Source organism: Salvelinus fontinalis, chromosome 3 (assembly GCF_029448725.1).
Source record: "Salvelinus fontinalis isolate EN_2023a chromosome 3, ASM2944872v1, whole genome shotgun sequence".
NCBI lineage: Eukaryota > Metazoa > Chordata > Actinopteri > Salmoniformes > Salmonidae > Salvelinus > Salvelinus fontinalis.
This window is the reverse complement of record NC_074667.1, coordinates 32,192,888-32,262,404: the sequence shown is the minus strand read 5'-3', so window position 1 is coordinate 32,262,404 and position 69,517 is coordinate 32,192,888. Positions and strand designations below refer to the sequence as shown.

The window sequence follows — 69,517 nt, the reverse complement described above, 5'->3', positions numbered from 1 at the left end:
ACTAAACAGAGTACATCTCTTAACACGTCTGTTCATACACTCTAACAGAAAAGGTGCTATCTACAACCTACAGTTAAAGGGTTCTTCAGCTGTCCCCATAGGAAAACCCTTGGAAGAACCCTTTTTGGTTCCAGGTAGAACCCTTTTGGTTCCAGGTAGAACCATTTTGGGTTCCATGTAGAAACCTTTCCAGAGAGGGTTCTACCTGGAACCAAAAGGGTGCTCCTATGGGGATAGCCGAAGAACCCATTTGGAAACCTTTTTTCTAAGAGTGTACAAGCCACTCAATACATTTCTTTAAAATGTCGTTGCCATAACATAGTCAGCCTTTTTTGGTGTTTGTCCCCATTCTTGTCGTTGAGTTTGTTAAACTCCTCCATGATCTCCACCGTGCTCTTGCCTTTGGTCTCTGGGATGAAGTAGAGTACGAACGCTGAGCTGAGGATGCAGTACGCAACAAAGATCAGGAAGCAGAACTGACCTAAACCATCCTCCATGGGAACATTAATAATGTTCAAGTTCAACTGATAAGGGTACAGACAGACAGTAGGACCTCAGAGATATGCAAATGTCAAGAATGGCAGTCTTTGATCAATGAAATGTTTGCAACTTTGAGGTTCTGTGTGTATGTTGACTTGGAGCAGCATTTGACCACTATGTAGCTCACTCGACTCCCAATACTCAGATCTGGAATCATACACACACCACTTAGCCTACAGCTGTATACTTGTGAAAATAAGACATGCATAATACATAAGAAATGATGTACTCACAAGGTCCTAGTCCATAAATACAGATGACAAAGAAGATGAGGGGGATGTTAACATAGGGAAACCATGAGTACAGGTCCTGTTAAGAGATTTAAAAAACAGTGTTAGCTCTCATGTTGGCTGACACAGAGAAGCCCTAAATCAGGGGTGGGCATCCTGATTGCATAACAATCAGGACGGATATGATGACTCCCATCAACAGGTAGCCATAGCCCATCAGCATCTTCCTGCCCACGCGGTCTATCAACAGAGACTGGGACACAACAAGGACAGGAGGTCAAAATGGCCACTAAAACAAATGATGTGGTATTGTTCACTTACAGACAGTAATGTTATTCTCTGCTATATGACCTATGGTATGGTACTTACACAGAGAGTGATGGTGATGAGATCTGTTGTTCCGATGCCAATGGAAAGGAAATGCATCTTGTTCTCTGCTACTCCAGCTTCACCAAAGATGTCGAAAGTGTAGAAATAAATCTATAGAACACATTTTGGGTCATTTTGGGTAATTGTGGAGACGATGAGATGAAAGGAGAACGACAAAAGGTAGAGCAAGAGAGGGCTCCTATTTGCAGCTGTTTAATTCTGAAGAAGGAAGGGAATGGAACAGCTCTTCACTTCACAGAATAACCTCATCAGGGAAAAAGAAAGTATTGACATTGGATTCAGACTTGTGACTAATGGTAAATGCAGTAAAGTTGCAGTAAAGGTAGATACGGTCCAAACAGACTCACTGCGTTATTACCACAAAACTGAATACCAGCACAAGGGATGACCAGAGCCAGCAGCTACCACCTGGCACAGCGAGAAGTCAGCACGTCCCACATGGTCTTAACCTTCTGGCCCTGCATGCTCGCCCTCTCCTTCCCCATGTCATCCATCTACAGGTCATCCTCCTGTAGATGACAGATACATACGCACAAATCATATTTTATACAACAGAAACATCATATACACGCCTCACCTCACCATATCTGATGATATGTGTACTGATATATGTTATATGTGAATTGTTATGTTGTACGTTATAGAACGTATTCTATGTTTGACTTTTGTAAAGTCTAGATAATCAAGGAACATCCTTCTTCCAAAAGCCAGCATAACATGTCAAAATAAAAGTTTCACATTATGATATAGCCCTGGACTGTGCGCATACCTTTTTTTGCAGCCCTCAGTGTCTCCCTTGTCGATGTATAGGTAGTAGGGAGCCTCAGGGTAAAAGAGCAAGGTCACAAACTGGAGGATGGCAGGGAGGCCACCAAGGGCCATGAGCCAGGGCCACATGTCATCGGTACCCATCAGCTTCCTGCAGAGAGAGAGACTTGTTGACAAATGACTATTTATAGCCATACTGTGTGTCTTCCTTCCATCTTAATTCTGTTTGATACTTGAACATCAACCTCCAAACTTGCTAAAATTCTCCTATTAGAATTTATTTCACATATTTTTTGGAGAACTTTGCCATAAATGTGTACAACATCATGCTACAAAGTGATTCCATTTCTAGTAATTTGTCAGATGAGCTGTTCAGAATCTTGTTCTTCAGCCCAGCCGGACCAGGACAGGGTAATCCAAGGCACATGATGGAGGTTGAGCGGGTCCGATTTGGAGTGGAGAAGGCTCAGGGCGGGTCAACTGGAACATTCAGAAGGGGATTTGACTGAATGGTGTGACCCCTGAAAGTTCTCCTCTTTCTCTGAGTAAGATAGATGGCAAGAGAGTTGGCTTCATTTTTTACAGAATGAGACTCTCACTGTGATCTAGCTAACCTGTATGTTGCCTTCTTTGACACTATGGATGCAATCTATGTAACTCTGCTGGGATTGTGGGTTCTGAGGATGTATTAAGGTGTCATGAACATGAACTGTAGCCTAGTCAACCAGACTGAGTGACCGCTGCACTGTGAGCACAACACCGAGGTCAGTATGCTTGACCAGGCTAGAACAACTGACCACTGAAAGGGTAAACGGACCACAGGACACAAGTTAGGTGGTTAAGTAACAAGGGTACTGTCAATCTGACCATGGCCTTCCTGAAGCCATTGAAGATGGAGCTAGTTAGGGTCAGGAATCCTCTCAGCTTCTTAGGTGAACTCTCGCCCAGGTACACCAGGTGCACACTCAGCCCCAGGCCTAAAACCACATATAGTGAGAGAGAGGAGGGTATGAGGAAAGAGATATATAGAGAAAGAGTGAAAGAAAGAGAGAGAGAGGGGGGAGGGAGAGGTTACAAAACAAATAGGTAAGTTACAAAAACTAATAGGTAAGCTACACAAACTAATAGGTAAGCTATCAAAACTAACACCACAGGCTAAGGCCATATTCTCATATATAGTAGGTTATACACAGAGGAAAAAACTACCACAACACACATACCAACATTATATCCATAGAGAAATATGTTCAGCAGGATCACCTCAAAGGACTTGGCCAAGCGACGAAAGACCATCAGTACAGCGTCTATGTTGAACAGCAGGGCTTTCTTCCTGCAAAACCATACAGAAGACATCAGGAAAACCTGCCTAATATTGAGTTGCACCCCCTTTTGCCCGCAGAACAGCCTCAAATCGTCGGGGCACGGACTCCACAAGGTTTCGAAAACGTTCCACAGGCTCGCTAGCCCATGTTGACTCCAATGCTTCCCACAGTTGTGTCAAGTTGGCTGGATGTCCTTTGGATGGTGGATGTTTCTTGATACACATAGAAAACTGTTGAGCATGAAAAACCCAGCATCGTTGCAGTTCTTGACACACTGAAACCGGTGCATCCGGCACCTACTACCATACTTAAATCTTTTGTCATCCCCATTTACCATCTGAATGGCACACACACAATCCATTTCTCAATTGTCTCAAGGCTAAAAAATCCTTATTTAACATGTCTCCTCCCCTTCCTCTACACTGATTGAAGTGGATTTAGCACATGACATCAATAAGGGATCATAGCTTCCACCTGGATTCACCGGGTCAGTCTATGTCATGTAAATGTTTTGTACATTCAGTGTGTGTGTGTCATTGTGAACAGTGCCTAACCGGCCGTGGGTGACAGGGAAGCTGCCACTGTCTATAGCCCGACCCATCCTCCCAGGCTGAACACAAACACGATGAAAGACCAGATGAGCATGTTGGTACAATCGTATACCTCCCCAGCCAGGTCTGGTTCACAAAGCTTTGGATGTGCTACAGACACATGGAGAATGTTATTATCTATTTGCATTGCCCCCCCCCCCCCCCCCCCTCCTCTTTTACACTGCTTCTGCTCTCTGTTGTTATCATCTATGCATAGTCACTTTAATAACTCTACCTACATGTACATACTACCTAAACTAACCGGTGCCCCCGCCCATTGACTCTGTACCGGCTCCCTCCTGTATATAGTCTCGCTATTGTTATTTTACTGCTGCTCTTAATTACTTGTTACTTTTATTTCTTATTCTTATCTGTATTTTTTAAACTGCATTGTTGGTTAGGTGCTCGTGAGTAAGCATTTCACTGTAAGGTCTACACCTGTTGTATTCGGAGCATGTGACTAATAACATTTATTTGATTTGAGATAATAACAGAGTAGTAGCGGCGTAAAAGAGGGGGTGGGCAATGCAAGTAGTCTGGGAAGCCATTTGATTAGATGTTCAGGAGTCTTATGGCTTGGGGGTAGAAGCTGTTTAGAAGCCTTTTGGACCTAGACTTGGCGCTCCGGTACTGCTTGCCGTGCGGTAGTAGAGAGAACAGTCTATGACTAGGGTGGCTGGAGTCTTTGACAATTTTTAGGGCCTTCCTCTGACACCACCTGGTATAGAGGTCCTGGATGGCAGAAAGCTTTGCCCCAGTGGTGTACTGGGCCGTACGCACTACCCTCTGTAGTTCCTGGTGGTCGGAGACTGAGCAGTTTCCATACCAGGCAATGATGCAACCAGTCAGAATGCTCTCGATGGTGCAGCTGTAGAACCTTTTTTGAGGATCTGAGGACCAATGCCAAATCTTTTCAGTTTCCTGAGGGGGAATAGGTTTTGTCGTGCCCTCTTCACGACTGTCTTGGTGGTCTTTGGACCATGTTAGTTTGTTGGTGATGTGGACACCAAGGAACTTGAAGCTCTCAACCTGCTCTACTACAGCCCCGTCGATGAGAATGGGGGCGTGCTCGGTCCTCCTTTTCCTGTAGTCCACAATCATCTCCTTTGTCTTGATCACATTGAGGGAGAGGTTGTTGTCCTGGCGCCACACGGCCAGGTTGGATGATCATTTGTGCAAGTACTCTGAATGTAGACTATTCTAATTTAGCAAAAACGCGTAGATCTCTGTTAGATATTAGTGTAATCATTTCCACTTAAACTAGAGGTTTAGCTGAGTAAGCAGCTGATTTATCATGTGTGTCATCCCAGTGCTTAGGAAGTGAACAGGATGAAGCTCTGTTGACTGATCAACCCCTGGTTAGTAGACAACCCTGCTTATGATGGCCATACTTCAAATAGTATCACGCATAATATGCATTGCCTATCATATACAGTGCCAACAGGATTCCTGTAACCTCAACCCCACCATGTTTTTTCTCTCTCTGCTCACACGATATGACAATGCACAGTTGGATCTGTAATAAATTGGATTTGAGAAAAAGCTGAAATGTTGATGAACTGTTGATCACAATGCTATCCAATAGGCGGCGGTCTCTGGCTGGGAAGTGATACGACATCACCCTATTTGCCTGGGAACCTGTACATTATGTATATCTTTGTTTACTCTCTCATACTTTGTATGCATCCTGCTGTTTGCAGCTTTTGGCACGCACTCAAGTTAAGCTACTTCTCATATTCTCCGAAAAAAAACTGTAGTACTATAGTATAATTGTGACACGTGAACATAATAACAATAATAATCATGCTTTTTCTTAATTTAAAGCTAATTTGTACTCTGTGTGGCTCAGGTAATACACAGTTGTCCTATACCACTGCAAAATTATTTATATGTGATATCTTTACTGGCTCAGCAGGCAGGGAGCTATTCATCTCGAGTCAGATAACACCTTCACTTTTATCCCTCAATGTTATTCTTCACTGTCAAGTTTATTTTCAACTCCACAGAGCTGATCATCAGACAGCTTTATTACCTCAGCTGGAGAAGCCATGATGGAAACATGCATCACGTGCTGATTCCCCGATTCCCAATACCAATGCCAACAGGCAAAGCCTCCAGTACTGCAAGCAGAATATAAGCAAGCATGTCTTACAGTAACTACAAATTCTAAACTTCTCAACGAAACAAATACTAATATCACAGACATTATTCAAGTTTGATAGATCACAGTCAAATAAAATGCTTAAGTTTTATGTAAAGTTTTGACTCAACAATAGATACTTGTATGAAATTGTAATTTCAGGATGTCACTATGAGAGCAGAAATTGCAGTGTGCAGTCTATTTTTGACTATTTACTGAACAATTCCATCAGCGATTGTGTAACTGATGTTCTATTGTCTTACCAGGTCGTTGAGTGCTTCTCCTATCTTTGTGTTTGAGGCTCCCTGGATGCTGGGCGGAACAGGAGAGCAGGTGGACATTGGGTCGATCACATGATGCTGGCCCATGGGCCATTTATCGCCACCCTCTGTCCCTGACACTGTTACTCATCACACCGTATGGGTTGATCATTCAGCCGAATAGTGGAAGATAACCTTGACATTGGGGAGGAGGAGGAGGAGGAGGAGGAGGAGGAGGAGGAGGAGGAGGAGGAGGAGGAGGAGGAGAGAGTGAGAGTAAGAGTGAGAGTGAGAGAGAATGAGAGAATGAACATCTTCCTGGTCCAAACTGGATCTCACCAGGTTCCTTCCCACCGATATCGAGCCCCCGCCTTGTGACTCCAGCGTTTCAGCCAAAACTAAGTTACATCATGTTCGCTTGTATCCTGTTTGGCATTAGGTTTATTTTTTTTGTAGGGGATAGACGTTTAGGGAAGTGTTTTGATACAACAGGAATAACTTACCAATTGTTTCCCGTGAGACTCTGCCTGAACATGTCCATCTGTAAACTGGACAGTACAGGTGTTGCCCAAAGCCCAGTGTCACATTGAGCACGTTGTAAGGAATAAATAAAACAGTAATTTCCGACTTGTTTTGATACTGTAAGTTATGTATTGGAAAAGTATTGTGCATTATTTTTAAGTTATAAACTATACAAATAAATAATAAAGAAAGAAAGTTGCACACTCCATATATAAACTCCCAGTAATTTACTGGGCAAATCACCAAAGCTTCACCCTGAAGAAGGCACATTGATGCCCGAAACATTGGTGATTTACCATGTAAATTACTGGGAGTTTATATATGGAGTGTGCGACACTTTATTTTTTTGGTTTAGTTTATTCGCCGTTAGTCAGCACCTCCTCACAAAATAGTTTTTCTGGGTGTACGCCATCTCATGTTTTTTTGTAACGGTCCTGACCTGTTTTATGTTGTTTTTGTATGTGTTTAGGTCAGGGCATGTGTTTTGGGTGGGCAGTCTATGTTATCTGTTTCTATGTTGGTTTTGGTTGCCTGGTATGGCTCTTAATTAGAGGCAGGTGTTTTGCGTTCTCCTCTAATTAAGAGTCATATTTAGGTAGGGTGTTCTCACTGTTTGTTTGTGGGTGATTGTCTCCTGTGTCTGTGTCGATGTTACACCATACGGGATTGTTTCGGTTTGTTCGTGCGTTTTTGTAGCAAGTACTTGTTCTTTCGTTCTGCGTGTGTTATGTCAGTTCGTCGTACGAGTCTGTCTATTTTCGTTTTGTTATTTTGTTAGTTTATTCAAGTATAGTTTGTTTCGTTTTGTTTTATAAATAAAACTCATCATGTTTTCACAACCCGCTGCGCCTTGGCTCGATCACTACTCCTCCTCTTCTTATGAAGAGAGAGAGGAACGCCGTTACAGAATCACCCACCATTCCAGAGCCAAGCAGCGGAGTAAACGGAGTAAGGGACAGGAAAAGAAGGAGCAATGGACATGGGACGATATATTGGACGGAAAGGGTTGCTACACATGGGAGGAGATCCTGGCTGGTAGGGATCGCCTCCCATGGGAACAGCTGGAGGCACTGAGGAGAGCAGAGGCTACCGGAGAGAGGAACCGGAGCTATGAGGGAACGCGTCTGGCACGGAAGCCCAAAAAGCCCGTAAGTAACACCCAAAAATTTCTTGGGGGGGGGCTAAGAGGTAGTGGGCCAAGGGCAGGTAGGAGACCTGCGCCCACTTCCCAGGCTTACCGTGGAGAGCGGGAGTACGGGCAGGCGCCGTGTTACGCAGTAGAGCGTACGGTGTCTCCTGTACGAGTGCATAGGCCAGTGCGGGTTATTCCACCTCCCCGCACTGGTAGGGCTAGATTGGGCATTGAGCCAGGTGTCATGAGGCCGGCTCAACGCGTCTGGTCTCCAGTGCGTCTCCTCGGGCCGGCATACATGGCACCGGCCTTACGCATGGTTTCCCCGGTTCGCCTACATGTCCCGGTGCGGGTTATTCCACCTCCCCGCACTGGTCGGGCGACCGGGAGCATTCAACCAGGTAAGGTTGGGCAGGCTCAATGCTCAAGAGTGCCAGTACGCCTCCACGGTCCGGTATTTCCGGCGCCACCTCCCCGCCCCAGCCTAGTACCTACAGTGCCTATACTACGCACTAGGCTACCAGTGCGTCTCCTGAGCCCAGTTCCTCCTCCACGCACTCTCTCTGTAGTGCGTGTATCCAGTTCGGTGCCTCCAGTTCCGGCACCACGCACAAAGCCTCCTGTGCGTCTCCAGAGCCCTGTTCACACTGTATCTTCTCCCCCTACTAATCCTGATGTGCTTGTCCTCAGCCCGGTGTCACCAGTGCCGGTACCTCGCATCAGTTATAGAGTGGGCTTTGAGAGTACAGTGTGCCCTGTCCCTGCTCCCCGCACTAGTAGGAAGGTGCTTATCCTTAGCCCGGTGCCTCCAGTTCCGGCACCACGCACCAGGTCTACAGTGCGCCGTATCCGGCCAGAGCCATCCGTCTCCCCAGCGCCATCTGAGCCATCCGTCTCCCCAGCGCCATCTGAGCCATCCGTCTCCCCAGCGCCGTCTGAGCCATCCGTCTGCCATGAGCCTGCAAAGCCGCCCGTCTGCCATGAGCCTACAGAGCCGCCCGCCAGACAGGAGCCGCTAGAGCCGCCCGCCAGACAGGAGCCGCTAGAGCCGCCCGCCAGACAGGAGCCGCTAGAGCCGCCCGCCAGACAGGATCTGCCAGAGCCGCCAACCAGACAGGATCTGCCAGAGCCGCCAACCAGACAGGATCTGCCAGAGCCGCCAACCAGACAGGATCTGCCAGAGCCGCCAACCAGACAGGATCTGCCAGAGCCGCCAACCAGACAGGATCTGCCAGAGCCGCCAACCAGACAGGATCTGCCAGAGCCGCCAACCAGACAGTATCTGCCAGAGCCGCCAACCAGACAGGATCTGCCAGAGCCGCCAACCAGACAGGATCTGCCAGAGCCGCCAGCCCGCCATGAGCGTCGAGAGCCGTCAGCCCGCCATGAGCGTCGAGAGCCGTCAGCCCGCCATGAGCGTCGAGAGCCGTCAGCCCGCCATGAGCGTCGAGAGCCGTCAGCCCGCCATGAGCGTCGAGAGCCGTCAGCCTGCATAGACCTGCCAGAGTCCCTCAGCCAGGATCTGCCAGAGTATATCAGCCGGGACCTGCCCCTTGTCCCGTTGCTGCCCCTTGTCCCGGTGCTGCCCCTTGTCCCGGTGCTGCCCCTTGTCCCGGTGCTGCCCCTTGTCCCGGTGCTGCCCCTTGTCCCGGTGCTGCCCCTTGTCCCGGTGCTGCCCCTTGTCCCGGTGCTGGCCGTTTTATTTAGGGGATGTGAGTTTTAGGGTGGTCATTGGGAGGGGAAGACAGAAACGGGGAGTGACTATGGTGGTGTGGGGACAGCGTCCAGAGCCGGAGCCACCACCGTGGTCAACTGCCCACCCAGACCCTCCCCTGGACTTTGTGCTGGTGCGCCCGGAGTTCGCACCTTGAGGGGGGGGTTCTGTAACGGTCCTGACCTGTTTTATGTTGTTTTTGTATGTGTTTAGGTCAGGGCATGTGTTTTGGGTGGGCAGTCTATGTTATCTGTTTCTATGTTGGTTTTGGTTGCCTGGTATGGCTCTTAATTAGAGGCAGGTGTTTTGCGTTCTCCTCTAATTAGGAGTCATATTTAGGTAGGGTGTTCTCACTGTTTGTTTGTGGGTGATTGTCTCCTGTGTCTGTGTCGATGTTACACCATACGGGATTGTTTCGGTTTGTTCGTGCGTTTTTGTAGTAAGTACTTGTTCGTTCGTTCTGCGTGTGTTATGTCAGTTCGTCGTACGAGTCTGTCTATTTTCGTTTTGTTATTTTGTTAGTTTATTCAAGTATAGTTTGTTTTGTTTTATAAATAAAACTCATCATGTTTTCACAACCCGCTGCGCCTTGGCTCGATCACTACTCCTCCTCTTCTTATGAAGAGAGAGAGGAACGCCGTTACATTTTTTGTTATACTATTGTTTGTAAGTTGCCTTTCTTTTTCTCTGTTTGTTTGTGTTGTTTTGATGACTGAGCATTGCCGTACTGGTGATTGTTATTGGCAAAAAAACTAAAAGAGAATTGATCTCAAAAAAGAATAAAGAAACAGACAAAGGTGTAACTGCATTTTTTTCGACTGAACTTCTGAACTGAATTTCCTAACACAAGTTGAGAACAAAACATGAATTAACATGAACGTTCATGCGCATATGACAGATAAATCTAGCAGTTGGATTTTCAGAACTATGTCTAGCGAATGCGACACCAAAGACAATGTGGAAATATGATTGTTTTATTATAGTATGTATTTGATGACTGCTTATTTCCAATGCACTATTTATGAAAAACCGTGGGGATGCCAATTTAATTGATGATACAATAACGATTTGTACTGAACGTAAACTCTCCCGCCATAATAAAGAATATGCAACGACATGGGGTCTCCCTTTACGTGTAATCTTTATCATACTGTGTAATCGGTTAGTTGATATCTTACTCACTGTTCTCTGCTGCTCCTCCACGTGGCTCTACAGTACACTTATTAATGTGGTTCACATAGACAGATGCCTTGAATGGTCTTGTTTAATCGGACAAATCGTAGGTCGTCATGCTCTTGCTGTAACAAAGGTGTTGATGAAGGATGTCTATGGAATGATAGACTGCACAGGAACAAAGTTGAAAGCCTGTAGACATTTATTAACTTCGATCATTTATTTTCCAATCTAACAGAAGGATACATCATTAATTATCACAACCTGTTCTAAACAATTCAATTATACACACCATTCAAAACAACAGACAGTTGGATCATTTGCCAATATAGCTTTATGAAATGATCTACAAATACAGTAGAATACTCACTCAACATACAGTAGCTATAGATAGCTTTATTTTTTTTATTTTTTTGCCTTGTTACAATATCATCCACCATATCTGTATGATAACCCTATGACACACGTAACAGCAGTTGAACTTTCCCTTTGACCTGTGTAACGGATGTGAAATGGCTAGCTAGTTAGCGGGTACGCGCTAGTAGCGTTTCAATCAGTTACGTCACTTGCTCTGAAACCTAGATGTAGTGTTGCCCCTTGCTATGCAAGGGCCGTGGCCGCCGTGGCTTTTGTGGAGCGATGGGTAACGACGCTTCGTGGGTGACTGTTGTCGATGTGTGCAGAGGGTCCCTGGTTCGCGCCCGTTTCGGGGCGAGGGGACGGTTTAAAGTTGTACTGTTACATTGGTGCCGTGACCCGGATCACTGGTTGCTGCGGAAAAGGACGAGGTTGAAAGGGGGGTGAGTGTAACGGATGTGAAATGGCTAGCTAGTTAGCGGGTACGCGCTAGTAGCGTTTCAATCAGTTACGTCACTTGCTCTGAAACCTAGATGTAGTGTTGCCCCTTGCTCTGCAAGGGCCGTGGCCGCCGTGGCTTTTGTGGAGCAATGGGTAACGACGCTTCGTGGGTGACTGTTGTCGATGTGTGCAGAGGGTCCCTGGTTCGCGCCCGTGTCAGGGCGAGGGGACAGTTTAAAGTTATACTGTTACACCTGGATAGCAAAAACATTCCAAAATTGATTTGATATGAATATACTTTTTTAAATGTTCATTACAAGGTAATATGTAATTGACACAGCTTTACAAAATCCGTTGTATAGTGCGCGCATTGCTGCGCTTATGTGAACAAATAGCCTAATCGTTTATCAACATTTTAAGCTAAACGTTCTCCTCTGTTGCGTCAGGCTCATAGCTTAAAACAGGTTTTTCATGATAGTGGTTGTATTCATTTGGGATCTATCGTATCCCACAACTGTCTCAGACTATGTTTGGAATATTTATTTATCGCACAGAATAGTTCAACATAAACAACTCTAAAGTAAGCATATAGGAGTAGCTGTTTCCTTGTTAACCACTCAACACAGAATAGCCACATGTGCACACTCCCTCAAATCCTTTGGAGAAAATATAATTTCTATTTTATTCAGCTATGTTCAACTGTATTCTTCATAGTATGAAATAATATAGAATAATGCCACGGAATTCTAAGCAAATCTTGTCTGCTAAATGAACTAGTGTAGCCCACAGCAATAATGGCATACACAGATCAGGGCCTAACACAAGGACAACTCAGAGTATGCTATTATGGTCTTCTGAAATAGACTACATTTTCTTCATATCACGTTTCTTTAGACCTGTCTAAAATAAATAATGGATTTATTGTGATGGTGTAGGCAATATTATATGGATTTATTAGACTTTTTTTTAAATGTAGATGTTCCAAAGGTCTGCATTAGGCTTGTAGGCTATGAGTGGAAGCCAGGAGATGCTAAATGTATTTATGTTCATTAACGGTCAATTACCCTGAGACCGGTAGTTATTTGCTTGACAATCATCTGCTGACAAAATTTCATGACCACCACAGCCCTATATAGGTCCTGGGTAGAACCTTTTTGGCTTCCATGTAGAACCCTTTCCACAGAGGGTTCTACCTGGAACCAAAAGGGTTCTACCTGGGACCAAAAAGGATGCTCCTATGGGGATAGCCGAAGAACCCTTTTGGAACCCTTTTTACTAAGAGTGTACCAATATCGCTCAAGCCACTCAATACATTTCTTTAAAATTTCGTTGCCATAACAAAGTCAGCCTTTTCGGTGTCTGTTCCCCTGTTCTTGTAGTTGAGTTTGTTAAACTCCTCCATGATCTCCACCGTGCTCTTGCCTTTGGTCTCTGGGATGAAGTAGAGTACGAACGCTGCGCTGAAGAGGCAGTATGCTACGAAGATCAGGAAGCAGAACTGGCCCAGTCCATCCTACATGGGGCACACAAATACCAATGTTAAACAGATCCATAGATCTACAGCAGTGTTTCTTGATGGAGCCGCTGATGAGCCCAAGCACACTTGATTCAACTAATCAAAAGTTTGATGATGAGTTGACAAGTGGAATCAGGGGTGTAGTGCTAGGGCAAGAACTAAAATGTGCACCCCTTTGTGTCCCCAGGACCAGGATCTACAGTAACTCACTGACCGTCTGTCAAGGGACACGTAGCCCATTAGCCTGCATATGACAGAAAAAAGACTTTCAGAAACCGTCTACCATAATTCATGAGCATTTATCTTATTTATTTTATTTTTAGTAAAAAGCAGGCTTATTGCTTACTACAGTATGTCCAGTGTGTTCTAATGCTTGATTCACACTATAGGGCGTGACCTGAACCATACTATGCTCGTTTGAATATTTTCTTTTTACACTGTCCTTTCCAGCACAGTCCGAGCAATTATGGTGGATGTGTAACCAGGCCAGCCCAGTACAGTTTGACCTGGCTCGGCTCGATTAGTTTCCATTGTGAAAAAAGGGTGTGTTCCAATCATCAAGTGTGTGCATGAAGACTTAGACCAGTAAGTATCTCACCACTATGAAGGGGAAACACATCCCAATCAAGAACAGGCTTAACCAGTTGATGGAGCCGCTAATGACGAAAGCGGACGGTCTCCAGGCCTGCAGGAAGATATCTGCAGGGAGGGTGCTGGCTATTCCAGCTAGGAAGAGAATTTAGTACCATGACAAATAACTCCGTCTGGGGTTAGCTCACTTAGCTAGCCACAATCCCAAACCACTCAGACCACAGGTGTAGACTTGTGAAATGTGACTCATGAGGGGACTATCATTTTTTGAGAACTCACAAGGTCCTAGTCCATAAACGCAGATGACAGAGAAGATGAGGGCGATGTTAACATAGGGAAACCATGAGTACAGGTCCTGTTGAGAGACAAAGAACTGTATTGGATCTCATGCTTGGAACGTCTTCTATGGCATGGCACCAGGAACATCAAAGCTGTGGGTTCAATTTCAGCAGGAATCACATCATGTACATGTATACAGTGGCAAGAAAAAGTATGTGAACCCTTTGGAATTACCTGGATTTCTGCATAAATTGGTCATAAAATTTGATCTGATCTTCATCTAAGTCACAACAATAGACAAACATAGTGTGCTTAAACTAATAACACACAAATTATTGTATTTTTCTTGTCTATATTGAATACATCATTTAAACATTCACAGTGTAGGTTGGAAAACGTATGTGAACCCCTAGGCTAATTGGAGTCAGGAGTCAGCTAACCTGGAGTTCAATCAATGAGACGAGATTGGAGATGTTGGTTAGAGCTGCCTTGCCCTATAAAAAACACTCACAAGATGTGAGTTTGCTATTCACAAGAAGCATTGCCTGATGTGAACCATGCCTTGAACAAAAGAGATATCAGAAGACCTGATACTTGTCACGTTCCTGACCTGTTTTCTGTTAGTTGTTGTATGTGTTAGTTGGTCAGGACGTGAGTTTGGGTGGGCAGTCTATGTTTTCTGTTTCTATGTTGGTTTAATGGGTGACCTGATATGGCTCTCAATTAGAGGCAGGTGGTTTTCATTTCCTCTGATTGAGAGTCATATTAAGGTAGGTGTTTTCACACTGTTTGTTGTGGGTGGTTGTCTCCTGTGTCTGTGTATGTCGTTGCGCCACACGGGACTGTTTTCGGTTTGTTTGTATGTTCGTTCTTTTATGTAGTCAGTTTCCCTGTTCATGCGCTCTTCGTGTTTCATGTAAGTTCGTCGTCCAGGTCTGTCTACGTCGTTTATTGTTTTGTAGTTTGTTAAAGTGTTGTCGTGTTTTCCGTTTTGTAAATAAACCATTATGTCATCATACCTCGCTGCACATTGGTCTTCCGATCCTTCTCTCCTCTCCTCGTCCGAGGAGGAGGAAGAGCTAGAGCACCGTTACAATACTAAAAATTGTTGACTTGCATAAAGCTAGAAAGGGTTACAAAAGTATCTCTAAAAGCTTTGATGTTCATCAGTCCACGCTAAGACAAATTGTCTATAAATGGAGAAAGTTCAGCACTGTTGCTACTCTCCCTATGAGTGGCCGTCCTGCAAAGGTGACTGCAAGAGCACAGCGCAGAATTCTCAATGAGGTTAAGAAGAATCCTAGTGTCAGTTAAAGACTTACAGAAATCTATGGAACACGCTAACATTTCTGTTGACGAGTCTACGATACGTAAAACACTAAACAATAATGGTGTTCAGGGGAGAACACCACGGAAGAAGCCACTGCTGTCTAAAAAAAACATTGCTGCACATCTGAAGTTTGCAAAAGTGCACCTGGACGTTCCACAGCGCTACTGGCAAAATATTCTGTGGACAGATGGAACTACAGTTGAGTTGTTTGGAAGGAACACGCAACACTATGTGTGGAGAAAAAAGCCACAGCACACCAACATCAAAACCTCATCCCAACTGTAAAGTATGGTGGAGGGAGCATCATGGTTTGGGGCTGCTTTGCTGCCTCGGGGCCTGGACAGCTTGCTATCATCGACGGAAAAATGAATTCCCAAGTTTATCAAGATATTTTGCAGGAGAATGTTAGGCTATCTGTCTGCCAATTGAAGCTCAACAGAAGTTGGGTGATGCAACAGGACAACGACCCAAAACACAGAAGTAAATCAAGAACAGAATGGCTTCAACAGAAGAAAATACGCCTTCTGGAGTGGCCCAGTCAGAGTCCTGACCTCAACCCAATTGAGTTGCTGTGGCATGACCTCAAGAGAGCGGTTCACACCAGACATCCCAAGAATATTGCTGAACGGAAGCAGTTTTGTAAAGAGGAATGGTCCAAAATTCCTCCTGACCGTTGTGCAGGTCTGATCTATGGAAAATGTTTGGTTGAGGTTATTGCTGCCAAAGGAGGGTCAAACAGTTACTACATTCAAGGGTTCACATACTTTTCCCACCCTGCACTGTGAATGTTTACACGGTGTGTTCAATAAAGACATGAAAACATATCATTTTCTGTGTGTTATTAGTTTAAGCAGACTATGTTTGTCTATTGTTGTGGCCTACTGTAGATGAAGATGTTATGTTATGTTATGACCAATTGATGCAGAAATCCACATACTTTTTCTTGCCACTGTAAGTTGATTTGGCGTTAAAGCTTGGTGAGTAAATGTCAGCTAGGTGGCATATATTATTATAATATGAAAGAACAACCCAGAAAAGCCCTGAGGGTTTGACCTGTTAGTTACCTTGATAGACAGCATAACAATCAGGACGGACATGATGACTCCCATCAACAGGTAGCCATAGCCCATCAGCATCTTCCTGCCCGCACGGTCTATCAACAGAGACTGGGACACAACACAACCCGTAATGTATTGTAAACACATTATAGAAACGAAACAATATAAATTACATAAACAAAACAATATAATTTATATTATTAACATTTGTGAGTATATCTATGGACACAACAGACTGATTGTGGGACAACAAGGCTTTGTCAAGGGAAAAGGTCAAGGGAGAGGAAGTCATCCGGACACAGATTAAGCCTAGATTCTCAATTTGAAATACTTTTTAGGACTCGGCTCAGTTACAGATAGTGATGGTATTCTCTGCTATGACCTATGGTATGGTACTTACACAGAGAGTGATGGTGATGAGATCTGTTGTTCCGATGCCAATGGAAAGGTAATGCATCTTGTCCTCTGCTACTCCAGCTTCACGGAAGATGTCGAAAGCGTAGAAATAAATCTATAGAACACATTTTGGGTCATTTTGGGTAATTGTGGAGACGACGAGATGAAAGGAGAGCGACAAGAAAAGGTAGAGCAAGAAGGGGGCTTAGCTGGAAAATTGGAACAGTTCTTAAGTTTGATTAAGAGTACGGAATGACATTATCAGTCAATTATAACGTATTTACATTAAATGTAGACTACCGTTCAAAAGTTTGAGCTCACTTAGAAATGTCCTTGTCTTTGAAAGAAAATCATTTTTTTGTCCATTAAAATAACATCAACTTGATCAGAAATACAGTGTAGACATCGTTAATGTTGTAAATTACTATTGTAGCTAGAAACAGCTGAATTGTTATGGAATATCTACATAGCAACCATCACTCCTGTGTTCCAATGGCACGTTGTGTTAGCTAATCCAAGTTTATCATTTTAAAAGGCTAATTGATCATTAGAAAACCCTTTTGCAATTATGTTAGCACAGCTGAAAACTTTTGTTCTGATTAAAGAAGTAATGAAACTGGCCTTCTTTAGACTAGTTGAGTATCTGGAGCATCAGCATTTGTGGGTTCGATTACAGGCTCAAAATGGCCAGAGAAAAATGACTTTCCTCTGAAACTCATCAGTCTATTCTTGTTCTAAGATATGAGAAATTGCCAAGAAACTGAAGCTCTGGTACAACGCTGTGTACTATTCCCTTTACTGAACAGCGCAAACTGTCTCTAACCAGAATAGGAAGAGGAGTGGGAGGCCCCGGTGCACAACTGAGCAAGAGGACAAGTACATTAGAGTGTCTAGTTTGAGAAACAGACGCCTCACAAGTCCTCAACTGGCAGCTTCATTAAATAGTACCCGCAAAACACCAGTCTCAAGGTCAACAGTTAAGAGTAGATTCCGGGATGCTGGCCTTCTAGGCAGAGTTCCTTTGTCCAGTGTCTGTGTTCTTTTGCCCATCTTAATCTTTTCTTTTTATTGGCCATAAAAAATCCGCCGTTTCCATCTACAATAGTCATTTACAACATTAACAATGTCTACACTGTATTTCGGATCACTTTGATGTTATTTTAAAGGACAAAAAATGTGCTTTTCTTTCAAAAACAAGGAGTTTTCGAAGTGACCCCAAACTTTTGAACGGTAGTGTATAATTGCCATGAACGTAGATCAATATTTTGCCGTTTTGGACCGAGCTGAATTGTACTGCTCTGGCCTGTTTACACATCCACATTGTTGCTGGATCCGTGCTGGAGAGAACAATTTGAAAATAAAATATCTGAGCCAGCATAGAATGGCTTCGGTCTGCATAATAGTTTGAAAAGGGTATTGGCCACACCGCGTTAAACCCACAGAACTGAACGCCGGCACAAGGGATGACCAGAACCAGCAGCTGCCACCTGACACAGCGAGAAGTCAGCACATCCCAAATGGTCTTAACATTCTGGCCCTGCATGCTCGCTCTCTCCTTCCCCATTTCATCCATCTCCATCTGCAGGTCCTCCTCCTGCCACAGCCAGTGCAGGGCTATTAAACACACACACACACACACACACACACACACACACACACACACACACACACACACACACACACACACACACACACACACACACACACACACACACACACACACACACACACACACACACACACACACACACACACACACACACACACACACACACACACAAATATTCATAATTTAGTGATCAATCAAAGCAATAGAAAACTTACTTTCTCTGATTGCCTTAAAATATTTGATTATCTAAAATCACGTAATTAGATGATGAATAGAACAAGAACATGACAAGCCCTCCCCCCTCCCTGTGATGTGTTTGACTGTAATGTAATGTTATAGACCATGCCTGGACTGGACGCATACCTTTTTTGCAGCCCTCAGTGTCTCCCTTGCCGATGTATAGGTAGCGGGGAGCCTCAGGGAAGAACAGCAAGGTCACAAATTGGAGGATGGCAGGGAGGCCACCAAGGGCCATGAGCCAGGGCCACATGTCATCGGTACCCATCAGCTCCCTGCAGAGAGAGAGAGAAAGAGAGAGTGAGTGAGAGAGAGAGTGAGTGCGACAGAGAGAGTGAGACAGAGTGTGAGTGAGTGAGACAGAGAGTGAGTGAGTGAGTCAGAGAGTGAGTGAGTGAGACAGAGTGAGTGAGTGAGTGAGTGAGTGAGTGAGTGAGTGAGTGAGTGAGTGAGTGAGTGAGTGAGTGAGTGAGAGACTTGACCCATTCCAATATACTGAGTCTCTTCCTCCTACAGTTTGATTCCGATACTTACATCTTTTGATATTTGAACTTTCTAGCTTGACAAAGTTCTGCAACTAAATTGGAAATATATTATTGGTGTTTCACACAATTGTTTCGTCAAAACGTTCTTTGTCATCGAGAGCTTTGTCATTTGCACGTCGTGCTCACAAAACGATGACATTTAGAGTAATCAGAATCTTGTATTTCAGTTTGGCAAGGACCAGCAATGGTGCGTGGGTAAAATCACTGGGGAAGGTAAGAAAAAATACAGAATACAACCTATGTGTTGGGATAACTGTTTGCTCTATAACCTACACGCCTTGCCACAGTGATATCGAGTATAGGCTTAAGGCCGAGACAATAAGAAGACACAGTGGCATAATAAATTAAACCACACCTTTGTTCCATCACTAAACCGGAGAGCAACCTCTGTCCGGTGAAGTCCACAAATCATATTGCATGTAACAAACAGTTACATGACCTACAGCATGATCAAGCAAATTAATGTTCCCGACATTTTCTGACTACTAAACAACTATTGATTTAGAACCTCAGAGTGGCAAGTCGCAAAGAAAACAGGAGCTGCCTCCAGTATTCCAGCACCATTTCAACATAATCTAATCACCTATGCTTAGTCTAGTACAGTGACAACTAAAAGATTCCCAAAACTATTTAGTCCAATCAACATAAGCTAAATGTCATGTGGGCGTCAATGGTACTAATTTCTGTGTGTGTGTGTGTGTGTGTGTGTGTGTGTGTGTGTGTGTGTGTGTGTGTGTGTGTGTGTGTTTGTAAGTAGAAAAGACATGTTGACTCACCCTACTTGTAGAGAAACGCCAATGCCATCCTCCTCTCTTTCATGTTGACGAAACTGTCATACAGTACACTATTTTAGTTTTTGTTGTCCTAGGCTACCTGGTTAAAAGGTTTGCTCGCTAGCCTAACTTCCTTTCATTGGCAACGCTTAGCCAGCTATTTAACATTAGCCTACTACATCTAGCTACATATTAAACTTCCATCCTCTCAGACCAGAGGCACAATGTATGAATTTGTGGTTGGATCAGAATTGCCGTTATAATCACTGGCCAGTACTTAGAATTAAGTAAAACAACAAGTCCAAATCCCTATCTCCATCCATGGCTAATTTATGAAAGGAACAATTTTAGCTGGCTAGCTAGGCACTGGAGGATAACAACACAACAAGATGCAACAATAAAAAAAAAAAATTCTGTCAATGACGTTTGACTTGATGTGATTGGTGTGAGGCCAAATCCAAACTGGCTTCCCTTCATACTTTGTTTTGGTGTTCCAGGACCATTCACAGATGAGCTCACTCAGTTGAACTGAACGCTATTATTGTATAAAAATATCAAGGGAGGCCAAATGCATTCAATGCTACGAGTGGCAACAGTATCATACTATTTTTGACCATTATTTAATGTTTTTTTCTTGTTGCATTTTTTGGTGAAGCCTGGCTTCCCCTGGCATCATGAATACATGCCAATGGCCAGGACAGGAACACGTGACAGTGAGTAGATTCGATCTAAAGTGGAGAAGACTCAGGACGGTCAACTATAACATTGATGGTACTGACTTGATTCCAACAATCTGACCCATGACCTTCCCCAGGTTATTGAAGATGTTGATGGTGATGGTCAGGAATCCTCTCAGCTTCTTGGGTGAACTCTCGCCCAGATACATCAGGTGCACATTCCACCCCAGGCCTGAGAGGAAAAGAGCGAGAGAGAGAGAGGAGAGAGAGAGACAACAAGAGTAAGAGAGAAAGAGAGAGAGAGAGAGAGAGTGACAGAGTAGGGAGAGGCCAGATAGAAAGGCACAAGAGATGTTACAAACACTAGTACCACAGGCTGCCCCGACATTCTCACAATAAAGTACACACACGAGACAAAACAGACACATGCCAGCATTATATCCATAGAGAAATCTGCCCAGCAGGATCATCTCAAAGGAATTGGCCATGCGACTGAAGACCATCAGTACAGCGGCTACGAGGGCCACTATGTTGTTGAACAGCAGGGTTTTCTTCCTGCAAATACAGACAGAAGAGACATTCGGAGTATCCTTACTAGCTAGTATAAAAACAACACTTCCTGGGGTACACTGGTGTGTGTATCGTGTACAGTGTCTGACCTGCCGTAGGTGACAGAGAGGCTGCCACTGTGTATAGCCCCGACCCATCCTCCCAGGCTGAACACAGACACTATGAAAGACCAGATGAGCATTTTGGTTGAATCGCTTACTGGAACCTCATACCTCCTCAGCCAGGTCTGGTTCACAAAGCTCTGGATGTGCTATAGACACATAAAGAGGGAGAGACACTGGTTTACTACAATGAGATTTGGCTCAAAGAATAATATGTTTATTCCTGATGGCAATGGCATGGCCAGATGTTGTAATCCATATGTTATTACTCATATTATGCATTGTGTACATTAACTTTGATCCCTTAGCTCCTCACGTGCAAATACTGAACACTGCAGAGCTCAGAGCTGGCCATCAGTATTCTTTCTTACCTCAGCTGGAGAAGCCATGATGGAAACTTGCATCCCCAATTGAAATGATCCCCCAATTCCCAATACCAACGTCAACAGGTAAAGCCTCCAGTACCGCACCTAGAACACAACATTATGTCTTCACCAAGGATTGACCTTAATGGTTGCCATATTACCTGGGACAAGTGAACTGGGCTGTTTTCTTTTTCTGAAAACAACAAAACTGCAAAGAATTCCAGTAAGCCTAAAATCCCCATTGTTGAAGTAAATGACGGACAATTTATGGCATTTATGGCAGGCGGGCAAGTTGAGCCTGTTCTGCGGTTTCCCAATTAGGCAGGTGATTTTTCACAACTGAATTCCAGTAGCCTAACATTGGAGCTACACTGGGTATGGAAAGCCAAAAGGTTGAAATCGTCTCACCCTGAAAACGCATTGGATTGGTATCAGCAAGTGGATTGGTATCTATTACACGCGGTGTTGTCGCCTGGTATTACACTACACACGTGTTGTGAACGTCCAGTGTGCATTTACAGGTGATGGTAATGGTTGAGATGTTGTTCAATTGCTTTTTTTCAAGTGTCAAATGTCATTTTCACATGTGATCTTTTCACATGTCCAGTGTGCATTTACAGGTGAATAGACCACCTGTCTTCTGTACATCAAACAGCTTTTCAAACAAATATTCCCCTGTTTAAATGTCGTCGTCCCCTTGCTCTCAGAACAGCCTCAATTCGTGGGGGCATGGACTCTACAAGGTGTCGAAAGTGTTACACAGGGATGCTGGCCCATGCTGACTCCAATGCTTCCCACAGTGTCAAGTTGGCTGGATGTCCTTTGGGTGGTGGACCTTTCTTGGTACACACTGTTGAGCGTGAAAAAACCCAACAACATTGCAGTTCTTGACACAAACCAGTGCGCCTGGCATCTACTACCATACCCCGTTCAAAGGCACTTAAGTCTTTTGTCTTGCCCATTCACCCTATGAATGCCACACATTCACAATCCATGTCTTAGTTCTCAAAAACAAACATTTCCTTAACCTGTCTCCTACCCTTCATCTACACTGATTGAAGTGGATTTAACAAGTGACATCAATAAGGGATCATAGCATTCACCTGAATTCACCTGGTCAGTCTCTGTCATGGAAAGAGCAGGTGTTCTTAATGTTTTGTACACTAAGTGTACATTTAAAGCTGCAATATGTAACTTTTTGAGCAACCCAAACCAAATTCACATAGAAATATGAGGTATAGATCTGTCATTGTCATTGAAAGCAAGTCTAAGAAGCAGTAGATCGGTTCTATGTGCACTATTTTTATGCTTCCTATTCTTAAGTTTATTTTTGTGTCTTTTACTTTCGGTTTTGTACACCAGCTTCAAACAGCTGAAAATACATATTTCACAGCCTTTAGATGGTACAATGACTCTCTACACTCTGCTTGGCTTTTAAAAAAAAATAATTATAAACTGAAATTAGGCTAACTAACTAACTATTTTAGCAACCAGAAAATGCAGGAGCTTTTTCTGCATAGTGCATGTTTCAGGTATTGTATGTAACATTAAAGGGATAGTCCACCGTAATTATAAAATGACACATTGGTTTCTTTACCTTGTAAGCAATCTATGGACAAGGTATGACAGCAATCTATGCTTTGGTTTAGTTTCCCTGGCACTGTTTTAAATGCTAACGTTTTAGCATTTGTGGCACAAATCCCATTTAAGTCATGGTGTAGATATTAGCATTTTTCGTGGATGATGTCCAAATCATCCGAAACTATCTAAAATTGATTGAGAAGCACCAAGCTCTAAAATTGAGTGTAAAGCTGACAAAGTCACTTCTGGATGATTATAAACTGGGTGGTTCGAGCCCTGAATGCTGATTGGCTGACAGTTGTGGTATATCAGGCCATATACCACAGGTATGACAAAGCATTTATTTTTACTGCTCTAATAAAGTTGGTAACCAGTTTATAATAGCAATAAGGCACCTCTGGGCTTTGTGGTATATAGCCAATATACCACGGCTAATGGCTGTATCCAAAAAAAACAGCCCTTAGTGGTATATTGGCCATATACCACACCCCCTCGTGTTTATTGTTTAATTAGAACCTAATGCAAAAAATGCTAATATCGATACCATGACTTGTATGGGATTCCTTTCCTTTTCTCCTATCCATGCGGAGATTCCTTTCCTGTCCTTTCCTAGCTCTCTTTCTGCCTGTCCTTTCCTATCCTCCTTTCCTAACTTCCTTTCCTAGCGCCATTTCCACCCGTCTTTTCCGAGCTCTCTTTCTTTCTTTCTGTCAGGTTTTGGCCAGGACTGTTCTGGTTTTTGTCACTAGATGTCCCCATTGCACCTTTTTTGAACCTTTTGTTTTTTCCTTGCTCTATTATTGTTTGCACCTGTGTGTTCCTTGTTAGTATTTAAACCCTGTGTGTTCCTCAGTTCTTTGCTCAGTGTTTGTACGTTAGCACCCAGCCCCAGCCCTGCTGTTAACTTTTTCTCTTGTTGGAGTTTCCAGAGGTTCTCTGGTATTGTTCTTGTTTATTTTGGATTAGTCTTTTGAGGTTTGTTTTTCCCTTGCTGTTCTTACCACTTTGTGGATTTTCTTTGTATTTTGGAAGATATCTATTTTTGTCTCTTGGCTTTTGTTTTGGACGTTGTGGATTTATATTTTTGCCGGAAGATCTTTCCTTTGATTAAACCACCGTCTCTAGTACTGCTGTGTCTGCCTCATCTTCTGGGTTCTGCCGATTTATTAGTGACTTTCTCACACCGGGTCCTGACAGAAACACTGAGCCATTATAATGAACCCAGAGGCAGCCAGTACCCAGGATTTTTTTTCCATGCTGTCCCACCACGAGGGGACTGTCCAACGCCACGAAGCTGCTCTGGTTCAGCAAGAGGCCTTAATGGCTAGACATTCTCAACTTCTGTCAGAGATGCTGACTTCCATAAAGCAGATTTCTGATCAACTTTCCCGGCAACCGCTTCTGCTCCAGTACATCAGATTCAAGTGCCCGTGGCAGTTAACCCCCTGGCTGAACCTCGTCTGCCGCCTCCCCAACAGTTCTCAGGTGATCCGAGTGTTTGTAAGGGGTTTTTCACCCAATGTTCTCTCTCCTTCGAGCTGCAACCCTCGTTGTTTCCCACCGGCCGGTCCAAGATAGCATATATCATCACCCTGCTGTCGGAAAAAGCCCTAGCCTGGGCTACTGCTATGTGGGATGCCCAAAGTCCCTGCTGTGCCAGCTACTCTACCTTTGCTGAAGAATTCAAGCGAGTGTTTCAAGATCCCACCAGCGGTCCTGACTCAGCCAAACAGCTCCTAACTCTCCGCCAAGGTCAGCGCAGCGTGACGGACTATGCCATCCAGTTCCGCACGGTGGCAGCAGCGAGTGGTTGGAACGACGAGGCGCTCACAGTGTGCTTTTTAAAAAAAATAATAATTTTTTATTTTTTTTATCCCATTTTCCCCCCAATATTTTTTCGTGGTATCCAATCGCTAGTAACTACTACCTTGTCTCATCGCTACAACTCCCGTACGGGCTCGGACGACCCTATGCCAATTGTGCGTCGCCCCACGGACCTCCCGGTCGCGGCCGGCTGCGACAGAGCCTGGGCGCGATCCCAGAGACTCTGGTGGCGCAGTTAGCACTGCGATGCAGTGCCCTAGACCACTGCGCCACCCAGGAAGCCCCCACAGTGTGCTTTTTGAAGGGTCTTTCCGACACCATCCAAGATGAACTGGCCACTCGGGAACCACCGGACAACCTCGAGTCCCTGATCAAGTTGGCTTCACGCATATACCAGCGTCTGAGAGAGAGAGAGCTCAACTGTAGATCTCTCACCCTAGCTCCTATCGGTTCCAGCTCCGAGTCTCCACCTTTATCCTCGCTGACTCCACCGGAACCCATGCAGGTTGGACGCATCTCCCAGGCTGAGAGAGACCGCCGGATGAGGGAGCGATGCTGTCTATATTGCGGCAAACCGGGCCATTTCCTCTCCACGGGTCCCGGGCTCCAGGGAAAACGCACTCTCCCGTGCAGGTCTGGGAGGACTGTAACGGGAAACATAACCTCCTCCCATCCATCCAACTCCTGCCTGCTCATTCCAGTTACCCTTTCCTGGGACAACCACGAGCTTCCCCTTCAAGCCTTGGTAGACTCTGGAGGCGCAGGTAACTTCATGGATGGTGTCTGGGCGAAGGAGAATGGCGTTCCCTCTGAACCTCTAAGTGATCCCATAAGGGTTACTACGTTGGATGGAAGCCCTTTGGGATCTGGACTTATCACTCGTGTCACTACCCCCTTGCGACTTTCAGTTTCCCAACACCAGGAAGTGATGAACTTTCATCTGACCTCGTGTTCCGAGTTCCCTCTCGTCCTTGGATACCCCTGGCTTCACAGCCACAACCCTCACATCGACTGGTCTGTGGCCACTATCAAGCAGTGGGGTCCTACGTGCCAAGCCACTTGTATCTTCCCAAGTTCCCCGAGTTCTCCTCCCGAGTCTCTAGAATCCATCGACCTGTCCCGAGTTCCCGTGTTACCATGACCTCAAACCGGTATTTAGCAAACAGAGGGCCACCAAACTACCACCCCATAGACCTTACGATTGCCCCATCGACCTGTTTCCGGGCACCTGCCCCCCCAGGGGTCGGATCTTTTCCCTATCTCCTCCCGAACGAGCTGCTATGGATACCTACATCAAGGACGCTCTGGCAGCAGGCCTCATGCGTCCATCCACCTCGCCGGCAGGAGCAGGGTTTTTCTTTGTGGCCAAAAAAGACGGTGGATTACATCCTTGCATCGACTACCGGGGACTTAATGCCATAACCGTCCGTAACCGCTACCCGCTACCCCTTATGGGCACAGCTTTTGAGCTGCTCCAGGAAGCAGTGGTCTTCACTAAGCTTGACCTACGGAACGCATACCATCTTGTGCGGATCAAACCCGGTGACGAGTGGAAGACCGCTTTCAACACGCCTACAAGTCACTACGAATACTTGGTGATGCCCTTCGGCCTGACCAACGCCCCGGCTGTGTTCCAAGCGCTCATAAACGATGTGCTTAGGGATATGCTTAACATTTTCGTGTTTGTTTACCTGGATGACATCCTCATCTTTTCGAGCTCCCTTCAAGAACACACTAAGCATGTCAGACAAGTTCTCAAACGCCTCCTAGACAGCCATTTGTACGTTAAGCCGGAGAAGTGTGAATTCCCTTCCTCTCGAGTACAATTCCTGGGATTTGTAGTGGAACCCGGTTGAGTCCAGATGGACCCCAAGAAGGTAGGGGCGGTAGCGGATTGGCCCACCCCCAAGTCCGTTAAGGAAGTTCAGCGTTTCCTGGGCTTCACTAACTTTTACCGCAAGTTCATCAAGAACTTCAGCTCGGTGGCAGCCCCTCTCTCAGCTGTAACCAAGGGTGGCAACACAAGGTTTCTGTGGGGAAGAGAAGCTGAGACGGCCTTCCAAGGACTCAAGCAGCGCATCCTCTCTGCTCCCATCCTGATACTACCGACGGCGGATGAACCTTTTGTGGTGGAGGTAGACGCATCAGAGGTTGGTGTTGGAGCTGTCCTGTCTCAGAGGGGTGAAGACAAGAGGCTTCATCCTTGCGCCTTCTTCTCTCACCGGCTTACCCCGGCCGAGAGGAATTACGATGTGGGGGATCGTGAACTCCTAGCGGTTAAGATGGCATTGAAGGAATGGAGACACTGGCTCGAGGGGGCTTCTCAGCCATTTCAAGTGCTTACGGACCACAAAAATCTGGAGTATATCCAGCAGGCGAAGCGGTTGAACTCCAGACAAGCTCGATGGTCTCTTTTCTTCAGCCGATTCCAGTTTATCCTCACCTATAGACCCGGGTCGAAGAATCTCAAACCGGACGCCTTGTCACGAGTCTACTCTCCTGCCATTCGAGAAGATACTGACATGACTGTTCTTCTTGCCGCTAAGATCGTGGCTCCAATCTCGTGGCAAGTTGAGGATACCGTGAGACAAGCTCAAGCCATCGAACCGGGTCCTAAGGGAGGTCCTGCCAATCGGTTGTTTGTTCCCAAGGCAGCAAGATCCCAAGTCCTTCTGTGGAGGCACTCCTCTCGCCTCACCTGTCACCCGGGCGTAGGTCGCACCTTGGAGTTCATTCAGCGTAAGTTCTGGTGGCCCACCATAAAAGAAGACGTTGCCACTTTTGTCAAGGCCTGTCCCGTGTGCTGCCAGGGCAAATCTTCTCACCTCCGCCCTCAAGGACTCCTTCACCCCTTATCTATTCCCCACCGACCCTGGTCCCATATCTCGTTGGACTTAATTACTGGCCTTCCTCCGTCCCATGGTAATACTACTATCCTAGTCATCATCGACAGTTTTTCTAAGGCGGCCAGGTTTGTTCCCTTGACCAAATTACCTTCTGCCAAGGAAACAGCTGAGTTGGTGATTAACCATGTGTTCCGAGTCTTTGGCATTCCGCAAGATATGGTTTCCGACAGAGGTCCCCAGTTCGCCTCAAGGTTTTGGAAGGCATTCTGCCAACTCATAGGGGCCACGGCCAGTTTATCTTCAGGGTACCATCCGGAGTCCAACGGCCAAACCGAGAGGATGAATCAGGAGCTGGAAACCACCCTCAGATGTATGGTTTCCAACAACCCGTCCACATGGTCATCCTTCATTGTTTGGGCCGAGTACGCGCACAACACCTTGTGCTCCTCCTCCACTGGTATATCCCCGCACGAGTGTCAGTTTGGCTATGCTCCTCTATTGTTCCCGGACCAGGAGGCAGAAGTCAGAGTGCCTTCAGCCTCGAGGTTCATCAGACGCTGTCGGCTTACGTGGAAGAAGGCCCGTCTTAATCTTCTGCGTTCCTCACAGCAGTACCAGCGACAAGCCAACAGACGTCGCCGTCCCGGTCCTACCCTATACCCCGGCCAGAGAGTATGGCTCTCAACAAAAAACTTACCTCTACGGGTGGAGTCTCGCAAGCTGTCCCAGAGATTCATCGGTCCCTTTAAGATTGCCAGGAGAGTCAATCCCGTTACTTTTCGTCGGCACTTACCCAGATCCCTTAAGATCAATCAAACATTTCACATTTCTTTATTAAAACCTGTTGTTTTTTCTCCCCTTATCCCGGCAGACAGACCTCCCCCTCCGCCCCGTGTCATCGGAGGCCAGTCGGCTTATACCGTCCACTGGATACTGGATTCCCGCCGGGTGCAGCGGTCCTGGCAGTATCTGGTGGACTGGGAAGGCTACGGTCCCGAGGAGCGCTCCTGGGTTCCTGCCATGGACATACTGGACCCTGACCTCATTCGTCAGTTCAGGGCCCTCCACCCTGAGAAGGCTGGTAGGAACGTCAGGAGCCGTTCCTAGGAGGGGGATTCTGTCAGGTTTTGGCCAGGACTGTTCTGGTTTTTGTCACTAGATGTCCCCATTGCACCTTTTTTGAACCTTTTGTTTTTTCCTTGCTCTATTATTGTTTGCACCTGTGTGTTCCTTGTTAGTATTTAAACCCTGTGTGTTCCTCAGTTCTTTGCTCAGTGTTTGTACGTTAGCACCCAGCCCCAGCCCTGCTGTTAACTTTTTCTCTTGTTGGAGTTTCCAGAGGTTCTCTGGTATTGTTCTTGTTTATTTTGGATTAGTCTTTTGAGGTTTGTTTTTCCCTTGCTGTTCTTACCACTTTGTGGATTTTCTTTGTATTTTGGAAGATATCTATTTTTGTCTCTTGGCTTTTGTTTTGGACGTTGTGGATTTATATTTTTGCCGGAAGATCTTTCCTTTGATTAAACCACCGTCTCTAGTACTGCTGTGTCTGCCTCATCTTCTGGGTTCTGCCGATTTATTAGTGACTTTCTCACACCGGGTCCTGACACTTTCCTTCATTTTTTAGCTCTCTTTCCTTCTTTCTTTTTCTAGCTCCCTTTCTTAGCCAATGTGTGGGAGCACTGGTTGGTCGGGCCAATTGAGTTAGTATGTGCATGAATGTATAGTTAAAGCGACTATGCATATATGATAAACAGAGAGAAGCAGCAGCGTTAAAGAGGGGTTGGGGGGGGGCACACAATGCAAATAGTCCGGGTAACCATTTGGTTACCTGTTCAGGAGTCTTATGGCTTGGGGGTAAAAACTGTTGAGAAGCCTTTTTGTCCTAGACTTGGCACTCCGGTACCGCTTGCCATGCGGTAGTAGAGAGAACAGTCTATGACTGGGGTGGCTGGGGTCTTTGACAATTTTTAGGGCCTTGCTCTGACACCGCCTGGTGTAGAGGTCCTGGATGGCAGGCAGCTTTGCCCCAGTGATGTACTGGGCCGTACGCACTACCCTCTGAAGTGCCTTGTTGTCGGAGGCCGAGCAATTGCCGTACCAGGCAGTGATGCAACCAGTCAGGATGCTCTCATGTTGCAGCTGTAGAACCTTTTGAGGATCTCAGGACCCATGCTAAATCTTTTTAGTTTCCTGAGGAGGAATAGGCTTTGTCGTGCCGTCTTCACGACTGTCTCCGTGTGTTTGGACCATTCTAGTTTGTTGTTGATGTGGACACCAAGGAACTTGAAGCTCAAAACCAGCTCCACTACAGCCCCGTTGATGAGAATGGGGGCGTGCTCGGTGCTCCTTTTCCCATAGTCCGCAATCATCTCCTTAGTCTTGGTTACGTTGAGGGATAGTTTGTTATTCTGGCACCACCCGGCCAGGTCTCTGACCTCCTCCCTATAGGCTGTCTCGTCGTTGTCGGTGATCAGGCCTACCACTGTTGTGTCGTCTGCAAACTTAATGATGGTGTTGGAGTCGTGCCTGGCCATGCAGTCGTGGGTGAACAGGGAGTACAGGAGGGGACTGAGCACGCACCCCTGGCATTCTCACATAGGTGTTCCTTTTGTCCAGGTGGGAAAGGGCAGTGTGGAGTGCAATAGAGATTGCATCATCTGTGGATCTGTTTGGGCAGTGTGCAAATTGGAGGGGGTCTAGGGTTTCTGGGATAATGGTGTTGATGTGAGCCATTACCAGCCTTTCAAAGCACTTCATACGGGTAATTTAGACAGGTGGGTCATTTAGGCAATGTAGTCATTTAGGCAGGTTGCCTTTGTGTTCTTGGGACAGGGACTATGGTGATCTGCTTGAAACATGTTGGCATTACAGACTCAATTAGAGACATGTTGAAAATGTCAGTGAAGACACCTGCCAGTTGGTCAGCACATGCCCGGAGCACACGTCCTGGTAATCCGTCTGGCCCCGCAGCCTTGTGTATGTTGACCTGTTTAAAGGTTTTACTCACGTTGGCTATGGAAAGCGTAATCACACAGTCGTCCGGAACAGCTGATGCTCTCATGCATGCATCAGTGTTGCTTGCCTCGAAGCAAGCATAGAAGTGATTTAGCTCGTCTGGTAGGCTCGTGTCACACGTATTCTTCAGATATACTACATATTCTATCCACATACTGTCCATAATGTTTATACATCCCATCCATATATTTACATATATTCTATATTTCTTAATTGCATTATTTTACTTTTAGATTCATGTGTATTGTTAGATATTACTGCACTGTTGGAGCTAGGAAGAAGCATTTCGCTACACCTGCAATAATCTTGTAAATATGTGTATGCGAACTATAACATTTTATTTGAATTCAGCATTGAACACTGCATGGAGATGAATTACGGCCACGACATCCGTTTGGCGAGTAAGCATATGCTTAATGATTCTGATGAAAATACACTCTTTGTCTTTATCAAACTAATGTTTTTGCATATTTTCAGTGTGGAACCAGTTTACGTTTAGGGATGTTATAGCCTAGGCGAACCCATTCTAAAAGGCACCAGCAGTTCGCAAAGGAGCTTAAATGGAAAATAGACGCAAAGCAATTATTACAAAACTGCAGCTCGTTGTTGGAACACATATTTTCCTACTTCAATCAACCAGTCCATTTTTAATTTGTGATGAGACTGTCGACATTTGGCAAGGAATGTAGCTTGTGTATCCCATTAGTTAGATGGGATACATCTAACTGGTGTTTTTATAGGCATTTCTGTAGTCCTAACGGGAGCTTGTGTGCACACTCAGCATGCGTGTGTGGAGGGAGCAGTCAGAAGGCAATTGAGTGAATGGGACATGGAGGGAAAAGGGAATTTATGGAGAAAAACAGTGTGATGCTTGCCTTGGTTTCATTTTTATTGCGTCTGCAAATGTGCATGTGTAAATGGAACACTAGAGTCAAAGCAAATTAACGTTATCTTCAAGACAACATTTTACTTGTCCGTTCAAGCAGCAGCAAAGCACATTCCACCAAATAGTTTTACAGTATTAAACAAAATATCTGGTTAAAGATCGATCTTTGACCTCCGTTTACTCGATTTACTCGGCAGTGGTAGAACATCAGCAGACGAAAAAGCATAAAGCCTCTCTGATTGCCCGTGTTGGTATGCCCTCTGTCACCACATTCTTCAAGAAGGTAGAGCCTTCCCAAGAAGAATATGGTTTAGCTGTGCAGGAGGGTGTCTTTGCATAGCACACTATGTGACACAATCATTGTTACAGATCTATGGACTGCACAGCACAACTGACACGGAAGCTTGTGAGCCGAAGTTTACATGTGCTAGGACAAAATGTGACGCCACAGTGAGTAACGTGTTAGCACCATGGGCAACTACTTTGGTAACACAGGACCTAGACCAGGTTGAATTTGTGTCCCTGTCCATTGATGCGTCCAATCATGGACATGTAAAGCTGCCTATAGTAGTCAGATATTTAAGATATCATCTGTGGAAACAAAACTACTTGATTTTGTTGAATTGAATGGAGAAACAGCAGAGGAAATTGCAGCTGAGGTCCTGGTGGTCATCCAAAAATGTAACCTGGAAAACATTCTCTGCTGACAACAAATACCAACTTTGGAGGACTGAATAGGCTGGGGAGGGTCAATGTCCATACCAAAGTTAAAAATGCTCTGCAGCGGGAGGTGATTGGCTTAGGTTGTCCTGCCCACATCATTCATAACATGGCCAGAACAGCTTTGGATATGATGTTGAGTACCTGCTCACAAAGATATTTGGATATGTTCATATTTTTACCGTCAGAGTAGAAAGACTGAAGGGCTTTTGTGAGTTTGTTGGCCAGGAGTACCATAACATTTTAGGACACAGCAATGTTCGCTGGCTGTCCATTCTCCCTGCTCTAGAAAGAGTGATGAAAATGTGCCATTGAAATCCTTTTTTCTTTCTGAAGACAAAAGCCCTGTTGTCCTGTGAACAATGTTCGAAGATCCACTGACTGAACTTTGGCTGGCCTTTGTCCATGGAAACTTGACCGTATTCAGTGACACGATCAAGATGCTTGGAGGCCAGGACCACTGTGCTGTGGAGTCCGCTGCAATTTTGAGAAACGTTGAAGCAAAATTCACTGCAAGACGTGATGACAACTACATTCCAGTTTTGGTCAGAGGACTTCTGAGAGAGCTAGAGGGAAATGGAACCATGTCTAAAGAGAGCTTTCTCAAAACATCACAATCATTCTTCACTATGGCTGTGAACTACTTGCAAGCATGGGAGAAAGCACACATATAATCTAAAAGATTTACATTGTCTCCTTTTAAAAAGGCAACCTCTGCGTGAAGAGATCTAGAAGTCAGCAGGCACCCTGCAGGAAAAATGCCCCAATGTGACAATCAATGACGATGCCTTGTGTGACGAGGTTACTGGCCTGTAAGAGTTCCTAAAGGGGGGATTGCTTGAAGAATGGAAAACATCTGAGACACCGATTAGTCAGAGATGGAGCACGGTGGTTACCCACTTCAAAGAGAATGACATCCCACACACTAACCTGGCTAGATTAGCGTCTGTTGTCGTGTGTTTACCTGGAAGTAATGCACCAGTCGAGAGTGTTCTCCCAAATTAATGATCTATGGACAACAGCAAGAAATAGGTTCACTATTCCTACCATCAAGGCCATGCTTATTGTGAAGACAAACTTCAACCTCCCCTGCCAGGAGTTCATGGAGAAGCTGGCCAAAGACAGAGCAATCCTGAAGAAGATACATTCTTCTGAGAAATATACAGATTAGGTTGGTATAAGTATATTATGTAGTTACCAATCTCATCATCATCTTATTTCTTTATTATGTTAAGTATTTCACATATATTATTGTCTGTTTTTTTTTTTTAATTTTGCTCATGTTCTCTTCTGCTCTTATTCTACCAGGACCACTGAATGGCTGTTCAAGACAGTTTTGTCTTGTCTGTAGTGTTTCTGTAATATAGTTGTTTTCTCTATCACAGTGTGCCTGTTAGAATAAATACATGAAACCGGAATTGTCCCCCTTTTTTATTTCATAGATAATATAACATTGGCAATTTTAATTATATATTGACCTCCGAACTGGAAATGTCCCCAGTTTTCATTTCAGAAATCTGGTCACCTTAGTATAATAGCAAAATCATGTTTCCGTGGTGAGACGACTTGAACCTTTTGGCTTTAACTTGAAAATACATTTATAACCAGAACTCATGCAAATGTTACGCATTCGACGTAGCACTGCAGGCCAGTAAAACAGATTTGTTTCTGCTTCCTCCCTGTTGTTTACTTAAGTGACCAACAGGTTCTGACAATGTTGTGTGAAAAGAACATTTTCGGGCAAGAGAGAAGTGACCAACAAAATACTGCTGACTTCTCCGATGGACAAGTGCCTTTCAGACCTTAATGGTCAATCCCTGTTGACTCCAAACTGTACCTCATAAATCGTTGAAACAAAGGGCAACATTAGGGTCTACAGTACACAGACATGATTCAAGTTTGATATTCCTGTCAATAGTCAAATTGGATGCATAGGCCTACATTGTTTGTAACATTGACATAGGCTAAGTGCCACATAGCAAAAGAATTAGTCATTTCAACGTGTGCCTCATCAGTTAATCAAATGTATTTATAAAGCTCTTTTCACATCAGCAGTTGTCACAAGTGCCTCATGATCAGTTAGTTTGTGAGTGATGTTCTGTGATCCTACCAGGTCGTTGAGTGCTTCTTTCATCTCTCTGTTTGAGACTCCCTGGATGCTGACTGGAACAGGAGAGCAGATGGTCATTTATCCCTACGACCAACCCGCCCCGTCCCTGAAATAGTTACTATTTACGCCAACTGGGTTGATCATTGAGCCTTATAGTGGAGGAGGTAAGATGGGAGAAGGAGGTTGGAGGGAAGGAGGAAAGGAGAGAAAGAGACAGAGCGATAGAGGGAGAGAGAGAGTGAGTGTAAGATAGTGACAGAGGAGAGAGAGGGCAGGCAGAACGGTGTTCTACCTGGGAGCTGTTTGTAGGTATTGCATTTGATAACTGTTAAGTATGGCTACGCAAATCTTTTTGCTGTTTTCAACTTGTATATGTATGTGTTTTTATATTTCTCCATAGGATATCATTTTTGTTGCATGGGTATACATTCATTTACAAAAACCTTTGGGACAACAACGTCATCAGTGATTAAGGAACTATCTGCACTTGGTCTGACGGATGGTATATTTTCCTGACAAAATAAAGATATGCAGCTTCCTGTTAGTGTTGTGAAGTAACAGACATGGGTCTCAATTGTGTAATAGGTTAGTTGATATCTAACTCAGTGGCTCTGCTGGTCCTTCTATACTTATTTTCCAAATGTACAGTACCTTCGGAAAGTATTCAGACCCCTTGACTTTTTCCTAAATTTGTTAGGTTACAGGCTTATTTAAAAAATGATTACATCGTTTTTTCCTTCATCAATCTACACACAATACCTCATAATTACAAAGAAAAAACTATTTTTTAGACATTTTTGGTAATTAATTAAACACAAAAAACAGAAATATCACATTTAGATAAATATTCAGACCCTTTACTCATTACATTGTTGAAGCACTTTTGGCAGCAATTACAGCCTCAAGTCATCTTGGGTATGACACTACAAGCTTGGCACACTTGTATTTGGGGAGTTTCTACCATTTTTCTCTGCAGATCCTCTCAAGCTCTGTCAGGATGGATGGGGATCGTTGCTGCACAGCTATTTTCAGGTCTCTCCAGAGATATTCAATCTGGTCTGGGCTCTGGCTGGCCAATAAGGAAATTCAGAGACCTGACATGAAGCCACTTCAGCGTTGTCTTGGCTGTGTGCTTAGGATCTCCTAGTCCCTGCCGCTGAAAAACACCCCCACAGCGTAGGGATGGTGCCAGGTTTCCTCCAGACGTGACGCTTGGCATTCAGGCCAGAGTTGAATCTTGGTTTCATCAGACCAGAGAATCTTGCTGCTCATGGTCTAGGAGTCTTTAGGTGCCTTTTGGCAAACTCTAAGCGGGCTGTCATGTCCCTTATACTGAGGAGTGGCTTCTGTCTGGCCACTCTACCATAAAGGCCTGATTAGTGGAGTGCTGCAGAGATGGTTGTTCTTCTAGTTTCTTCCATCTCCACAGAGGAACTCTAGATCTCTGTCAGAGTGACCATCGAGTTCTTGGTCACCTCCTGACCAAGGCCTTTCTCCCCCGATTGTTCAGTTTGGCCAGGCTGCCAGCTCTAGGAAGAGTCTTGGTGGTTCCAAACTTCTTCCATTTAAGAATGATGGAGGCCACTATGTTCTTGGGGACCTTCAAGATGTGTGCCTCGACACAATCCTGTCTTGGAGCTCTAGGGACAATTCCTTTGACCTCATGGCTTAGTTTTTGCTTTGACATGCACTTTCAACTGTGGGACCTTATATAGACAGGTATGTGCCTTTCCAAATCATGATCAAACAATTGAATTTACCACAGGTGGACTCCAAACAAGTTGTAGAAACATCTCAAGGATGATCAATGGAAACAGGATGCACCTGAGCTCAATTTCGGGTCTCATAGCAAAGGGTCTGAATACTTACGGAAATATGGTATTTCAGCTTATTTTTAATATACTTGCAAAAAAATTGAAAAACCCGCTTTGTCATTATGGGGGTATTGTGTGTAGATTGCTGAGGATTTTTTGTTTTTGTTAATCCATTTAGAATAAGGCTGTAACATAACAAAATGTGGAAAAAGTCAAGGGGTCTGAATACTTTCCGAAGGCACTGTATTTCACATAGATACATTACATGGTCTTATTTGTTTATGATCACAATCTATTCCAAACAATGAAATATATGACATACTGTTCAAAACAAGTTGATTATTTGATAATATAGCTTGATATGAAATGATCTATAAATACAGTATAATACTCTCTCAACATACAGTAGCTTAGATATCTTTGGTTTTACCTTGTTACAATATCATCCACCATATCTGTATGATAACCCGATGACACACGTAACAGCAGTTGAACTTTGCATTTGACCTGGACAGCAAAAATAAATAAATAGTCCAAATTTGATTTGAATATACTTTCTTCATTTTCATCACAAGGCAATATGTGATTGATACGGCATAAACAGGCTCACAGGTATTTGGTAAATATTGGTCCTAAAAAAAAAAAAAAAAAACAACTTCACTGATCAGTGTATATGGAATTCACCATTAAAGATTTATGTTGATTACATTCACTCTTTCAAGATATGGGACCCACAACATTGCATTTTCTTCTGTACCGGTAGACTAAAAGTGCACATTACTTGATGCCAAAGTCACATTATTCAAATGAACAACTTTCAAAGTAAAGACAGTCCATCCCTTAACACCCCTCTGTACATAAGGCTTTCACTCAAGCCACTCAATACTACATAATTACATATTATAACTTTAATGGGATCTCTGCTCAAAACAATAATTATTCTCTCCAAGAGTTTATTGCTGAAAATGGACTAACTGTACTTTCATTTTAATGAAAGGGAATACACCATCTTTGTATGCTTTTTCCAAACCAAAGATGATGGAAAACCTGGTTTCCTGTGGGAAAAAGGTATTCTGACCTCAAGTGGATCTCCTGGTTAATTAATTAACCGTACATAGTACTGTGGTCAATGGTAGAGGTCGTAAGTCATAGGTAGGAGAGCAGTAGGCCTACAGGGCAGTGGAGTGGCAGACCTCTCCCAACTGATACTGTGCCTGAGGGGCAGGTAGACCCTGCTTGTCCTGGCCCCTGTAGTTGAGTTTGTGGAACTCGTTGGCGATGGCTGAGAGGGTCTTCCCTTTGGTCTCAGGCAGAACCAGGCCCACGTACAGAGCAGACAGGAAACAGACAGCAGCGAATGGGACGAAGCAGAACTCACCCAGCTCACTCTGCAGAGAGAGAGAACAATACAAACGTGTCAGTGTTTGTGTGTGTTTTTTTTATTTTTTTATTTTTTTATTATATTTTTTTCACCTTTATTTAACCAGGTAGGCAAATTGAAAACACGTTCTCATTTACAATTGCACATTGTGTGTGTGTGTGTGTGTGTGGGGGGGGGGGGGGGGGGGGGGGGGTCGTTCCACCAATTAGTTGCCTTTTGAGTATTGGAACTTGATGAAAAAAACGTTTTATTTAATCTAATTTTAACATTTTGTCATAAAGAGCACATGTCATGAAGAGCACTGGGCCAATTGTGCGCCGCCCTAAGGGACTCCCAATCACTGCCGGTTGTGATAAAGCCTGGAATTGAACCAGGGTCTGTAGTGACGCCTCTAGCACTGAGATACAGTGCCTTAGACCGCTGAGCCACTCGGGAGCCATGTGTGTGTTTTTCACTCACCACCAGGAATGGAAAGATCATCCCCATAATGAAAAGGTTGATCCACATCATTGAGCCAGCTATCATGTAGGCTGCTGGACGGGCAGTCTGGCTAAAGATCTCTGTAGGGAGGACCCCTGTCACTCCAGCTGTAGGCAAAGATAAACACAGACCGTACCAATAACGTCACCCTACTATAGATCATTTCCCATGAACATTCAAAAATGAGATGAGTGTACTTTATTAATCCCCAAGGCAAAATACAGCCATAGTTGAAATGAAATGAAATCACACTTTATTTGGACAGACCCTTATATATGATCTACAGATGCTCAAACTATCAACAAACTGTCAACTGCAACTCTGTTGGATACTCTGTAGTGTGTAGGATAAAATACTTAAATGCCAATGTAATTCCCTTCAATATTAGCTAGTATTTCTAACTGACTGGTCTAATAATATTAACGCTAAATATTAATATTAAAGCTATTGAAAGGAAGAGACTGGCTCACCTGGGCCCATGCCAAAGCTGAGTATATAGGTGAAGATACAGGCCATACTCAAGTAGGACATCCACTCCACCTTGTGCTGTTACAGTAAAACAAAGAACTTAGTTATCAAGTTGAAAATAGATGATTTAGCAAATGTATTTTATTTTTTATTTCACCTTTAATTAACCAGGTAGGCTAGTTGAGAACAAGTTCTCATTTACAACAGCGATTTGGCCAAGATAAACAAAGCAGTTCGACACATACAACAACACAGAGTTACACATGGAATAAACAAACATACTGTCAATAATACAGTAGAAAAAGTATATATATGCAGTGTGTGCAAATGAGGTAGGATAAGGGAGGTAAGGCAATAAATAGGCCATGGTGGCGAAGTAATTACAATATAGCATTTAAACACTGGAACGGTAGATGTGCAGAAGATGAATGTGCAAGTAGAGATACTGGGGTGCAAAGGAGCAAGATAAATGAATAAATACAGTATGGGGATGAGGTAGTTGGATGGGCTATTTACAGATGGGCTATGTACAGGTGCAGTGATCTGTGAGCTGCTCTGACAGCTGGGGCTTAAAGTTAGTGAGGGAGATATGAGTCTACAGCTTCAGTGATTTTTGCAGTTCGTTCCAGTCATTGGCAGCAGAGAACTGTAAGGAAAGGCGGCCAAAGGAAGAATTGGCTTTGTGGGTGACCAGTGATATATACCTGCTGGAGCGTGTGCTACGGGTGGGTGCTGCTATGGTGACCAGTGAGCTGAGATAAGGCAGGGCTTTACCTAGCAGAGACTTGTAGATGACCTGGAGTCAGTGGGTTTGGCGGCGAGTATGAAGCGAGGGCCAGCCAACGAGAGTGTACAGGTTGCAGTGGTGGGTAGTATATGGGGCTTTAGTGACAAAACGGATGCCACTGTGATAGACTGCATCCAATTTGTTGAGTAGAGTGTTGGAAGCTATTTTGTAAATGACATCGCCGAAGTCGAGGATCGGTAGGATGGTCAGTTTTACGAGGGTATGTTTGGCAGCATGAGTGAAGGATGCTTTGTTGCTAAATAGGAAGCCGATTCTAGAATAATTTTGGATTGGAGATGCTTAATGTGAGTATGGAAGGAGAGTTTACAGTCTAACCAGACACTTAGGTATTTGTAGTTGTCCACATATTCTAAGTCAGAACCGTCCAGAGTAGTGATGCTGGCTGGATGGGCAGGCAGGTGCGGGCAGCGATCGGTTGAAGAGCATGCATTTAGTTTTACTTGCATTTAAGAGCAGTTGGAGGCCACGGAAGGAGAGTTGTATGGCATTGAAGCTCATCTGGAGGTTAGTTAACTCAGTGTCCAAAGAAGGGCCAGAGGTATACAGAATGGTGTCGTCTGCGTAGAGGTGGATCAGATAATCACCAGCAACAAGAGCGACATCATTGATGTATACAGAGAAGAGAGTCAGCCCGAGAATTGAACCCTGTGGCACCCCCATAGAAACTGCCAGAGGTCCGGACAACAGGCCCTCCGATTTGACACACTGAACTCTGTCTGCAAAGTAGTTGGTGAACCAGGCGAGGCAATCATCTGAAAAAACCAAGGCTGTTGAGTCTGCCGATAAGAATGTGGTGATTGTGGTTGTGATGAATGTGGTGAGTCGAAAGCCTTGGTCAGGTCAATGAATACGGCTGCACAGTAATGTCTCTTATCGATGGCGGTTATGATATTGTTTAGGACCTTGAGCGTGGCTGCGGAGCACCCATGACCAGCTCTGAAACCAGATTGCATAGCGGAGAAGGTACGGTGGGATTCGAAATGGTTGGTAATCTGTTTGTTAACTTGGCTTTCGAAGACCTTCGAAATGCAGGATAGGATAGATACAGGTCTGTAGCAGTTTGGGTCTAGAGTGTCTCCCCCTTTGAAGAGGGGGATGACCACGGCAGCTTTCCAATCTTTGGGAATCTCAGACGATACGAAAGAGAGGTTGAACAGGCCAGTAATAGGGGTTGCAACAATTTCGGCAGATATTTTTTTTGAAAGAGAGGGTCCAGATTGTCTAGCCAGGCTGATTTGTAGGGGTCCAGACTTTGCAGCTCTATCAGAACATCAGCTATCTGGATTTGGGTGAAGGAGAAATGGGGGAGGCTTGGGCGAGTTGCTGTGGGGGGGGGGGGGGGGGGGTGCAGGGATGTTGATCGGGGTAGGGGTAGCCAGGTGGAAAGCATGGCCGGCCATAGAAAAATGCTTATTGAAATTCTCAATTATTGTGGATTTATCGGTGGTGTTTCCTAGCCTCAGTGCAGTGGGCAGCTGGGAGAAGGTGCTCAGATTCTCCATGGACTTTAGTGTCCCAGAACTTTTTGATTTTGTGCTACAGGATGCAAATTTCTGCTTTAGCTTTCCTAACTGCCTGTGTATATTGGTTCCCAACTTCCCTGAAAAGTTGCATATCACGGTGGCTATTCAATGCTAACGCCAAGTTAAAAACTATATATAAAAAATTAAGTAATTGTCCTGACAACTCAGTTCTATCTTGCTGAATCAATATCAGTCAAATTGAAAACATCTGACTTTCTTGCAGACCAAAGGCTGAGGTAATCACTGGTCCAAAAATAATTGAGCTAAATTGATGTTAATTCAAATGAGCACCACATAATACCACTGATTGAGTGGGCTTTTTAAGAGTGTCCTGTCGCCTTACAGATTTAGAATCTGAATTGAGCCAGTTTGCTACAGCAGGGAAATAATCCTGCAGCAAGAGGAAATGTGAATTATGATGTGGATTATAATTTTTTGTAGGGGTTGATACATTTTTCATTAGTGCAAATCAAGTCTGACATTTTAAAGTGCAAATTACAAACTCTAGAAGCCTTGAATACACTACAAGTTCACATTTTCTACTGTGCAGAAAAATTCTCAGCAACAAAAGGGTGATCAAATTAAGATCCTCCAACTGTACCTGACTATACCTATCCAATCACCCGCTGCACTTACACATGCAAAGCACAAAGTAGAATCACCCCTCCTGGTGGATAGAGTGATGTGTTGTCACAACATGAAGTGAAATAAACAACAGTGGGTTCAAAAAGGTATGTTTCCTTTTCTGCCTGGTACACAGCAACCTAAGCATGATTGCAACGCAGATGCACCAAGTCAGACTGCCATCCTTCCATTAGGATGAGTACGTACGCACTTCAGAAGTAATAGAGTCCCAAAGGTCAACAAAACCAATGAAATTAGAGACTGGGACATGACTAGGACATGGCATTTCAGCCGTGTATCTCCATCATCTAGTTTCAGTTCACCTTTTGATTTCCACTCGCACTTTTATTTTCTTACATTGACAGGGGAAGAGGATGACATAAGAAGGTAGAATACCTCAAAACACAGAGCTATAGTGAAGACAATGGCCCAGCCTGTCATTGAAACGTAGCCTCCCATCAAAAGAATCTTCCTGCCCTGTCGCTCAATCAGCAGGTTCTGAGGAGGATGCAAACAGTACAATGTATATTAAAATCATATCATTTTCAGCCCTGAGGTTAGTCGTAGAGTGGTGTTTCATCTTCTATTACGTCTCTGGTTACACCGAGGTGAGCAACGTTCTAATCCAAAACAGAATGCCTAGAAAAGCACTTTAACAGCTCTCAGAATGCAGGAACAATTTTGAAATGTAACTTTTCTTACAGAGTAACTTTTTCAAAGGTCTATTGGATTAAGGATTTAACGAGAGAGAGAGAGCGAGAGAGCGAGAGAGCCACACACACACAGGGGTAAAACAATCCCTACTTGCCTCTGGGGTGGTTAGTTAGTTACCAGTAGTTACACAACAGCCACATTATTACTCAGGAATACTCACACATATTATACAGGCTGTGAATTCACATGTACCAGTGCATATGGTGATATACTGGATCATATCCGGAGAGATCCCGGACTCTTTAAACACATAGTACGCATAGAAGTAGATCTGTTGGAGTGAAAAAGAGAACATCACATACACTGTACATACAGTAAGCGTACTGACAGAGCACAGTGGCTGCTGTTTCAGTTATGATGATTTTTTAATAAAACTATGCTTTTTTCTATCGTTTTTCATAAAATGAGTCCCGTCCTTATCATGTACTGACAGACTGACTGAGCATTTCAAATCATTACATCAAATGACCAAATTGAAATTGTGTTGTTGATAAGCTGATTCAGCCGCAAAGCATTTAGCATATTACTGCTCTAATACCCAGTCAGCTCTCTCCCTAAGGCTTCCAGCTGCCAGCCCCCTGGTCTAAATAATCCCCTGATGAAAGAAAGGTACTGTAATTACACAGTCATCAGTTAGGGACTGTGAGACGTAGCATGAAGGCAACTAAGAGACTGCAGCAGCACTATTAACTTGGCATGGCCTTGGACTGACTACACCTCTTCATTAAACCCTATCTGAAATACAAACAACACACTCTCTTTCAAATAATCGTTTGGTGTCTCACATTGGGATTCGCTGGATAAGCAAATCATTACAGAAGGTCCAATCTCCCGATGTTTGTCGCAGACAGACAGGTTGCGTAGCGAATGAGGAGAGACCCTACTCATTATAAGTTGCCACGGCCCCGCCCCTTTGGTCATTCTCCCTCTCTAAGCTCTCCTCAGCACGACTTGATCCCTGTCTCCCTGCTTAACTGTTCTGCAATGAACCGTGAGCTTTACGCTGCCGAACGTAGGACCTCAGCTTCTAGTCTCTAGTTTTGAGTACTGTCCAAAAGTAAAGTTTTTGCTTTGAGTAGAATTCGTGCTTTGCCTTTTTCTACTTGCTCCAAGTCTCCGGTGGTAGCTAGCGTCACACGCCTAGCTACTGCAGGTAGCCTACTGGTTAGAGCGTTGGGCCAGTAACCGAAAGGTTGCTGGATCGAATCCCCGAGCTGATAAGGCAAAAATCTGTCGTTCTGCGCCTGAGCAAGGCAGTTAACCCACTGTTCCCGGGCGTCGAAGACATGGATGTCGATTAAGGCAGCCCCCCGCACCTCTCTGATTCAGAGGGGTTGGGTTAAATGCGGAAGATACATTTCAGTTGTACAACTGACTAGGTATCCCCCTTTCCTTTTCCCTTACTGAGACTTGGTTAGCTCACTGAAAAGCCAGCTCACCTCCACTAGCTCTTCATACCTGCCCAAATGGTAGAATTGCTAGCTTCCTCCTCTCGTCCTGTAAAACCTACGTTCATGCTCACTAACCCCGAGTCCTGTGTGCATTGTAAGGAGTTGCCAAGGACGAAAACTGTGTAGAGCATCCCCTCTTCGAGGCTCCTCACAGCCACAACGAAGTCCCGCCCGCTGATTCTCTTGGAGGGAAGAAGGGGCGACCGACCTGGGGTTCTAGTAGCTGAGGTAAGAAGACACATTTTCAGTCCCCACCCAGTGTCTCAACACTTCCCTTTGTAATAAAAGTCTCTGTTGCATCCAAGCGTCTTGGTAAGTTAAAAAATACAATAAAAGGTAAACTCCCCATTGCGCCGCCAGAGAGTGAGTCATCAAACTTATGGGCAACTCGTCACAAGAGCAGAGAACTGGCGTGCATGCATATTCCAGTCCTGGGTCATGTCCACAGTTACAGAGGGGTACAAACTGCAGTTTGCTACGAAACCACTCGCTTTCAATGGAATTCTGGCAAGTGGCAACTTGAGCAAATGGGCAATCAGAGCTATAACGGCGGCAAAGTACTACTGCCTGTACTTATTGGGGGGGGGGGGGGGTGCCCACACATATAATAGAATACCTGGGTGTCAGACTGGACGCATAACCTCAGGGTAGTGTCAATGAGGAAGGTGGCAACGACAGATGCATCACTCACATGGTGGGGGGTGGGGGGAGGCGCAGTTCACAAAGTAAAGAGTGGTTAAACAGGTTGTGGTCCCCACAGCTCCGCCCCGCTCACATAAACTGTCTCGAAACTGATGACACAGTGTTCCTATCTACAAAACACTTTCTGCCTTATCTTTCCAAATTGTCACATCCTGGTCAGGACAGACAATACGACTGTGCTAGCATACATCAAAACGCCAGTACGGCCCTCACTCTCTGCATCTATACAAGTTCCTTTTTCAAATATTATTATGTGGAGCAGCGCACTCCTCTTCTCAGTGGAGAACCAGATCTCGGAGAGAAATACGTTGGATCCAGCTTAGATCTCTTTGCGTTGCACAAAAGACGCACACTGCCCTCTGTTCTTTGCGCTGGCAGGAGACCAGGCGTGGATGAGCTGGCACACCCCTTATCCAGCGAATCCCAATGTGAGACACCCCACTCTATTATCAGAGAACTGGCGTTACGAAAGTAACCTTAAGTTATGTACTCCTCCCTAACTCCCGTAGCATTACAACTGTAAAGTACAACCACATGTCATCACCAGCAGCATGCATTTTTAACAAGGAAATGTAAACCCGTCTACGCACAGTATGAAATATTGATAGCTGATATCACATTTCTAATCAAGTTTGCTGTGAGAAGGAGGGGTCAGGAACACTGTGGCCAAAATTGTATCTGAGCTGGGTATGTTCTACTGTCAGAACAATGGGGTTCTTTACAGGTAGGTAACTTTGATCCTAGAGAGAGAGAGTTCTCAGTCAGAAACCCCAGGACCAGAGAGAACCAAAACCCTGCTTACTCAAAACCAAACATCTGAGAAACCCAATAACTGTGGGGAGAAACCATGCTTACAATAACAATAGAAGTCTGCTAGCAGGTGTCTGCTTCTTACATCATTTGTAAGAGGGTAAATTAATAATAAAAGGACATTGCATCATCATTCACCACAGATATTATTTTTGATTTTATGCGACACATGTGGCCTACAAATGCACTACAAATTAAGTTCCCTGTTGAAAAATACAGTTATTTAAAATTCTACGTTTTAGTTCTAAGTTCTTATTTCCGAGTTTTTGTAGTAACTCACGGAGTCGTTGCCACAGAGTTGCATGGCACTGCTGAGAGTGATGATAGAGATCACCTGCCAGCGCACATTACGGTCAGCGAACAGCTCCCAGGGTCTGCTGGGCCTCAGGCCTTTAGCCTCAGCCTGCTCCTGGAGGATCTCATCCAACTCTGATCTCTGGACCTCACAGCCACGCAGACGCCTTAGAGCTAACACACGCACACACAGACACACACATGTGGATGGGCAAAATGGATTTTGGAAATACAAATGATGGCAAAGTACACAGACGCATATATAAGATTTAAAGACTACCCATCCCTGCTGACGCAGAGGCGGCACAATGAACATCAACAAAACCTGATCATGCTTTTATTGTATATCTCTCTAACTCACATACAAGAGGAACAGAACGTGGACCATGATTTGGCTCTCCTCCTACCTACCATTGATACAGGCTTCCTTGTCCCCCCGGTCTATGAGGAGGTATCGAGGGCTTTCTGGGAACCAGGGGAGAGTGAGGAGCTGGATGAGGCCTGGGATGGCATTACTGGCCAGTAGGTATTGCCAACAGGGCTCACTGCCCAAGATCTCCCTGGAAACATGACATCTTCAAGTGAAATACTGACTTAATTAAAACAAAGTTTACAACAGCAATTATTTCCCCAAACAAATCACACAATCCATTGTAGTGCTAGATTTATGTGTAAGTAACACTAAATTGTTGGCTGATTTGGTAGCCTCTGAAAGCTCTGCTTGGATGTTTGTCTTTGTTTTATGTGTCGGTGTGTTGTATGTTGCCTACCTGAGGCCCACGACTTGTCCTAACACCACTCCAAACGCTGTGAAGATGGCTGACGACAGGGAAGCAGCCCCTCGCAGGTGCTTGGGAGCACTCTCACCAAAATACATGGGTTGCACATTCATACTGATCCCTGTGAAAGGAGTAGATAATTTCTCTACTGTCTATGGTTTCCGTTTCTTGCATCAAACATAATACTGTAATTGTACAGCTGTTTGTCTTATCTATATCTACAATTTACATGTCATTGACATTTAAAGACCTAAGACGGCAACAAACATACAACCAGTATTACACTTTTTTCTCTATACACAACGTACAAGTAATGCAGTCAGTTGCACAATGAGCATGGTTTGATGACATGAGAACCCCCATTTGAGAACCCTCTGGTTGAATATACAGTAGATACCAGCATTGATTCCAACCAGGACCCTGGAGATGATGATCATCTCAAAAGACTTGGCAGCTCTGCTGGTCAACGCTAGGAGTGAACTCAGCATCAAGAAGATATTATTCAACAGCATAGTCTTCTTCCTGTGGGAGCAACACAAGGGGGGCAGAGTAGAGTAGAATATAGTGGAGTAGTGTAGAGTAGAGTCAAATTTAGTAGAATAGAATAGAGTGGAGACGAGTAGAATTTAGTAGAGTATTGTAGAGTAGAATTTAGTAGAGTACAGTAGAGCAGAGTAGAGTAGAGTGGAGACAAGTAGAGTAGAACAGAGTAGAATTTAGTAGAGTAGAATAAAGTAGAGCGGAGACAAGTAGAGTAGAATAGAGTGGAGACGAGAAGAATAGAGTGAAGAAGAGTAGAGTAGAATTTAGTAGAGTAGTGGAGTGTACAGTAAAGTAGAATATAGTAGAGCAGTGTAGAGTATAGTACAATTTAATAGAGTAGTGTAGAATTTAGTAGTGTAGTGTAGAGTATAATAGAATAGAGTGGAGACAAGTAGGGCAGAGTGGAGGTGAGTATAGTAGAATAGAGTGGAGATTAATAAAGTAGTGGAGACTAGTAAAGTAGAGTGGAGATGAATAGAGTAGAGTGGAGATTAGTAAAGTAGAGTAGAGTGGAGACTAGTAGAGTAGAATATAGTGGAGACGAGTAGATCCAAGTAAATCTTGAGTATCAATTAACTTATACTGAAGTAATGATGTTATAATTACGTTTATGCAAATACTACTCTCTGTCCAGATATCATATATGCCCTGGTGCCAGCCTGCAAGGTTCAGTGTGCTCTTTCAGCCTTGAGAAACATAAACACCACCACATTGTTCATTGCCTGACTCCACTGTGAAGAGAAAACATAAAGTAGCCTTGCTGTCTTCAGCGATACTGTGTATGCTCTCTTTGATGCAACCCCCTTTTACATCTGATCCATAAACAGATGAAAATTTGCTCATCAGTCACTAAACATTTCTCTTTGAGATTATATCACTGATAGATCCCTGTTAATATTGAATTCTAAAGCACATAGTAAGCTTTTCAGTGAGGGCCACATACCAAGGTTACCGCACATCCTTGTGTCAATATCTGACATTGACATTGCCTTGACATTGATGACATTACCTTCCAAAGGTTATGCTCGTGGATCCAGATATACAGTAATACATTATTACCTTCCAAAGGTTATGCTCATGGGTCCAGCTATAAGAGCTCCGGCCAGCCCTCCCAGGGAGTAGATGGACACAATGCAAGTCCAGACCAGAGTGACCTGGTAGTTCTTCAGCTGCACGTCCCAGCGCTCCCGAAATGTCTCGTTAACAAAGTTCTGAATGTACTGAAAGGAAAGATCAAGTATGGTCAAATACACTCACGTGAGCATGTGCACACACACATACACACACACAGATTGTATTTGTTTATTTGGATCCCCATTGGATCCCCACAAACTAGAACATGGAAGGACGCACACACACACACACACACACACACACACACACACACACACACACACACACACACACACACACACACACACACACACACACACACACACACACACACACACACACAGGTGTGTCAAAATAACCTTACTATGGTGGGTGCGTTCATTATGGCAAGGTTGTAGCCATACTGAAGAGTGCCTCCAATGGCACACGACGTCACCATTAACATCAAGTTTAGATCATTGCCCTGTCAGTACAAACAAGTATTAATAAAAAATAAACAACAATGATGAAAGGTGAAATGATGAAAGATGAAAGATTGTTCACTTTAATAAATATTGGAGATGTACACTAGTGCACAGTACTTAGCCACAGAGTATTGATTTACATAAGAGAATTAGGAGAAAACTGTGTTATGCCCCCAGTCCTATATTTTCAGGTACTATTCGAAAAACAGGTAATGGGAACAACAGCGCACGAAAAGAAGAACATGCCAATAGTCAGAATAGTCTGACTAACTGGATAAATGTCAATAAACAAAAAAACACGTGCACATATTACATTTTTCTAATGCATTTTTGTGACTATCATTATTTTCACATGGGAAAAAAAGTGCATTTTGCTAAAAATAAGTTTAACCCGACACCAAACTACAATACACGGTCCATAAAATGTTTTGCCTATTACGAAATAAAAACAAAATTACTGTACCTTCTTATCCACTCCAACATGCGACATAGCGAATCGAAAATTATATTTTGTATTATTAAGTAAAAATATAACAGCGGACCGTTTCAATCCTTGATTCATACAGGTTGCCAGGACGCTGAGCGCAGGACTGTGGACATCACCGAACTCCCCAACCCCAACCAACTGAAATACTGTATAAGTACAGTATCCACTCCCCTTGCACGTGTGTGTGTCACGTTTCGTGTGACACCCAACTCCTGTTATGTTAAGGGAATGTGTAACCACTATATGAAATGTCAGGTTTATGTATAACGTTGACCTTCATGTGGGTGTTATCCTACTGCAGGTCTCATACAATACGTTGTTATTCTCTATACAATACCTCAAATATGGAATATGGATCGCCTCCCACTGGGCAGAGACGTAAATTCAACCTGTACTCCACGCTGGTTCAACTGACGCGGAAACAACATTGAATCAACCAGTGTGTGCCCAGTTGCCTCAGATCAAATATGTAATGGCACTAGGCTATTCACCTGTCACCTCGCTCGAGTCATTTACCTATACTGTGGAATTTGTCTCATATCGTTCTCACAACATTGCGACATCATAATCCAAATGTTTGTATAGCAGTTTATTATTATATGCAACGTCTGTGCAGAATATGTGCCCAGTCTTTCTGGAAATCAACTTTCAGGCCGTTACAGGTGCGTGCAGCTTGCTTGCTCTAGTCCAGTCGCCAACGTCCGATAACGTCATGCTGTCTGTCGATTTACAAATGCTGGACCATGTCTGGAGTCATGCTCAAACCAGACCTATAGCCTATACTCTCATTATGGGGCTGCATCTTTACTTCAAACGCACGTTCTTGCGCAAATGTCCAATTGACATCAATTTATGACATGTTGATGTTTGTGTAACCTGTACGTCACCAAATGGAATTGAGGCATTTACTATCATCCTTCGTCATTGACTACTATGATCGGCCTCTTCAAATGTCGCTGTCTAGCCAGCAGATGGTGCTGAATTGTAAGCCTATAAATTACTGCATAGGATTAGTCTTCAATACAATACTTCCAAGGCACAACACAGTTCTAAAATACCAGGGTGGGTTGCACCAACATGAATTAACTGTGTTAAATCAAGGTTTATCTATTAATCATGTTGCACAAAACTTTAAATCTGGAAAGAGAAATTAGTCCCAGTTAGATGTAACCCTTCATCTAATTTTAATTTTAATTTTCACTATGATTGTTTGCTGTCACTCTTGTTCACTATAGTGTACTATTCATTCTTGCCTGCCTTGAACGCATTCAACTTTTAATTGATTAGCCCATCATGGACGGAATGGGTTTTTAGATGTTCTCTCATTAACTTCCAGGTGGTAAATTAATGTACACTTTATATACAAAAGTATGTGGACACCCCAGCCACACCCATTGCTGACAGGTGCATAGAATCGAACAAAAGAGAACCATTGCGCTCTCCCAAAAGCTTGGCTCGTGCGTAAAAGCCACACATTTAGAAAAATTAAGAGTTTTAATGGGTTTGTTGTCAAAGATATGTTGCATAAAATGTACTTCATTATTCAATGTATTTTTTTTTTACTGCATCAGGGATAGCGTACAGAGACGTTTCGGCTTTACAGACTTCTTCAGTCTACACACACAGCCATGCAATCTCCATAGACAAACACTGGAAGTAGAATGGCCTTACTGAAGAGCTCAGTGACTTTCAATGTGGCACTGTCATAGGATGCCACCTTTCCAACAAGTCAGTTCATCAAATTGTTTGCCATGTTAGAGCTGCCCCGGTCAACTATAAGTGCTGTTATTGTGAAGTGGAAACGTCTAGGAGCAACAATGGCTCAGTCGTGAAGTGGTAGGCCACACAAGCTCCTAGAACGGGACCACCGAGTGCTGAAGCACGCAGCGCATAAAAATGGTCTGACCTTGGTTGCAACACTCACTACCAAGTTCCAATCTACCTCTGGAAGCAACGTCAGCACAATAATTATTTGTCTGGAGCTTCATGAAATGGGTTTCCATGGCCGAGCAGCCCCACACAAGCATAAGATCATCCAGCGCAATGCCAAGCGTGGGCTGGAGTGGTGTAAAGCTCATCCATATTGGACTCCGGAGCCGTGAAAACGCGTTCTCTGGAGTGATGAATCACGCTTCACCATCTGGCAGTCCGACGGACGAATCTGGGTTTGGCGGATGCCAGGAGAATGCTAACCTGCCCCAATGCATAGTGGCAACTGTAAAGCTTGGTGGAAGACTGGGTCGGGCTAGTCCCCTTAGTTTCAGTGAAGGGAAGTCTTATTGCTACAGCATACAATGGCATTCTAGACAATTCTGTGATTCCAAATTTGTGGCAACAGTTTGGAGAAGGCCTTTTCCTGTTTCAGCATGACAATGTCCTGTGCACAAAGCAAGGTCCATACAGAAATGTTTTGTCGAGATCGGTGTGGAAGAACTTGACTGGCCTGCACAGAGCCCTGACCTCAACCCAAACACCTTTGGGATGAATTGGAACTGGATGAATTGGAACTCTGGCTGCAAGCCAGGCCTAATCGCCCAACATCAGAGCACAAACTCTAATGCTCTTGTGGCTGAATGGAAGCACGTTTCCACAGCAATTTTCCAACGTGTAGTGGAATGGCTTCCCAGAAGAGAGGAGGCTGTTATAGCAGCAAAGGGGGACCAACTCCATATAATTGCCCATGATTTTGGAATGAGATGATTTTGGAATGAGATCCATGGGTGTTGTTGGATCAACATAAAGGGAGTGATTGCTCATCATCCTTTTATGTTTTATGCTGATTTGTGAAACCGTAATTGCCCTAGGCAGGCATAATCAGGCCTACAGAATTGAGCAATATGAAGTATGCATGAATTCTGGATAGCCCATCAGTACACCCACATATGGGTGAACTAGACCTAGGCTATACAGGCACGGCTCATATGAAAGCCACCACAAATTGAAATATGAAAGCTGGTAACTTTAAGATTGAGTTATCATAATGAGATTCTTGTGATGGGAGTAATTCTACAACATTCCCTAAAAACAAGCTATTTTAGGCAACTAGAAGTGAGCCCGGCAGAGAGAGCAATATTGATTTCTCTCTCGCTCCCTCCTCAGGGGAAACCATTGAAAGGATTATGTGTGAGAGCGTTTATTTAGACTGTGGAGGAGAGTGGACTTGTTTAGCGCTTGGACTAAACGTATCCGTTTAAATTGAAGAGAAACTAATCGAAACAAAGTATTTGAAGACTTGTTAGTTGTTACGTTAAATTAATGATATATCAGACAAGGAAACTCAGCTTGCACATGGCACTGGAAATTAATCAAGTTGCCGAATAGCGACGCACTTGCATTTTTTTGCGAAATTTCTGAAGACTATAGCCTAAAATACGCGGAAGGGGTTTTGTGATGGAAGAAGGATTTACTTAATTTTATACAAACACATTTCTCTCTCCTGACTGACCTATGCGAGCATATACAGATGTTTATAGACTTGAGCAAAGAACACTAGCATTTTGGAGGATTACCTTGACAAACATACAACCTTCATGATGAATCGGGCATTCTGGGATGTGATCTTTCTCATTACTGGTGAGTTCTATGAAGAAGACAAAACAACACAGTTGGTAAAATATTTGAAAGACTACAAGCGAAGTGGCAGAAAGTGGGAATGATTGTAAAATGCTGTATTGACGGGGGTTAGTGTATTGGAATGTGCTATACCAGAAGGGTAAATGTCATTATGTCCTAATAGGGTTTGCGTCTGTGAACCTTTTTCCTTATAAATTAAGCCGCAACCAGAGGACCCATGGGGGCCTCAGTGAGTGTAAGGTTTTCCTGAAAAAGCGCGGGAAAATGTATAATTGAATTATAAAATGTCATCAGTAACCTCCATTTCCCCAATTTATCACATTTTAAGGAAGAGCATTATTTTAGTGAGCATCAGAAAGGAGAAAGTTGAGAACCCCAGGACGATAAACTAGCATACCCTACTCTTACGCAGGAAGTCCGGTTTACAGTTTTGATTGTATATGACTTCAATTTGTGAATTATAACCATTGTCAGGCTCAATGATATTTCAACATTTCTATGAGAAACAAAGATGGTACCAATGAGCCACCATTGATGTTTTATGTATGCTGCCAGTGCAGACCTATTCATAGGTTTCTAATGGCCTCATCCTTTTAGTAGGTGATACTTGACCCTGTTACTGTTATTGGCTGGCCAGTCACTCTTTGCGTCCCAAATGGTACCCTATTCCCTTGATCACGATTTACAGTTCCATTACATTATGCCTAAATCATTGGTCTTCTCTATAGGGAGTTTTGCTAAGAGCCCCGACGCTTAATCGAAACATTAACACGCGTCACTTGCAGTATGGTTTTGGAAGCATAAGGACCCTTTTATTTCATATCAGCGAGAAATAATAATAATTTAAAAAAGGTTAAATTGATACACACCTTGATAGGGTTAGTGTTACCGCACTGCCATATCTTCGCGTCACAGCGTTTGTTTACGGAAGACAAGAGGCAATCACCTGTGCTATCTAGCATGCGGCAAACACCTGTGTGTAAGCATAACTCGGGAAGTGTAGGTCGAGTGTAGTTTTGTCGGGTGGACGCACACAGGACCGAGTTTGAGAAATCCTGTCCTGCTTTGTGCACATCTTTTGACCAGGGCTCATAGGTCTCTGGGGTAAATCCATTTGAATTCAGACACTGTTTGACAGCATTCCTTTTGATTTAAACAAAACCTTCCATACATGTTTGCCCATGGAAGAAGTGATCAGAAAGTTACGTTTTGGACCTGAATGCCAAAACATTCAATAGATAAAGGTGCTCAAAGTTGACCCATTTTGCCTACCCTACCATACCCTGAGACATCCATGTCTTCATCACACGAAAAGATTAACGGTTGAGTTTGATAACTTACAAAAGCTTATATTTAAAATCTTAGAAACAGTGTTGTCAAACTATTTTATTATTTCTTAAGAAAAAAAAAAGGTTCACATATGTTGCAGCTTAGACCACATTTCACAACATCTGAGGTTTTTGTGTTGTGTCTGCCATCGGTTGAGACACAACATGCTCTTGAATACAGGGTGGGTGTCATTTCAATCATAAAAAATCGATTTCCCTTAAAATCACTGCAATTTAGCTGCTACTTCATTTAAATTTAATTGAAATCATAACTTCTAATTACTACCACAAAGATGGTTGCCGGTCCACCCACCATCGAATGTCAACTTAAATTGTCATGTCTATTCTATCTATATTTCTATGATTTCAATACGTTTTCTATGGAGGATTGACAGTTTGAATTTAAAACAACAGATATTCCCATTCAAGTCAATATTCTCTGATGGGTGAATGTCCAAATATCTTTGGAAGTTGACATTCCACAACACAAAAACCATAGATTATTTAAAATAGGGTCTAAGCTACAACATATGTGAATATGAAAAACCTCTGAGTTTAGGCGTTTTTAGATAAACCTTTTTTTTTTGAAGTACATTTTCACAGAAATGATAAAATACGTTGACAACCCTGTTTGCAAGCTTTTAAATGATATCATTCTCAACCATTTTATATTTTCCAGTGAAGAAGACATGGATGTCTCAGGGTATGGTGGGGTATGCAACATGGGTAAACTTTGAGCACCTCCTATCTCCTTGAATGTTTTCGCATTCATGTTCAAAAAGTCACTTTCTGAGCACTTCAACAATGGGCAAATATGTATGGAAGGTTTCGTTCAAATCGAAAGGGGTGCTGTCAAAAATTGATTAAATTCAAATTGATTTTACCTTCTTGTCAAAAGTAGTGCACTATGCACGGAATATGGTGCCATTTGTGACGCAGCCTGCCTTGACACAGCATTCCTCCACCGTCTCTCTCTCTGGACTTTGTACCTTGTCACACTCAGTGTCCTTAGCAACATCAGGGACGTCACCCACTGACTGACTGATGAAATGCTCAGTAGTTCTCCTCTCCTTCATAACCAACTGACACTGATTAACCTGTGTTATATGAGCAGTGTGTTTTCACCCATTATTTGAATTGAACCGGAGAATGAAGCTCTAATTTGATACTCAGCACTTTCATTGTCATTGTCTGATATCTCCACATCACTGAATCTCGTCTCTCATTGGCTGCCTTACAGAATTCTAATTGTGTGATCGCTCTCCGGGATCGGTCTATATTAAGACTATCCCAGCTTAGTCCCATTACAGACCCATTGTAGTGTGTCCATCCTTTCATCCCATTGTCATTCTTGAAATACACAACACAAGCTGGTAAGAGGAAATCCAAACATAATGACAAATGGGAAAGTTGTGTGAGAGTTATGAGTACAGCACATGCCTCAGGATTCAACCCTCGATGGGCCCAATGCAACAGAAAAAGGGAAAGTGGCTAATTAAGGCCAAGAACTAGAAATAAGATATAACACCATTTCAGTGCAATATTTGGTTAAGATCTCCTGGCAAGAGGGACAGACGAGTCAGGTGGACACCCTATGCTCCCAAGTGGGCCAAGAGTTTTAAGTTAAGTAAGTCTGATATGTTAACATATAGTGGTTTGGCAACGGAAAACAAAAATCTGTGTCCTTAGGTAGTACCTTCATTTCAGTCAGCTTCTCTCTACTGAATAGGACTCTGGTTGATCAGTGGGGACATAATTCATAGTGGGATCCATGAGTTGGGAGATGAGTTCTATTTTAAGAGCAACAAGTCATTTGTAGACAGCTTGTTTCTCTGATTCAGTCAACTAAGTCACTTTGGATGAGAGCTGTTAGGTACCCCCCAAAAATGTAATAATTATACTGAACAAAAAAATAAATGCAACATGTAAAGTGTTGGTCCCATGTTTCATGAGCTGAAATAAAAAATCTCATACATTTTCCATATGCACAAAAACCTTATTTCTCTCAAATGTTGTGTACAAATTTGTTTACATCCCTGTTAGTGAGCATTTCTCCTTTGCCAAGATAATCCATTCATCTGACAGGTGTGGCATATCAAGAACCTGATTAAGCAGCATGATCATTCATTACCTTATGCTGGGGACAGTAAAATGCCACTCTAAACAACACAATGCCACAGATGTCACAACACAACACAATGCCACAGATGTCTCATGTTTTGAGGGGGCTTGCAATTGGCATTCTGACTGCAGGAATGTCCACCAGAGGTGTTGCCAGAGAATTTTATGTTAATTTCTCTACTCTAAGCCACCTCCAATGTCGTTTTAGATGGAACCCATGTATTTGATACTATTCCACTCCAGCCATTACAACAAGCCTGTCCTCCCTAATTAAGGTGCCACCAACCTCCTATGCATTAGACATGGCAAAATGTATAGAATTGCAAGGAAATTAGCTTTAAAACTGCAATATTTTCTCTGCACCATTGACAAAACTCGTAGAATTGCAGGGGGGGATGTTCCCCAATACAATACTGGAAGGGGGTGACTGAGTGGAAAAGTTTAGGAACCCCAGGCCTAGTGGGATCTTCTTCAATGTCCCAACAGTTTCTTTATCTGATCATGATTTAAAATCAGTACTGATTTGTATACCTAAGCATTTCATCTGTTTCTTTTAACAGGGTCCCTCTTTACCTATGGAACCGGACAGGATAATTCTACTATTGCTACTAATTCTACTATGACCACCACCCCTCCTGTGATTACTACCGCTATAAACATTATGATCTTTTCTACCACTACCAGCACCATTACCACAACCAAACTTCCAGTTAAAAGTAAGTGTGTGTGTGTTCGTGTGTGTATGTGTGTCTCTTCAGGTGACTGACAGTCTAAATATGAATGCCTCTATAAAACCTCTCTACAGGGTGCTCCAGAGAATCTTTCACCTCTTCAGACTCATTGACTGGTGCCAAAGTTAATTCAAGGCTTCTCTAGTGAAGAGTCAGATGGCAACATAAAATGCCTTACAAAAGTGGACACATACAGACACTGTGCTGCACATGAATGAATTAGTTGCATTTTTATATGAATCTAGTCCTCTGTTTGGATAGAAAGTAGCCAGTGTGGTAGACGTCAGACAACGCTAAAATAAAAATCCTATATCTTTATTCCCAGGCGACCACCGATCACATTTCAGTCATTATCTGTGAGTCACCACAAAATCCAGAAATGCCCTAATGGCATTTTGACCATAGGGGGCCATTTGGGATGCTGCCAGGGGGGCTGAGGAGTAGTTGGGGCAGATACCTAAGGGGAGAACAGAGAGCTTTTTACAGGCTCTGAAAGAGAGAGAGGAGAAGGGACAATGCATGTAGGCTGGAATCCAACCGGCCATTTACCAATGGAATGGAGTGTGTGACGGTCGGCTGTAATGCAGCTGTCTATCTCTCTGTTCATCCTCCCTCTCTCTCTCTTACTCACTCCCTCTTTCTCTGAATGCCACATTGTGGCATCTGTTTTGGCTGCCTGAGAAAAGATACTCAAACTTTTGTTTGGGCCAGTCCAGTTGGAATTTGGAACTCATTGTACAGTTGATGAGTAAGAAATTCGTCCAGACTCTGTAATTTGGTTACTGTGTTCCTCCTGAGTCTTGACCCCTTCAGCTCATTCCAATGTTCATTTATTTCAGGAGATTCATTCTGTTATTCCAGCATCGTTTGCCCATAATAAATCACGTTTGATTATATGTAAAGGAAAGAGGCAGGAGAGGGATGGGGGGCTGTGTCTGAAAAGGTTACTAGCTGTCAAATCCTTGCCTCCTCCGTCCTTATTTCCTGAAGTCCTCTCAAAGCTCAATGGAGGAGAGGTCTGAAGAAGGGACCTTTTTGATCTTCTCCTCAAATGCACTTTGAGAGTAATTCAGAAATCAAAGGAGGAAGCAAGGATTTGACGGGTATCTTTTCAGACAAAGCCCTGGAAATAAAAGGGTGAGGATTTTACTCCTTGGCTTCAGGGATGTGCTTTCTCCAGACTTCTAATGGGTTTGATGATGGACAGACTTGTTGTCTGCTGTGTCGTGGCACTGGGGATTTGATTGGGGTTTAACTTGTCCCTTTGCATGCGACACATCTTAATGCATGGTTGTCCCTCGGAGGGCCTTGTCCCTGACATAAGCCATGACAAAACCCAAGTCACTCAGAGGTAACAAAAGAAGTACAGAGCCTTCAGAAACTATTCACTCCCCTTGACTTATTCCACATTTTGTTGTGTTACAGCCTGAATTCAAAATGGATTAAATAAATGTTTTTCTCACCCATCTACACACTTTACCCCATAATGACAAAGTGAAAATAGGTTTTTAGAAAGTGTTGATCATTTATAGAAAATGAAATACCAAAATAACTTATTTACATAAGTATTCACACCCCTGAGTCAATACATGTTAGAATCACCTTTGGCAGAATTACAGCTGAGTCTTTCTGGGTAGGTCTCTGGGAGTATTGCACATCTGGATTGTACAATATTTGCCCATTTATTATTATTTTTAAATTCTTAAAGCTCTGTCAAATTGGTTGTTCATTGCTAGACGACCATTTTCAAGTCTTGCCATAGATTTTCAAGCAGATTTACATTGGTCCATGCAACTTATTATGTGACTTGGTAAGAACATTTTTACTCCTGAACTTATTTAGGCTTGCCATAACAAAGGGGTTGAATACTTACTGACTCAAGCTTTTTAGTTTAAATGAATTTGTAAAAATGTCTATAACATAATTCTATTTTGACATTATGGGTTATTGTCTGTAGGCCAGTGACAAATGTAATCAATTTTAAAATCAGGCTGTAAGGCAAAAAAATGTGTAAAAAGTCAAGGGTGTGAATACTTTCTGAAGCACTATAATTTCCTCTGCCTCAGGGCCTTGAAAAATGTCCATATTTATCTCCTGTCTCTGACTCAGAGTTTGTGGCAGCAGCTGTTCGATCACACTTCGATGACTGTCCTGACTCGCACAGCCACTTCTGTTTCCATGGCACCTGTCGTTTCCTGATTCTGGAGGAGACGCCTGCATGTGTGTAAGTTCAACTTCCTGTCCTGTCGGTGCATAAAATGCAAGGATCTCTCTCTCTCTCGTCCCACAGTCGTAATTATTTCAATATCCAATGAATCATTGTGTTACTCTGTCTGTATGGGAAATTGTTATTCGATAGTCATGAACTTGTGACCTGTCCTTGCTGGTGTGCAGTCACAACATAGCATATGTCCTAATTATTATATTTTGAGTGGTCCATCTCCAGTTATTAGGACTTATCGAGAGTTTTTGTTGGGTAACCCACCCAGTGTTAATGTCTGTGACTGACGGTTGAACAGCGCTTTCACGCTCCTCAGAACAATATGTGTTTAGGATCTGTTATGCCAGTGCTCTGTTTGTACACGGATTCGCTGCAGTTCATAGAGCTGGTCTAAGCATGATGCAAATTGCACTGGCTTATGGAATTAGAGAGCGGCAGTTCACTTCTATCTGACTGAGCAGAGTAGAGAACTCCCTCCAGGATTAGGGTCTTTACTAAATAGCTTTTTAGTAGTGAATCCTTGAGACCATTTTTTGGCATGTTCATAATACGAAGGGTATTGTGTGGTTGTTTATCTGATGCAGAATAGTTTTGCAGACTGATCTTCACTACTACCTAATATTCCTAAAACTTAGGCCTACTAATTCTACTTCAACAATATATTTATAGATGTTATTTATTGCTGTGGTCTCTCCATTGAAAATGGAGTCTGTGAATTTGTCAAACACCCCTGAAGGAACAAGTCCATGTTTCTGTATGAAGTTTGATGTCCTTTCTCCTCTCCATGTTGGACAGGTGTCACCAAGGCTTTGTAGGGATGCGATGCGAGCACGCCGACCTGCTGGCCGTGGTGGCCACCAATCACAGGCAACAGACAGTTGCCACGGCGCTAGTGCTGTGTGTGATTGGCTGTGTCTTGACGATGCTGCTCTGTACACTTTTACAGTAAGTACATCATGTTATATCTTGATTCTGGTCAATTGGAGGAACACATGTGAACAGAAATGTCACCATGACACTGCCCGTTCACTGAACCTACATACTTGATTGCGTAGACATCAGCGTCATCACATAGTTGATTAACCAATCCTACTGCCCATGCTACCATGATTTTGTTCATAAAGTAAGATTAAACCCTGCTTTTATACTGATAGTCTGTATAAAGGTTAATGAATGTGTTCACCCAAAATCATCTGTAATTGAAACATGTCCTCTCTCCCAGTTGCTGGTGGAGGCGGGATGGTTTGGGGCGGAGGCACAGACTCCACTGTGCCCCAGAGAAGCAAGGCAGTAGGCTGAAGGGCCGAGGTCCCTGCTGTCACTCTGAAAGTGGTACAGACTTCCTTTTTAACTCTTGCCTAGTTTGTGTTTCACATTCCAAACTATCATCAAGTTTGCAATTGGAAACTACAGGGGTGTATTCATTACATCTTGCAATGGAAACCAGAAGGAAGCAAGCGGAACGAAAGGGTAGGGACCTACCTGAATTTGTCCAACAGAAACTCTCGTTTTTGTTGCAAAACTGTTTATGTTGTAAAACGTTTAAACGTTACAAAGAATACACCCCAGGGGTTCTAATTATGATAATCGGTAAGGGGTCTTTTTGTAATCGACAGGAGAAGGTAGCTATGAGCCCTTAAGGTAGGTTTAATAGCCTACTGTGTCCTAGCTGCTGAAGCATACTGAAGCTTTTCGCTGTGCATTTAGGACCCATCTGGTTTGATCGTGACGTTATTAGAGGCTCATGCTGTCAGACCTAATGTATAGGAACCATTGAGGTGTTGCTGACACTGTTGTAGCTAATTGATTGTTTCCTTTCCTTAACATCCATTGACATGAAGATCTCACTTGTGGAGCTACTCTAGCTCTTCTAAAGGGTTATGAGAACACTACACTGAGATCATAAAGACAGCAAAATACAGTCTTGACCATATCAGAACAGGATTCTCTATAGATCTATTAGTTACAGTGAATCTTTTCAAAGATATGCTTACTACTGTACTCGACCTCACCCTATATGAACTTTGAATGTTCTTGGCTCGTGTTTTTTGTGATGTACACACTAATAACATGATCACACCCAGACCGCCATGTCAATCAAATGATAAACTACTTTCCTCGATAGATACTGAGGTTAGATGCTTGAAAGACTCAGTAAATACAGTGTTCTCTCTTAACCAGCAGTGGCATGCTATGGGTCTATCCGATGCTTATGCAAACCCAGGACCAATATTTCCTTAACGTCTGCCCCCTCGTGTAAGTTTCATATATCATGTAGAAATATGGACTTCTTCAGAAACACATTTTTGATTATAAAGGTACTTTTCTGATTTAATTAAATGACATTTTCTGTTTCTACTTTGTCCTCTGTCAGATCACGTCCCTTATTCAGAAGGTACCATTGGGGCTGTGTTTTGTTGTCGATCCTATTTTAGATGGTCTAGACTATAGACTCTAGCTCTGTTTCGTGGGATAGTGTGTGTTTTTTTTGTAGTCCTGATCTGAGGTTATACATACAATTGCTGGAAACTGATCTCTCGTTTTAAAAGAGGGATCAGACAATTGTCATGGAATCATCCCCAAACCTTATGTGCATTGAGTAGAATGTAGAGTGACTTTGAGCTTGACTTCCAAGTCTCCATACCACATTGTCATCGTGGAAGTTTCTACAAAATGGGTTGATTTCATTTCCTTATTTTCTGAAACCTTTTTTTATCTTGTCATTTCCCCTCAGTGGTTTGAGAGAGAAAACGCTGCTTGGAACGCCAGGGATTTTCACGATGGGTTGCCTTCTCTTCCCATTTGTCCATTCAACCCTAATGCCTGCTGGGACTACTATGGACTACACACAAGATGGAATCAGACACCCTGGCTAATAACATCCTCACAAGACTGAAAAGGGTATCTTTATTACCAGACCAAGGGAAGTTGAATGTCATATTTGATGTCATATTCTCCACAGACCGGGATTTACAGAACATCAGCACACTTGGAATACTGTGATCTCACTACTGTTGTAATGCATGGAGAGAAGAGAGGGAAACTGACCTGTCAGAAACACGGAACTCTCCGGAAGATCTCTCTGGAACCTGACTTGAGGAGATCCCCTCAGTGTGACATAATGACTGTAATAATAATGATGTCAAGGACATGGTCGGGAACATACAGCCCGTGCTGGACATAACTAGACAAAATACTTGCAGTCCTCTAAGGATTTTGGAGCAGGAGAGCATCTATTTATTTCAGATTTGGATTTGAGGGATAACTTTGTTTAATTCACTTGAAATCAGAGGAACTCAAAATTCTCTCTCTTTTTTCTCACTTTTAAAAATCTACACAAGCTAAACACAGTATATAATAATCCAAATTTAAACCACACAGAGATTTTTAAGGTGGCGCAAGAGTGTTTAAGTTTCTGTTTTTCAGCAAGAGATATTGACATGCCTCACCTGACAAAAATGGGAGATTCCCAGTATCAATGTCTTTTTAACCCCACTGTGGATTAAGGACCAATGGTGGGACTTGGACATAGTAATGGGAGAGATTATGTTTGGATTAAATACATGCAAAAGAGTAGATTTTAAGAGGACTGTGAAGCATCCAAAGCATTGCCAACCTATAGTCCTTAGTAACTTGTAAATCAAGTAATATACCACCATAAATTAGTATTCCTGATATGAGTCTTGCATTGCCATTGCACCCCAGATGTAGTGTTCGTTGTGTCTGTCCATTCCTGCACAAAACCTGCATTACATTTAGGTTTCTAAGTGAGTGATGCACAGACTTTGTTGTGTTCTAACACTTGTTTAATGCACATGCATGCAGTGTTGGGGTAACACGTTACAAAAGTAACATGCGAGGTAATCAGATTATTTAATGAGTAATGGAGTTCATGTTACTTTTTCAAACTGGGTAATATTATGATCTTGTCAAACTCGTGCGTTACTTTCAGAATCATATCTCTACCGGGCACGTGTTTCCATGATCCGATCTCGACTCGTTTCCTCATTTAGTTCCCGACAGGCGGAGAAAGTCTGTTTGGAGAAATCATGACAGCTGCTGTCCATAGAAATATATAGAGGGCGCACATCTGATATTTGCCATTGATCTGTTCCGTCTAGTGACAAGTGTGCCCTCTATACATCTCTATGGGTCCGTGTAGCCGACATGTGGTCTATAACCAAAACTGGCGGCTTGAGAGAAAGATTTTGAATGAAAAGATAGGAAACATGTACAGATATTTGGCTTACAATGCATTCGGAAAGTATTCAGACCCCTTTTTCTACATTTTGTTATGTGACAGCCTTATTCTAAAATTCATTAAATTGTTTTTTTTCCTCATCAGTCTACACACAATACCCCATAATGACAAAGCAAAAACAGGCTTTAAGAAATGTTCAATAATTTATTACAAATAAACAACTGAAATATGACATTGACATAAGTATTCAGACCCTTTACTTAGTACTTTGTTGAAGCACCTTTGGCAGCGATTACAGCCTCAAGTCTTCTTGGGTAAGACTCTACAAGCGTGGCACACCTGTATTTGGGGAGTTTCTCTCATTCTTCTCTGCAGATCCTCTCAAGTTCTGTCAGGATGGATGGGGAGCGTCGCTGCACAGCTATTTTCAGGTCTCTCCAGAGATGTTAGATCGGGTTCAAGTCCGGGCTCTGGCTGGGCCACTCAAGGACATTGAGACTTTTCCCGAAGCCACACCTGCGTTGTCTTGGCTGTGTGCTTAGGGTCGTTATCCTGTTGGAAGGTGAATCGTCGCCCCAGTCTGAGGTCCTGAGCGCTCTGGAGCAGGCTTTCATCAAGGATTTTCTATACTTCGTTCATCTTTCCCTTGATCCTGACTAGTCTCCCAGTCCCTGCCACTGAAAAACATCCCCACAGCATGATATTCCAACCACCATGATTTACCGTAGGGATGGTGCCAGGTTTACTTCAGACGTGACGCTTGGCTTTCAGGCCAAAGAGTTCAATCTTGGTTTCATCAGACCAGAGAATCTTGTTTCTCATGGTCTGAGAGTCCTTTAGGTGCCTTTTGGCAAACTCCTTTTGGCTGTCGTGTGCCTTTTTACTGAGGAGTGGCTTCCGTCTGGCCACTCTACCATAAAGGCCTGATTGGTGGAGTGCTGCAGAGATGGTTGTCCTTCTGGAAGGTTCTCCTATCTCCACAGAGGAGCTCTGTCAGAGTGACCATCGGGTTCTTGGTCACCTCTTTCATCAAGGCCCTTCTCCCCTGATTGCTCAGTTTGACCGGGCAGCCAGCTCTAGGAAGAGTCTTGGTAGTTCCAAGCTTCTTCCATTTAATAATTATGGAGGCCACTGTGTTCTTGGGGATCTTCAATGCTGCAGAAATGTTTTGGTATCCTTCCCCAGATCTGTGCCTCGACACAATCCTGTCTAGGAGCTCCAAGGACAATTCCTTAGACCTCATTGCTTGGTTTTTGCTCTGACATGCACTGTCAACTGTGGGACCTCATATAGACAGGTGTGTACCTTTCCAAATCATGTCCAATCAATTGAATTTACCACAGGTGGACTCCAATCAAGTTGTAGAAACACCTCAAGAATGATCAATGGAAACAGTATGCACCTGAGCACAATTTTGAGTCTCATAGAAAAGGGTCTGAACACTTATGTAAATTGCTATTTCCAATAACCTGTATTTGATTTGTCATTATGGGATATTGTGTGTAGATTGAGACATATATATATATATATATATTACACATTTTAGAATAGGGCTGGATTGTAAAAAAATGTGGAAAAAATCAAGGAGTTTGAATACTTTATGAATGCACTGTATATGGCTAATTAAGCAGCTTATATATAGCTCAGACTAGCAAAGGAAAGCAGCGCCACCGATGAAAGGAGAAACTAGTATTCAAACCTGAGTTAGTAAGTAGTTTGTCTTTGGTAGAGCGTGTGCGGCTCACCTTGCTCACTCCAACAGACAGATAAACAAACAGTTCATTTTGAGTTTTTTTTCATGATACTAACAAAGTTATATAACTACTAATATAATGTGTTACTTTCCACACAAAGTGTAAAGTAACATGTTAATCTAGCTACTTAAAGTACTATATTGCATTTTAACATCTCAACACTGCATACATGTTACTGAGAACATTGTATGCATGTGATTCTTCTCGTGACTTTTTCTAGACATACACTTCATTTTATAGTAATGTTTTCTTGGGGTACACTACATAGCAAGTTTGCGCACTACTTCGAAGCACACTTCTGCACTTAAGTTGCGGTCCCTTCACTTGTGAAAGATGCCAAATGCACCTGAAGATCTTACATGTCTGATAGAGCTCAGTTACACATGCAGAGACACATGCTATAGAGCATATCCACCTATGCGTGCATACACAAAATGCACTGTTTCTATATATGAAACAAATATGACAACACAGTATTTATATTATTGCACCCCACAAATATGCACAAACAGAGCTTTTAGCCAGAATGTGTTGTTTTACAACTGTAAATTGTGGTTTAAGAGGAGATAACATATGATGGGAATAGAGAGCTGAAGCATCTGAATGGCGATTTTGTACAGTTCTGGAAAAAAATAAACATACAAAATAATTGTGAATTGCTGAAATACAAATACTTGAGGGAAAGTAAGTAGGGTTGGAGACCTGCTCTATATTTATTTATAAATGTGTGTATTCAATTCAGACATTTTGGCTATGCTTATTATTCCATAAGCCTACAAAATTCTATTTGATTAAATGAAAGCAGTCAGAAACCACATTTTATCAGTAGATAAATATTCTGAACTTTCAGGTGCATGAAAAATGTGCAAGAGATGGGAAAGTAAGAGGGGGTGAAATAAAATGTACGATTGAGATAGGGACTTGGCTAAGCCTTTTTCCATTGTATTGTGAATATTTTGTTTAGAAGCCTCAATACAACAGTTTGTGTTCCAGATATTACTCATGTTTTTCTGTTAACAACATCTGGTTATGAACTGAAAATGAGATTTCAAGCAACAATATCTGTGTATACAGTGAAATTTGATGGTCATGTAGGTAAGCATGGACAACACACCTACTGAACAATGTAAAGTTGTAAACTGTACAAATGAAATACACTACAGGGCCAAGAGTATGTGGACAAGCCTTCAAATTAGTGGATTTGGCTATTTCAGGTACACTTGTTGCGGACACAGCCATGCAATGTACATAACAAACATTGCCAGTAGAATGGCTTTACTGAAGAGCTCAGTGACTTTCAATGTGACACAGTCAAAGGATGCCACCTTTCCAACAAGTCAGTTCATCAAATTTCTGCCCTTCTAGAGCTGCCCCGGTCAACTGTAAGTGCTGTTATTGTGAAGTGGAACGTCTAGGAGCAACAACGGCTCAGTCGTGAAGTGGTAGGCCACACAAGCTCACAGAATGGAACCGCTGAGTGCTTGAGTGCGTAAAAATTGTCTGTCTTCGGTTGCAACATTCACTGCTGAGTTCCAAACTGCCTCTGGACGCAACTTCAGCACAAGAACTGTTCGTCGGGAGATTCATGAAATGGGTTTCCATGGCCGAGCAGCCGCACACAAGCCAAAGTCAAGCGTTGGCTGTAGCTTGCTGCCATTGGACTCCGGAGCAGAGGAAACGCGTTCTCTGGAGTGATGAATCACACTATACCATCTGGCAGTCCAACAGACAAATTCGGGTTTGGCGGATGACAGGAGAACGCTACCTATCTGAATGCATAGTGCCAACTGTAAAGTTTGGTGGAGGAGGAATAATGGTCTGGGGCTGTTTTTCATGGTCCAGGCTAGGCCCTTTAGTTCCAGTGAAGGGGGAACTTAACGCTACACCATACACTGACATTCTAGACAATACTGTGCTTCTAACTTTGTGGCAACAGATTGGAGAAGGCCCTTTCCTGTTTCAGCATGACAATTCCCCTTTGCAGAAAGCGAGGTCCATACAGAAATGGTTTGTTGAGATCGGTGTGGAAGAACTTGACTGGCCTGCACAGAGCCCTGACCTCAACCCCATCGAACACCTTTGAGATGAATTGGAACGCCGACTGCGAGCCAAGCCTAATCGCCCAACATCAGTGCCCGACCTCCTTAATGCTCTTGTGGCTGAATGGACGCAAGTCCCTTCAGCAATGTTTCTACATGTAGTGGAAAGCCTTCCCAGAAGAGTGGAGGCTGTTATAGCAGCAAAGGGGGGACCAACTCCATATTAATGCTTGTGATTTTGGAATGCAATGTTCGACGAGCAGGTCTCCACATACTTTTGGTCATGTAGTGTGTAATCCATGTACACTTTTTATTTTGAAGAGAATAAGGATAATGGACTGTAGAGTACATAACAGTAGTATTGACAATGTGAGTCTGACTGCAGACTTTACCTTGTCAATTATAAACTTTTTGGATCTTCATCAACAGTACAACTTTTCTGGATATTCTCGTGTGAACTAACCAGTTGTATGACGTTGTAATGTCCTTGACTTGTATGGATGTTTTATTTCTTTTTCAATGAAGACTGAAATCTGCAAAGGTGGCTGTCTCCCTGCTGTTTTCTGTTGCCCAGTAACATCTTAGGACTCCTACTCGCTAACAAAGGAGAAATGGCCAAGAAGGAGAAGTAAGCTGATCGTTCGGAAAGCAGTGTACCCTTACACCCTTCATTCTGACCCACTTTTTGTTCCCCAGTTGACTTTCTCTCTCCTCAAAGATATTTCCTCCATTGCGTGCCTACCCTTTTCACTCACTTCTTTCACCTCTCCTCTAACAGACCAGTTACACTCTTTATTCAGAGCTCTCTGCCCATCTATTTTTTTCCCTTCTACTGAATATTTTAGAGGTAGAATGAATGCAAACAGAAACACTCAACCGCAAACCTCAGGCACAACTGAACAAAGAGCCTCGGTCTAGAGTGCTTTTTTTAGCTGAGGGAAGCAAAGGTTTTACTTTCACAGATATTTGTTTGTTTGCTTGTCCCCTTTAAGTGAGATTATATTTCCCAACACGGGGCAGAACAAAATAGTGTATGAGTGTAGGTGATGTGATGTTGATTCCATCCATCACCATGTTTTTTTTCCTTTCCCGTTGCAGATGTTTTTGCTTGACCTCTTCCTCCTCCTCCTCTCGTATCTACATTTTGCTATACCCTTTCTTTTTCTCTCTCCGTGTGCTGCGTTTTTGTTTCCCAATCCCATTATGTTAACAATTGGATTTGTGTGGAGCCGTCTGCCTAAGCTACCAAAGCCAGCTTTGAATTAAGCTCTTCTGGTGGCATCCCTCCCTAAAGATACACAAAAGACTTACTGCGTGATGGATGATCAGAGAGGGGAAAAGGAGAAGCTCTAATTCACCTGTTAGGGTGCTATAAGGGGGAGTTTTCCCCAACCCTTTGGAGCCTCTCTCAGCCCCACCTTCTCCCTTTGTCTGTTTTGAACTGACCCTCAAATCAAATCGAATGTTATGCCCCGAATACAACAGGTGTAGACCTTACAGTGAAATGCTTACTTACAAGCCATCAACCAACAATGCAGTTTTAAGAGAAAAATAAATACATCGAAATATATCAAATAATTAAGGAGCAACAATAAAATAACAGTAGCGAGGCTATATTCAGGGGGTTCCGGTACAGAGTCAATATGCGGGGACACCGGTGAGTTGAGGTAATATGTACATGTAGGTAGAGGTAAAGTGACTATGCATGGATAATAAACAGAGTAGCAGCAGTGTAAAAATGGGGGATGGGGTGGGGACATTGCAAATAGTGCGGGTAGCTATTTGATTAACTGTTCAAGAGTCTTATGGCTTGGGGGGGTAGAAGCTGTTAAAGCTTTTTTTTCAAAGCCTTTTTGACCTAGACTTGGTGCTCCGGTACTGCTTGCCGTGCGGTAGCAGAGAGATCAGTCTATGACAAGGATGGCTGGAGTCCTTGGCAATTCTTTGGGCCTTCCTCTGACACCGCCTGGTATAGAGGTCCTGGATGGCAGGAAGCTTGAACCCAGTGATGTACTGGGCCGTACGCACGACCCTCTGTAGTGCCTTGCGGTCGGAGGCCGAGCAGGATGCTCTCGATGATGCAGGTGTAGAACTTTTGAGGATCTGAGGACCCATGCCAAATCTTTTCAGTCTCCTGAGGGGGAATAGGTGTTGTCTTGGTGTGTTTGGACCATGATAGTTTGTTGGTGATGTGGACACCAAGGAACTTGAAGCTCTCAACCTGCTCCACTACAGCCCCGTTAATTTCTTTTAATTTCTTTGTATTTATTTAACCTTTATTTAACTAGGCAAGTCAATTAACAAATTCTTATTTACAATGATGGCCTACCAAAAGGCAAAGGCCTCCTGCGGGGATGGGGATAAAAAAAAGTGTGTGTGTGTATGTATTGTGACAAACCTCTTCAAGGTTAGGAGAGTTTGTCACAAATTAAGTGGGAGACCGTCACCAAAATCAACCCAGAAACAACTTAAGCAAACTTAACATA

The 69,517-nt window shown here is 43.4% G+C and overlaps 3 protein-coding genes and 1 long non-coding RNA gene across 9 annotated transcripts in view; 1 reads left to right on the top strand and 3 right to left on the bottom strand.

Moving 5' to 3' along the window:
- The window catches only part of LOC129844396 (uncharacterized), a 6,621-nt gene extending 185 nt beyond the window's left edge, over positions 1-6,436 (bottom strand). Inside the window, exons 1-8 of one of the 4 annotated variants that reach the window (XR_008757948.1) lie at positions 6,244-6,436; positions 5,873-5,960; positions 3,149-3,258; positions 1,930-2,905; positions 1,508-1,669; positions 1,140-1,250; positions 774-849; positions 1-438 (exon numbers count right to left, since the gene is read on the bottom strand). The exon at positions 1-438 is cut by the window's left edge and continues 185 nt beyond it. This is a non-coding gene — a long non-coding RNA (uncharacterized LOC129844396). The remainder of the gene's footprint in view (positions 439-773; positions 850-1,139; positions 1,251-1,507; positions 1,670-1,929; positions 2,906-3,148; positions 3,259-5,872; positions 5,961-6,243) is intronic. The other 3 variants (XR_008757947.1, XR_008757950.1, XR_008757949.1) reach the window with 3 other exon arrangements.
- Positions 6,437-10,984: 4,548 nt separating this feature from the next.
- On the bottom strand, positions 10,985-34,686 carry LOC129851531 (solute carrier family 2, facilitated glucose transporter member 11-like). Its single transcript, XM_055918157.1, has 12 exons — positions 34,609-34,686; positions 21,633-21,731; positions 21,250-21,410; positions 21,021-21,145; positions 20,693-20,822; positions 18,722-18,870; positions 18,176-18,363; positions 16,754-16,864; positions 16,360-16,461; positions 13,966-14,041; positions 13,694-13,821; positions 10,985-13,092 (listed from the first exon to the last, which is right to left on the bottom strand). The coding sequence occupies exons 1-12, from the start codon at positions 34,684-34,686 to the stop codon at positions 12,898-12,900; spliced, it is 1,542 nt and encodes a 513-aa protein (XP_055774132.1). The 3' UTR covers positions 10,985-12,897.
- Positions 34,687-36,648: 1,962 nt separating this feature from the next.
- slc2a11a (solute carrier family 2 member 11a) lies at positions 36,649-49,210 on the bottom strand. Of its 3 annotated transcripts, none has more exons than XM_055912606.1 (12): positions 49,040-49,210; positions 48,477-48,575; positions 48,059-48,219; positions 46,854-46,978; positions 46,448-46,577; positions 46,089-46,252; positions 45,664-45,851; positions 42,581-42,691; positions 42,103-42,204; positions 38,754-38,829; positions 38,263-38,390; positions 36,649-37,810 (listed from the first exon to the last, which is right to left on the bottom strand). In XM_055912606.1, the coding sequence occupies exons 1-12, from the start codon at positions 49,136-49,138 to the stop codon at positions 37,592-37,594; spliced, it is 1,602 nt and encodes a 533-aa protein (XP_055768581.1). In that variant the 5' UTR covers positions 49,139-49,210; the 3' UTR covers positions 36,649-37,591. The 3 variants fall into 3 exon arrangements, with proteins under 3 accessions (XP_055768581.1, XP_055768600.1, XP_055768590.1); XM_055912625.1 differs by having other exon boundaries at positions 45,718-45,851; XM_055912615.1 differs by having other exon boundaries at positions 46,089-46,237.
- A 2,532-nt stretch (positions 49,211-51,742) lies between these two features.
- Positions 51,743-67,574, top strand: LOC129844261 (protransforming growth factor alpha-like). Its single transcript, XM_055912632.1, has 6 exons — positions 51,743-52,636; positions 56,646-56,801; positions 58,926-59,040; positions 59,833-59,982; positions 60,260-60,369; positions 61,772-67,574. The coding sequence occupies exons 1-6, from the start codon at positions 52,594-52,596 to the stop codon at positions 61,777-61,779; spliced, it is 582 nt and encodes a 193-aa protein (XP_055768607.1). The 5' UTR covers positions 51,743-52,593; the 3' UTR covers positions 61,780-67,574.
- The last annotated feature ends 1,943 nt before the right edge of the window (positions 67,575-69,517 follow it).

What these genes read in the sequence shown, in the direction of transcription:
- LOC129851531 (XM_055918157.1), bottom strand. Translation starts at nt 34,686, where the DNA reads ATGACCATCTGCTCTCCTGTTCCAGTCAGCATCCAGGGAGTCTCAAAC. An exon ending in CTCTCTGTCACCTACGGCAG is followed by an intron (nt 21,146 to 21,249) that starts GTCAGACACTGT and finishes CTGTATTTGCAG; the next exon opens with GAAGAAAACCCTGCTGTTCA. An exon ending in CGTTTATGGACTAGGACCTT is followed by an intron (nt 13,822 to 13,965) that starts GTGAGTTCTCAA and finishes TTCTCTTCCTAG; the next exon opens with CTGGAATAGCCAGCACCCTC.
- slc2a11a (XM_055912606.1), bottom strand. Translation starts at nt 49,138, where the DNA reads ATGAATCAAGGATTGAAACGGTCCGCTGTTATATTTTTACTTAATAAT. An exon ending in ATGTTGGAGTGGATAAGAAG is followed by an intron (nt 48,576 to 49,039) that starts GTACAGTAATTT and finishes TTGTACTGACAG; the next exon opens with GGCAATGATCTAAACTTGAT. An exon ending in TCACAGCCTGTATAATATGT is followed by an intron (nt 42,205 to 42,580) that starts GTGAGTATTCCT and finishes CATCCTCCTCAG; the next exon opens with AACCTGCTGATTGAGCGACA.
- LOC129844261 (XM_055912632.1), top strand. Translation starts at nt 52,594, where the DNA reads ATGATGAATCGGGCATTCTGGGATGTGATCTTTCTCATTACTG. An exon ending in TGTGATCTTTCTCATTACTG is followed by an intron (nt 52,637 to 56,645) that starts GTGAGTTCTATG and finishes TTCTTTTAACAG; the next exon opens with GGTCCCTCTTTACCTATGGA. An exon ending in GAGGAGACGCCTGCATGTGT is followed by an intron (nt 59,041 to 59,832) that starts GTAAGTTCAACT and finishes CATGTTGGACAG; the next exon opens with GTGTCACCAAGGCTTTGTAG.